This window comes from Centruroides vittatus, unplaced genomic scaffold, assembly GCF_030686945.1.
Source record: "Centruroides vittatus isolate TY-2023 unplaced genomic scaffold, ASM3068694v2 scaffold_1209, whole genome shotgun sequence".
NCBI classification, from domain to species: Eukaryota; Metazoa; Arthropoda; class Arachnida; order Scorpiones; family Buthidae; genus Centruroides; species Centruroides vittatus.
Window position 1 is genome coordinate 1,130,246 of NW_027122673.1, and position 72,089 is coordinate 1,202,334.

Genomic DNA, 72,089 nt, shown 5'->3' on the forward strand with positions numbered 1-72,089 from the left:
TGGATGTTTTTGTTCGATAATAAAGACTTAACCGAATGGTCGAACACATCGGAAAGTAAAATAACGTTACGCGCAAAGTAAGGCTGCGACTCCACTAGCCGTAAAAGGGCCGTAAAACCCCTCACCGTAAAAGCTTTTAATCACGTGACCATGATATTTTACGCCTGAGCAGGTCGTAAAACCAACGTAAAAGCGAGTTGAACACTGCTCAACTCGCTTTTACGTTGGTTTTACGACCTGCTCAGGCGTAAAAGCTTTTACGGTGAGGGGTTTTACGGCCCTTTTACGGCTAGTGGAGTCGCGGCCTAACTTCTTTTTTGTTAATCTATCCGAACGTATTCCGAAGTTTCGGAATTCTCCAAGATCACAGTTTTGGAAATCCCTAAAGATATAACTCGTTGTTTGCTGTCAAGCACCTTGATACAAAAGTTTTTGTATAATATATCAGTGTCGGGAGGCAAAGTTATAAAATGTTCCAAACATCGAAATTTCAAAAAAGGAACGTTAATTAAAATTAAAAATATATCTATAAATTATTAAGATATTTTCCTTTTTTTTTTTTTTTTTTCATCTTCTGAAAAATAATTCAGGATAACAACGTAATTATATATTTACATTGCATCTCAAAAGTTATTGATGTCTCTCGAAAGCGATGGAGGGAATTCATGAAAATACTAATTAAGTCATCATGGATTTTCTTCTGGAGAGGAAGATGCCGGATGAGGTACGGCCTTCACGTGACGAATGGTCGGCTCGTCGATCTGCTGAGTGTATTTCGGGCCAAACATTCCCGTCGAAGGATGAAGACGCATTTTTTCGGGATCTGTAGATGCATCACTTTTTAATAAGAAGAAAAGGCTGAAATTGAGTTGTGGAATATCATATAGAGTTGCCAAGAAGAGCATCATAAATGTTAGGCCAATGAGTAAAAATCCTGTAAGTAAATAAAATTATTATATTTATTTTTTAAATATTAATTTAAAAGTATAATAATATGAAAATGTATAATCTATTAGTTTTAACTACGTTAAGATATGATTTATTTTAATTATACTACAGAAGAATGTGGTGTAACATCAACTTTAAAAATTCTTTTTATAATAATAAACTGTATTTTTATCATAGTAATTGTTATAAAATGCTCCAGAAAGCTGATCAAAAATCAGTAGCGTAGCAAACATAACTGGCACCCGGGGCAAGACACTTTATTGGCACCCCCTCCCCTTCCAGAAATACATATAGTTTGTCTTGGAGACCATTTGGGCACCCCTCTGCAAGTGGCTCCCGGGGCATGATACACCCCCTTGCCCCCTCTCGCTACGCCACTGTCAAAAATTTCATTATTAGAAGCAAGAGTAAATCTCACAAAGAGGTTACACTGAATATTAGTGCATTTAGCATGTATTAAGTAAGTGTGTATTGTTACAAAACTGCATCAATGTTCCACTGATTAAATTTATTCATAAGTTCTATATTAATTTTAAATACAGTATTGATATATAAACATCTCAAAGCCTGATATTTTATAATGTAACCAAATGATTGCCAGATTTAAATAGGGCTAATTTACTGCGACTACTAAAAATTAAATACCGAATAACTTTACTCAGTATTTGATTATTAATAGTGGCAGTAAAGTAGTTCCTATTTAAATCTGGCAATTGTTTGGTTACAGTATTGAATTTTTAATCTAAATATCGCCATGTTTTGTACAGAATTTTTTCGATTAATCGCATTCAATTTATGGAAATACACAATAACCTGACCTGAAAGTGATCAAAGACGTTCGTTGTTCCAATAAACATACCTGCTATAATAAGTACAAAAGGTTTCTGCAAGTTATTATATAGTACTGTATGTAACTAAACATAAATTACAGTCAATCCTTTATATCTGCAGATTCCACACCGTGGATTTAATCAATTGTGGATCAAAAATATTCAAAAACAAATTCCAGAAAGTTCAACTTTAGTTTGCTTGTATTTTAAATATTTTGCATATCCCAATCCTCATATAATTAAACAAAAGCAATCTATAAGTGTTGAAAAACACAAGAAAATATATTATGTTATTGCTGATATATACTAGTTATGCTTACGATGGTTGCATCTGCACTGAACCTGTACAAACTTTCTAGTCATTATTCCGTAAACAATATAGTATATCAACTATTTACGTTGTATTAGATACTAAAATGATTTAAATTTAATTTTATTTATGTATTTATGTTTATCCGTAATCTTGTTAACAATTTTCAAATTTTGATTCAAGTGTACTGTATATGATTGGATTGAATTTTAACACATGGCATTAAGATACGTGGCTATGGGAAAGATCTAGATTTTTCCCATTGTAAGTGGTGAGGGAATTATCGTTTAAACCAAGCAATTCATGTTAGAGTATGAATTTGAATTCACATCCCTTAGTGCATTTGGACAATCCAGCGCAAGCGATCTGACTGATCGTATATTCATTCAATTGGTTATTCGGCTGAATAGATATGTTATTAATGTGTTGGACGTTGTTTATTAACAGATTAATCGCTCAATTATTACAACAGTACAACATAAAATCGGTCTGATATAATTCGGCACTCATTTGGCTTTAACATATAACTATCGGGTTTGGATGTCAGATGTGAATAGGATACAAGTTATATTATTCATAGATTAACAAGATGTATACCAATTAGATCATGGGTTTGAATTCAAGTTTAGGCTGAGCTTCTGTGCTTTTTATATATAATTAGGAATTGTTTTTGGAGGTTATCATTGTTGACACATGTTCCTAAATTAAAATACTACAAATGTTAATTTACAGTAGACCCCCTATAACACGGTAGATAAGTTCCGTGTTATACGAATCCGTGTTGTACGAGTCACTTAAATACATAAGCCAATCATAGCCCGCACATGGGCTGTGATTGGCTCATGTATTTAAGTGACTCGTACAACACGGATTCTATAACACGGAACTTATATACCATGTTATAGGGGGTCTACTGTATATTCTAAAAGGCATTTATTAATGAACCAAATCAGCTATTGGATTATATGTAAGTGTATAAATTTAAGTAAACATTAAATTATTATACACTAAAGATAGACCAATTTGCCATTTATTGTAAAATTTAATGAGTATAATTAATTTTAATTAAATTAAATAATTTTAACTAGAAAAAAAGAACAACCTGGAGTGGGATTTAAACCTGCAATTCTTGCAGGTCGGGCAGATAAAAGTCTTCATTTGAATTGATTTATAAATTCGTATTTGTTCGTTCTTTATTCGTAACTAGACGCAACCTACCTGTTGTACAAACTTTGTACAATGGTCTATAATCTTGATGCGAACTATCGCCGGGTATTAAGTCACCCAATCCAATAGTAGTTAGAGATATAAAACAATAATAAAGTGAATCCAGATAATCCCAGTCTGGTTCCAAATATGCAAAGATACCAGCAGGTATGAAGAAAAATAATACTAAAACTAATACCTGAAAAAAAAGACAAAAAAACATAAAGTCATCATTAATATAGAAATAAATGATTATTATTATCAATAATTAATTTAAACAAAATTAGACTTACTCCGACAACGGATAAATGAAGAATTCTGATATGAAATGCTTGATAAAGATGACCGAGTCGAGAATTCAAAAATTGAAGGCAGAGAGTGGTTGGGATCATTAGCCTTTCTACGTATGCTGTCAGTAATATTAGCGTAATTGGTATGCCGATAAGAGCATAGACGATGCAGAAGACACGTCCTCCTTCTGATAGAGGTGTGACATGACCGTATCCTAAAACATTTACAAATGAATTGTGAATCATGTTTCATAAAATATCATTAAATTTCATTGAATGTTTGGATTTAAAGTATCTAAAATTATTTATTTTTGTGTTTTTTCCTCACGACTAGGTGTATTAATGGACACAAGACATTCTTACATCATCTTTATTTCTGAATCTTCTATAGGCCGATACACGTTTCGGGCAAAGGCCCCTCATAAAGCCATACATAAAGTAGATAATATTCAGTATGCAATATTGTATTTGGAATTCAAAAATTAAGAAAGAAGACTGAACGGCCGAGCAGTTAAGGCGGCAGGCTACTGTTTTGACAGCCCAGGATCAAATCTGGATGGGCGTAAAACTCCAGGAATTTTTTTGTGAGTGGTCTGTTCAGATATGTTGGGTCTATTTCCTTATCATCCAGATCCCCTATTATGGGTCCTGCCAAACCCATGATGGCTTGTTGTTTGTTTTATGTATTATATTTGTTATAATGCATTATTTTACAGTTTCATTCAGTCTTTTGTATTTTCTATAACTGTTCAGTCAAGTAACATAGTAGTTATACCATTAATTACATGGATATTGCGTAAAGACTGATGGTTAAAAATTAATTTTAAATCGATAAAAATGTTATATAAAATCCATAATTACCTATAGTTGTGATTACAGTGCTTGAGAAAAACAAAGACTGTCCAAAACTCCAGTTTGGTTCCATCGTAGCGTTATTAACTGCAGATACACCTCGATTATTAGCATTAATTACATTCACTATGAGATATTCCAGCTCTTCATCTGAAAGAGATTTGGTTTAATATAATTATTTGAATATTTTATTTTTAGTTATATACGGATACTTGCAATTATCGGCATATTATTTGTATAGTATTTATGAATATATTGATTGTAACAACTATTTTATTAATTTATTGCTATATACTAATAAAAATTATTTTCTGGACAAGCATTTTAAGTCTATAAATCCATCTTTGAGGAATACAATAAAAGTAAAACAATCTAAGTTGGATATTCACAGTCTGATCGGTCAGATAGACCAGTGTTCCGCAACCTTTTTCTACTTGTGGCACCCCCGTGACTCAACACGGCGCACCAAAATGTTATTACCCTAAAATACATATGAAATGATACTGTTAATAGAATTACGTAATGCCACTAACATTATTATTATTAAAAAGACATCAACACCTGTGAACAAATTTATTTTACATTTAATTTCTTAGAATATATAAAAATGCGTGACTTGTAGTAAAGAATAAACAAACGTCATCTTATTTCATCAGTTCTGCAGCAAAGAATGAAATACAAGCATAAGAAACACAGCAACTGTGAAAAAACATATAAATAAAACTTCACGATTAATACAATATGTAAACGTTCACGTCACACCTTTCACCTCGTGACAGCACACCGGTTGCGGAACACCGAGATAGACGAGTGGAACACAGATCGGTTAGGGTATGGACATCAGTTAGGCTTATTTTTAACTAAAATTCTCGTCCAAAAATGGTTCAAGGTCCAAAAATGTTTGCAACCTTTTAATCTAACAAACAGTATCCTGAATATAAATTAGCTCGGATACATTATGTATCATCCTTCGCATCACCGACCCATGATTGGCTTAAAAAAAGATAGCTTGTAGAATGGAGTGAGTTAAAAACAATAGACAGAGAAAGAAAGAAATCTGTAATACTTACATTCAAATCAAACATTACTAGATATTTTCATAAAATATTTAAATCAGATATAAGTATTGCAAGTTTTTTTTTCGTAACAATACATTCCATAACCCGAAAATATTCAGAACTCTTATTGTATTAAAGAATACTTGAAAGTAGTTTGTGTATTTTTTTGAGATCCATTTATTCTGTATAATGGCTTACATGTTGAATATTTCATTACCCACTACATTTGCATTCATTGTTTATGATTGTCAATACATTGAAGTAGAATATTTATATATATATATAAACTCGTAACTTGTTGAAATGATACAAAATATTTATCCTAGAATATATTAATACTTTCCACTACAAATATCGGATTGGTTCGTTATTTTATCGACGTATACACTTTTTTTACGTATTTCACTTTCTTACGAAACAACATTTTTCTTATTATTTAATAATTTACAGTACAGTCAAACCTGTTTTTATGCGCTCTTTTTATGTGCGATTTTTATTTGTGCGATTTTTTTAATGCGAATTTTTAATTTGTGCGGTATAGTTGGCGACTAGTCTCGTGCGATTCGTCATGTCTTACGTTGACTTATTATAGCTAAATAAACTTATTATAGCATAAATGCACTTATTATAGTAATATTATTGCATGAATATGCGAAAAATGAAATAATTTACTTTTTAAGTCAACAAAACACCACCTGGACAAAAATATGTAAAACAGACGATAGACCAGACGATGCAGTCAAGTGCTGACATCTGTTGTCAATAAATTCTATTTCGTACGGTTTTGAGTTATTTTCTATGTGAGACTTTTTTATGCGGTCCCTGTTGACCGCATAAAAAAAATTTTTTTAATTGTGTTGCGAAAACTATTATTTACAGCCATTCGTGAAGTTTCGTGAGATTTTTTTAATGCGGTCCCTATCCCCTGCATAAAAACAGGTTTGTTCTATTTATAATATCGGACTTCACGGAATTCCACAGGGGTTAGTTTTTTTCTTATTCTTAAAATTTTTATTTGGAATAAATTATGCATAACGTGCAAACATAATAAATAATGCATAGTGAATAATAGATGATAGCAACGTAAACAGTTACGAACGTTCTCTTGGACTTTAACGCGATTGACGTCAAATTATCTGTCACAAAGTCACCATTTTAATTAATTATACATTACGCAAGAGAATTCGCTATAAATAGATCTAAAAATTACTTGTTAGATTGTAACTTTTCTCATAAATTCATTTAGAAGAAAACAATTGGTAAAAAAAATGAATAAATGGCTTTTATAAATTTAAAAAAGTCAGAAGTTTGTATATTTGTAAGCATCTGTAAATACAGTAGAGTCCCGAAAACTCAGCCTAATGTGGACCGAAGGGTGGCCGAGTTTGTGAAAATGCCAGGTTATCGGGAATGGGGTTAAAAAAGAATAAGTACGAGTGTTTCCTCAGAAAGTACTTGTATGTATTGTTTGCTTGAGAATACAACAGAGAATAAACTGCCCAAATACCCTTAAACAAAGGAAAAATACGTACTTATGAAGGCATAGAGGCTTTACTACACGAAAATGAAAATTAATGAATTCACAGTCATTCACATCGAGTTACGCAACGGGTGGAATTGACTAACCCTTGCAAAGGCTGCAGGTAGACCGAACAGACTGACACGTGGTGGAGGAGTGGGAGTGTGGCAGAGTTATCTGGACTGCCGGGTTATCAAGTGCCGAGTTTTCGGGACTCTACTGTATTTTAAAAATGAATTCTAAGAATAGTTTTGGGGCACAGTATACAAAGCAACTTAAACAGATTGTCTCTTTCTCTCTCTCTCTCTCCTTACATCATACCTTTCCTCTGTACATCATACTTTTCCTTTAGCAATCAAGTTGTGCCAGTCGTCTATCTTACTCCTTTCGGGGGAATTGAAATAACGCGACTTCTGGGTTCGCATTTGAAGTTTATATACAGTTAATTGGGGCCTCCTGCCCCTAAGTTTCCATATCTGATCTTGTCTTCCATCTATCTAAAAACCAATAAATCGCAATGAAATATTTTGTAAATAAAACAATAAATTTTAATTGTGTATAATTGATAAGATTTCTGTCGTCGAGTGTATTGTCGTCATATAGAAAGGAAAGTGTCGGAAATTATTGATCGAAAGTCTCTTTGTTCACTTGAAAACATCTGTTTCTGACGTTCTAAATGTGTTTAAATTTTACAATTTTTTTAATAGCTTCATTTTATTTTATTCAATTATATATCGTAATATATTATAAGGAGAGACATTACAATTAATGTGTATATATTAGATTTCTGGAAGAAATTTCTATTTAATGTTGGTAGAACTTGTTTAGAAAATTAGATTTAAATTAGTATTTAAATGTAATTTAATATATATTTTTAAATCATTTAACGTATGTTTTGTAATATTGATTTTTACGAAAGTAAAACAGTTCCCGATTTATCTAAATATTAAATATGTTAAGTTTTTTTAAAAGATTTTGTGACTTTTTTGCTAATTAAAGTGATCTAGGTATAGAATTACAGCAGGTTCCCACTTTTACAATTGATAAATTTTAAAATTATGTGAATTACTGTATTTTTTGTTTGCCACAAGGAATAATCTGGATGGAATTTCTGTTTTTGCATAATAAAAGCGAGAAGATTGCCTTATCGAAATGTGGCGAGAGACTTAAAATGACTTTGTATGTAAACTTTGTGTAGAAGAGGTGTATGTAAAACTCTACTCTCGTGTATTGTAAAGCTGTCTTTTGGTATTACGTGATGGTTTTACATTATGCATTAGTGAAAGTAGTGGTAGAAATCTGTCATCATTGAGTTGGAGTATTGTTTCTTCTCTTATCCATATTAGCCAATATCTTAATATTGATAATGTAAATGAGAGAAGGAACACTCCAACTCAACAGGTAAATTAATTCTCATATAAGTTAGACCCTTTTGAAATGTGCAAGATTGCTATAAAGTCTGTAACATGCTGATATCTTATGAAATAAATCAATTCATGTCTAAGTGTTTTAGTGTAGAGCAGTTCAAATAATAACGTTGCCGAAAGTAGGCCACTGAAAGAATTTGAAAAAAACAGTCTATGCTCCCCCTTAAGAGCAACATTCTCAGTAATGGGAATCCTATGTTGAATAACAGCATACTCAAAGAAATTTCCAAGAGGAATAAGACCAATGATAGAACCAAGAATTTCATCAAAGAGGAAAAGTCTTTAGAAAATGATAGAAGTAAGGCACATGCAGATTTTATGTACACTTACGTACAGTAGTGTAGCGAACATAACTGGTGCCCCCTCCCCCCTCCAGAAACACATATAGTTTGTCTCGGAGACCATTTGGGCACCCCTCTGCGAGTGGTGCACGATACACCTCTTTGCACCCCCTCTGCTTACATATTCTTGAAAATCGGTGAACCGTTCTTAAACCAATAAAATATATTCCCGACACTGTTCTGTACATCTACAATTTTTTATATTTATTTTATTTTTAAACATATATATTAATAAATTTCATACGGATGTTAAAATGTTAAATAAATAATGTCTTTTGTTAGCAACTCTTTGATTATTTTAAAATAAAATAAAGAACTTTTTTATCGAAAATGAAATTTCATCTTTGTTACATCAAAAGCTTTTTCGTTCGTATAAAAATTGATTGATAGTTTTTGTTTGCAATTTCGTTCTTTTATACCGAAGAGACTTTCAAAATTATAAAAAAAAAAAAAACAAAATTGTATTTTTCAATTAAAGATTTAAAATATTTATTTTAAAAATAATCCTGGTGTCTTCCGGGAATTGTTTTCATTTGTTTTTTTTTAAGTTATTCCTATTCCTTTTCTAATTTAACTTGTTTCGTATTGGACGAAAATCATCGATTTTTCTACTTTAGCGAAGTAATTTCTGCAGAATGTACTTTTAAAAAATAAATAAAAATTTTGGTAATTTTATTTATATTTTTATTTGGGTAAATATATCACAAATAAAATTAAAACCTCTTTGTTAAATCTGTTTACCAATAAGATAACAAATTATAAAAATAAATATTGAATCGAGTGATGTATAAAATGCCATTTTACATAGGAAGAGTCAATAGCTTTTGATTTCATTCTTCACTACCTTCAAATTTAATTTGTAATCTTTTAATGAATTATTTTTCCAATATATATTTAAATTAGCCTTCTTCTCCTCTTCCTTCTCTCTTTTTTTCTCGGTATTTATCCCGCTTAATTGCAGTATCAGTTGTTTATTTCTGCTGATTTCACCATTTTATCTAATTTAGTGCGTCCATAATGCTCGTAAACAATCGAGCTTGTGTATCTTTGGTCGCCCCTCTTTGTTCTCGTTCCATTGCCAACTTTGCATAGAACTCTCATGACTGTATAGCAAATGACCATATCACATCACCACATAATATCATTTCAGGCGTGACTCTACTGTTTTCCCATTACTGGTGCAATGCCAAGAATCATACAAAGGAGGATCCAAGAATAAATCTTACAGTAATGAGCTAGTGAGAGAATTCGTGTAATAAAATATAAACAATATTTTAAAGAAATAGTGAATTTCTCTTAACAATAAAGAATATTAAGGGATGATTGCCATATCACGTCGTGTAGATTTGCCTCTAGAATCGTATATTTCTGTATTTGACGTTGAATTCAGTTTTGTTACGCCAAGTGACTATTGCAGCATGTTAATTTCTATGGCATGAAATATTTGCTTGTGTTTCTTTGTCGTTAATCAACATTATACTCCATACAATGAAACTTATCTAAATTTTGATTGGTACAGTACATATTTTTGGCCATCCTGCATGCACATGTTACTTAATTGGCTCACAAAAAATAAACAAACGCCGCAAACTTATAGGGTTTGCTTATAAAATTGATCTCTACATCACAAACCCGACTTTTACAGTTAAAATATAGAGTTTGGGATATACTCGCCCTATAAGACGACACCTGGAATATAAGACGACCTCGACTTTTGAGAAGATTTTCCCGGGTTAAAAAGTCGTCTTATACGCCAGAAAATAGGGTATTTGCGACATTACAATTTCAATATAAATATTTACTAACAAAATTGATATTGTAATTGCAATTTCAACTGAAGTAGTGTGAAATAGTTAAAATGAAATGTTATTTTTTTCTCAATAACAATACCATTTTCGGGTATTTCCAACAGTAGATGTTTGATAGTAAATGCAATCAATACATTAAACCTTAAAGTTTCATGGGTAGTCTGATTCCATCTTTCATCTGATTGCCCTATTGCAAGCCTAGTTAAACCATGATGTGAATGAAATCTTTGTGTCCACAGGGTAGACCAAAGGTTTAAATCTAGATAATGAAATTTATGAAGTGAAAATGGTGTCAGCCCAACACCAGGGACCGTATTCTGTCACCGTCTCTGGTCTCTCGTCTCTCACAGTCCAGTCGCTGATTGGCTAATCATTTGGATTTTACTAACAAAATTGATCCCCTGTACACAATTACATGTATTTTGTATTTTAAAAAAATGATAAATCAAACTATAAGAAGTAAAAAAATAGAAAAAATAAAACTGAGATATAAAAAATATATAAGTATAGAGCATTACTCACATTCAGGTAATTATAAATGTAATATGATATGTAAAATTAATTACACGGTTACTACAGTTAAAAATAAAAAAAAAACATTATTAATTACACAAGACGGACATTAAATATCTTTGTGCTTTAAGTTATCGATATGTTATGTTAAATTTTAAAGGACGGTTAATTAAAATCTCGAAAATGTCGAACAATTAATTACGGTAGAACAACAACTAATGCCGTATTAACTCGACAATTGATTATATTAAAAACACGACAAATTCTAAACGCTTTGAAAAATGTTTAATTTAAGTAATTAATAACATTTTTAATATAACTCGGCAATTTAGTAAAATTTAATATAATTAACTAGTTTTGATTAATAGTTTAATATAAATTAGATTCTGTAATTATTATTTTTTTTAATCATAAATGTCAACAGTGGATTAAACAATTTTTAAACTTGTAATATTGTTACAGAGATGTAGCTTGAATTTGTGGTGCATGGTCGCAATGTATACGTGTGGAGTCTATGGATTCACACGACATTCGGCTTTACCGTGTCGCCGGCGCGGGGGACAGACACCACATATATATAACAGACATTACCCCTGCCGCTCGTTGACAGGTAAATACACACAACATAATGGATAAATAGCTATTCGGTCGTCGTTAATGTTACCGACAAGTTTACAATTCTTCACATATAAAGTTACATTAAAAGGAATGACGTATAAAAAGAAATTTATTAATGATCTTACATTTGAAGAATAGTATAAACAAACTAACTAAAATATTCAGAATGTATAGTGAAATACCAGCAGAAATAAAAAAGAAACTATATAATATAACAGCCATAATAATTTCTATGGAGGTGAAGCAAGTAATATTGAAATTTGTTCGGTAAGAAAAATTCCTGTATAATCTACATTCGAATAATTTAAAAGTTCTTTAGTAATCATAAATGAAAACAATCTAAGAAGTTTCTATTACTTTTAAAATGTATATATCTTTTAATAATAAATTTTGAATTTGCGGTTGTCATTAGAGTAACTTATGTTATAAATATTAATTTATAATTCTAATATTTAGATTATTTCAGAAATATATGAAAGTCTGCAGGTTTGTTTCTTACAATATGCAAACACACATTTGCAACGTTATCGTTTTTAGATTACGGCAACAAAAAATTACACGAGACTCCGAGTGAAAAGCTATAAATAAACCGATATAATTTTAAATACAGTATTTCAAAAATGTTACTATGTTGAATTCCATTTTTAAATTCTAATGCATGTTTAATATCATCCTGTGGGGAAGTACTCGATCTTTAGAGTATTCCCCGTGCGGGAACAAAACAAAAAGAAACTTCAAAGAAATAAATCACACACTCTGTGACTCCAATGCAAGGAACTTAAAGTTTATTTTAGTCCTTCCGATCACTACTCTGTCCCTTCGCTATAACAGACACTAAAACAAAAGAAACAACACACACAAAAAAACAATCTCGCGACTCTATCATCTACATGTCCTCTCTCCATTCTTTCTTCCAAAAAAAGTCCCCTCCTTTCTTTACCCTGCGGCCCACCCAAGGATCATGCAATAGAACACGTGATCTTTGGACCACGTATCTCCCCTCCTCCCATTAACTTTTACAACAGGAAGCTTTTACGCTATGAGGGCCTATCCCTCCTTTACGCCGTGAACCACCCAAGGGGTTGGTTACGAGCCGGTTAGGTAACAGAACACGTGGTCTTCAGACCACAATCCTTAGACATTTTTCTTTTGAAATATGGCGGCCCGTCTCTGAAACAGTGGGGATGCACGTTCTAACCTAACCTATTCTAATAATTTGGTTGGCAGTAATTATGGTAATTTATTAGAATAGGTTAGGTTAGGTTAGAACGTGTGTCCTCGCTGTTTGAGACGAGCCGCCACGTTCGCTACCATAGGTAACATTAACCTACTTTTGTATTCTGGCTTATTGGAATAGTTAGAACAACCATTGTACTTAGATGGATAGCAATTGCAGACAGCTAAGACAAAATGTTGTTTACTTTCCAACACACGACTTTTTCCCAGAAGTCCATTTGCAGTGAATAACATCCATTGTGTACGTTTTAACAGTATGCACTCGATGAATAAAACAACAGTTTTCTAACATTTGCAATATTAATAGTAGCATAAGACGTACCTTTTCATTGATAATTATTTATAATTTAATATTCTATTAGGAAAGATCATAACACTTTTACTCTTTTTGCACTCGAACATACGCTTTCCCTGCCTCTCCCTTTTAAATTGTAAATGTTTTTGAAACAAAGTAGTTTTCCTGTATTTCTCCTGTTGTCGGCGTTTACTTCTATCAAACATTCTTTTGTAATTTGAAAAGTTTTAAATTTCATTTTGATTGAATTTGACAGAATTGTGTTGTAATTGATCGAAACAGTTTCAGAATTCCGATTTGAATTGCATTTCTTGTAGCAGAAACATTTAGAAATCTGCGGCACTTTGGACTAAACCTTAAACAGTTCGAATAGGATATATATTTGAGGAGTTTCCTTAATAACTTTTCAGAATTATAAAATTATAACCTTTGTTTTATACAAAGAAACAAACTAAATAAATTTAGTTACAGAAACTTTACAGAGAATAATTTATTGGAGTGACAACTAAGAGCAGTCTCATGTACTATAAATGAAGCTACAGTTAAGCCCTTAAATAACTTATTAAAGTTCACTAAACACAACTAACTGTAACCCAAAGCAAGATTATAATCTGGTAAACGACAAACAATGAATGCTTTATGAAACTATTCTATAGTTGAAATAATATTAAATAGTACAGCATTAATGAATCACTATGGAAACAATGATAAACAAAATGGAATTATATCGTTAAAGATTGATTTTTAACTTTAAAATAGATTTTAAATAATTTTTAATAATAAAAGTTTTGCTATGTAAAATGATTTAATACCCGTTAAAATACAATCAGTCTCTTATACTGAGATATACAAGAAATTATGGGATAGAAATTGAGATATCTCGCATTCAGATTATGCTGAGATCTTCAACAACAACTATAGCATTCTATTTGGTTTGTCATTTCAATTATTATTTTATATAAAACACAATTGTCTTTATATACTGTAATTCGTTAATGTACAGTTCTCTATATCTATTTTTGGATTATAAAAAGTTATATATATTTACAATTTTATCTAAATAATATTAATTAAATTTGTGTAGCTTATAAAACTCGAAATAAAATTGATATTATTGAGTTTGTTACACGTTCCACAGCAACTTTTGACATTGTCTCCACTTTCGAGTTATTTATCTGTCTGGTCAATTTTGGCTCCTAGCCAGAGGTCTAATGTCAAGAACTTGGCTACAGACACACTTACCCACAATATCTACGACCTTGACTTGGATATTTAATTTTCTCCTTCCTGTATTTGTAGAGAAATTCTAATTACGATAAAATTTCAATAGAAATCTGAATGAAGTGTTATCCGCGAGAAGATACGAATAGATTTAAGAATTGATTTAATATCAGAAAACGGATTTTGGATAGGGTTGCATTTTCTGTAGTATTTTTAGAATTTTGGATGATGAATGAGTTATAACAATTACCATATCTATATTTTCTTTCTATTCTCGAGAAGAAACTTGGCAAAGTTTGCAACCTAACAGCTAGTCGTTGCTGGACACAATAGTTTTATTGGATTCACTGGTAGACTGGCATAATATGCCAACAAGTGATGACGTTAAATTGCAAGATGCTGTTGTCTTATCTTTTCCCAGAGTCGGGTGTAGCGTTACCACCCGTCCGGTTTTCACCCGGACAGTCCGGGAATTGACTCACTGTCCGGGTGAACTATTAATTTTGTCTGGGAATTTCATAGAAATTGTGAAATTATGATAAAACAAAGTTCTTGCAAATATTGTTATAAATTTACACCATTTGAACAACGAAAGACCTCACACTCACCGAAACTCATCTGCCATTCCGCCATGTTACTCTGTTTATGCTGTTTATAAATTCAGGAATACATTTTTATAAATATTACAAAAAGTCATTGCACATTAGCAAGGAGTGTTTTATTTTTTGCATCTAAATTGGACAATTGTAACTTATTAACTGTCAGTTAGACTTCGCTATATTGATTATATACATTTATTATATAAAGCCAAATTCTTGTCTCTGGATAAGATCTTGTGTTGGAGTACTTAACATAAGAGTTATGGATTCAAGACTTTGTTATTAAGATATACAGAGCAATTATCTGTTAATTATCTTACTAATCGCACTAATTTTGATTAACTGTTAAAATAATTAATAGATGACGACTCTGTCTATTTTTGTAAGATATTCTCACAGTTAATTTCTTGATAGCCTGGTAAATAGTCGTGCAATTGTTTATAGTTTAGTTTATTACACAATGTTTTCCACTCTTAATTTAATTTATTATGCTTCTAAACTCAACATTGTTTGCTTTATTTAGTTAATTGGATTTTGTTAATGTTGATTGTATAAAGAAAATTGACAAAATAAAGACAACACATATATTACTGTACATATATCTTATTACTTTCATGTATAAAATCAATATGTTTGTGTATTTTTAGGTATTTTCTTCTTGTTAGCTATAACATTTAAAATTTATTGTTTAATTCAATCCATAAAAAATTCAAATATTTCGAATAATACCGTAAAATAAATAATGTAATATTATATTATTTATTTCAGAATACACAATTATATTATATTTTATCTAATAATGTAATACAATGAATTCTTGTATAATGTGCTCCCTGTAACATGAATTTATATAACAAGACAAAAAAATTGTAACTAGTACCAGTGCCGTAACTAGGGCGGTGCCCAGGCACAGGGCATAGACCTTGGCGAGGTGCAGAAATGTCCTGGACCAAGTTTTGGGGCATAGTTTCAGATGCTTACACCGGGCGCATAAAAGGCTACTTACGGCGCTGACTCTAGTACTCATAAAAAATTCTAATTTTGTCATCCAGGGTTCAATTTCTAGACCTGGGTTTAAATTTGCATAAAATTGTCTGATAATGCCCGTTCGATAATGTATTTTCCTATAAAGCAGAACATATCCTCCGCATTGTACGGGTCTCTACTGTATAATATAATATGTATTATATTATATTTAATTCTTCCAAGACTGCATAATGTTCAAAACACAAAAAACTGCTCAAACACCTTGTAAAGATGCAGCCAAATTTATTAACTTCAAACGTTTTCGGTCGTGTCGAATGACCTTTCTCGAGAAGAACACTGTAAAATTCGAACACTTAGTACAAAAGCATAAACAAATAGGCTTTTTGAGCATTTTTGAACGGCGTTCCGTTGCAGAATTACGTGCGCAATCTTTAGCGATAGCTGATTAATAATGGCGTCCAGGTACGTAGGCAGGAAGCAGACTCGTAGGATTAAAGCCTCCTTCAAATTTTGGTAGAAGTCGACTGCCAATAGCAAATTGATGGCCATAAGGCCTAGACAGTTAAGACGTCAGTCATTAAATTCAAGAAATGATCCCCAAAAGAAAATTCTGGCTATAGGCTTGGTGGTGTCTTTCTCTTTCTGTTACTGTATTGAGTGATAAAGATGAAACTATTATGTTAGAATAAGAAAATACAGTACTGGAATGTCATCTGTCAGTAATATTTCAGAAATAATGAAGTATAACTATGATATATACAGAGGATAGAATGCTTCCTATTATTCCAAATTGCACGCTATGACATATGTACAGTACAAACTTGAAACTTTATCGATCTGTATTCTTTACAAATGCATTTTGAAATTCCTCTTCAGCTGAAAATACAGCTAAAATTATTGCAAAACACTTAATAATTCAATTTAATATAAATAACTTACTGTAAACCTTAAACAACATGTACATATGGGTACATATTACAATATCAAAATAAATAAGACAATGATTTCTAGTGATATATGCCAATAATTAAATATAAATTTCTAAAATGCTGCTATAATTATTCTGTGTAGTATCTATTGATTATTAAGATTAACAGTATGCTATTTATATTAAATTGAATTATTATGTATTTGGAATCATTTTAATTATACCTAATAAGTTTATAGCCACTCTGTAGTTATGCTTAACTGTAAATGATAATGTAGATATTAGAATACAACGTGTAGCAATCTCACAGATTTTATGATAAAAGGACCCAACTGGAAATTAAAAAATCTAAAAATAGCCTTTAGAACTGTGTACAAATCTTGTTTATTTTAGGTTAGAGAACACCATTATTAGATATTAGTGAGGTTGAGGCCAAAGTTTTAAATGCGAAAATGTGTACGTCGGACGTTCGGTGCCACTTTCCCGTAAGCCTAGAAGTTTGACAATGGCGTTTGGAACGTCGAGCACGATTCCACCGACTTTCCAAACCTCATTGCCAAACTTCTAAGCTTACGGGAAAGCAGCACCGAATGTCTGATGTACACATTTCCGCATTTAAAACTTTGGCCTCTTAAAAAACTTATTAATTTTTTCTATTTGATGATAATTGTTATTAAAATTTATACTTATTTACTAATTAAATATATTGTATTTGAATATCTAATATTATTGTATATGTACTGTACTGTGTAGATTTCAAATTATTGCTTTAAATGTAGAAAATTTTGAATTTATTTATAACTATTCTTACTGTTAAAGAAAAGAAAGTACAAGATAACATTTTAATATTCATTAATTCAGATAATTGCATTTAAAATACATAATTTATCATCACAGAATTGATGATGTACTTGTGCGTAAATATAAATCGATTGGTTTAAAAAAGGAAAAAATTGTACAATTCAAAACGTACGGCACCATTGGGATTTGTAGCGTAAGGTTACCGAATTTTCTCTACTATTTTTTAAATGATAAATCTAGAAACAGTCGAGACAGTTTTACTGCTTTCTCGTTTTCTGCTCGCGTTGCAAGCCAATTAAATTTCAACAGAAGGTTGAATAAATTTAAATATATATAAAAGCAGATAAGTAGAACATTAATGGAGAGATAAAGAAATATAAAAGGGAGAACTCGAGCATTAAACCGTGAAAAGAAAGCATTGAGAAATATAAACGAGAAAAAAATGTATTGCGAAGAGTTAAAAAAGAGTAAATTGCAATAAACCAAGCATTGATTGAAAACTGGACAGTATATAAGTATTAACCAACAGTTAAGGGAGAGTGAAAGAAACAAAGAATGACAAATCATACATTGACAAGGGATTAAGAAATATAAAAGTGGACAAAGAAAGGTTCAACAGAGAATTAAATTGTGATAAACCGAGTATCGAATGAAGGTTATAAAGTGTAAAAGCGATGAACAAAGCATCGATGAAGATTAAAAAGTATAAATTGTGAACATGTTGAAAGATAAAAACAGGAAAATAAGAAGTAAAACTGGAAAACAGTATTACTTTTTACTTTATGAGAAATGTGAAGAACCGAAAACAGATTTATTTAGAAAAACAAGTCTGTTGTCACTTTGAAATTTCAAAAATAAATCATTTATATTGTTAGATGTTAAATTTAGAACTATACATTACAAGCTACTAGACTTATTTACTTTATCTAGAAAATATTGATCTGTTTTTATAATATAAGGATTATTTATATTGTAACTGACAAATAGTTGTCACTTGTTTTTCTTTTGGGAATTCAAATCATCAGTATACATACTTAGCTTCTCCGTCTGCTATTGATCTCTCGTATCGGTGCATAAATCTGTGTATCTAGCAATCTTTCTAATGTAGGTGATCTATAAATTGATTAGAAACAATTGTTTACTACACTCTTTATTAATTACCGATCGATCATTATTATATTAATCGATATATGGATGAATATAAGAATAAACAAAAGTGAGAGAGAGAGAGAGAACAGTAGGGAGGTGGCATATTAAAAAACAAATCTTCAAAAACAGAATATATCAACTGCATTGCTCCTCACTCACCAGAATTGCAGGTTGAAATCTCATTTTAGAATTTGCTAAGGCATTGCTTACCCGTCGGGATTGCAGAATTTGAAGCCAATTTAGCAAATTACAATAATGCAACAAACAGAATTTGATAAATATATTCGAGAAGAGTACATTTAGCTGTAAAAACATACAGAAAAACATGTCTTTTTATCAGATAATAACGTGAATATTTTTCACATTTTTTCGATTTAGCTTATTATATTTATGCCATTAGAAGCTGCGCTTTGTTACAAAATCAGTTCTTACAGATACACTTAAATAATATAACATTTATAAAATTGAAAATGCATTTTAAATGTATTGTTATAAAGTAATTCTTAAGGCGGAGGGGAATTATATTAAAATTTCACAATTTCGAGCGGAGTTACAGTCGATTTTTAAAAATTTATTTGTATTGAAGGATGTATTAGATTTCTCTCTCTTTGGTAAAATTTCATTCACTTTCGTAAATAAATAAATAAATATACCCTTTGAACTACAATAAAATTTTAAGGAAAAATTCCTCTGCTTAGGAAAAAAGCTTTTGTTTTAAATTGTCATCGTTTATTTTACCGAAACGGTTTGAAATGAAATAAAATAAAAACTTTTCTATGACGTAAATCATTTTATATATGGTTGAATATATGGTACTTCAATATGAATATATGGTTGAATATATGGTACTTCAATATGAATATATGGTTGAATATATGGTACTTCAATATGAATATATGGTTGAATATATATATATGGTACTTCACACATATGAATGCGTGAAGTACGTTCTGTATATCATTTGTGGAAAGTACTTTATTATCGGTTACTAAATCATGTATAGTAGACTTGCTTTATAATTTTTTTTGTCTTTATAATACCTTTTTATAAAGGCAAAAACTTTACTGAAAATTGAGTTTAAATTATATTAATTTAATTATACAGGTATTACATAATCTGGACTAAAGGATGATGGCAGCATAACTATTTGATTAAGGTAAAAGCTGTTACAATCCTGTGTTTTTAAGACTTCTTTCCTTAAAATTTCTTGCTTTTAAGGTTGATTTTTACAACTCTTCATTTTTATGAACCGTCAGTTGCTCTTTCTATGATTGCGTGCCTTAAAACACCTCACTTCTTACGGCTGCTCATTTCATAAATCCTCATTTAACTGCTCTTCTATGACATTGTTCGCTTTACAGCAGATCTAAGAGGACAACTACAAGGGCTCAGCAGCGGGGCTTAAGCCCTCCCCATTGACACAAAATAGTTAAAATTTTATTCGTTTGAATTTCAAAATTTTGTTTTTTAAAAACATTTATGATGGAAAATATAGTTTATAAGGAATACAATACAATAGACAACAGTGCAAGACAATTGTATTGCAGTGTTAATAAAAGGTCCTTATTAATTATTCAAATATTTCTAATTTTTGATTTAGCTCCCTTTAGATTTTTCTCTATCCACCACCGATTTGCCTAACAGCATCTTTTGTTGAATCCAATTTATGTTGTAAATATGGGAATTTGTATAATAATAATGTAGTATATTCTTCTACATATTATACATCAGCTCTAGATTTATGATAGGGTTAAATTCCCAGAGGAAGTGTACGTGGAATACAAGTTATAATGTATTCAAATACTTTATACTGGAACGTAATTGAATAATACGGAATTTAACTCATTTGAATGAGTTACATTCCATCCCTAAAATATTTTTATTTTTAAATTATAATATTTTGATGATTAAAGCTTTTTATAAGTGTTTTTAATAGGTTTTTAACATAAATAAACCATTTTAATAAATAGTATGTACTGTAATTGTTTAAAAAGAAACTATTACAATGCAAAGTTATCATCAGGCTGTTTGTTGTTTTAATTTGACAGTGGCAGAAGGATAAATTGCATGGCATTGTAGATATATTTTTCAATATTATGCAATATACAAGGAAATCATTACTACACGGTGCTTTTTTTGGATGTAAGCTATAAAAGCCTTTTCCTTTCATCAAATAATAATAAATTTAAAACTGTGAGGTTCTAAACTATAACTCATAGCTTGATTTTCCAAGCCGTATGTATATTAAGGGCATATCTGGACCAAGTATAGTAGGGATGGCTCTAGAATATTGTCAGATGACCTCCTGGGAAGTCTGAGGATCACAGAGAAAGAAGGTTTGGAGTAGGCTCTTGGAAAACTTTTGAAATATAATAAGTCTACTATAAATATATAATGTACATAATGGACAGGAGTGGGTCAAAATTTTCTGATGAGTGATTCTTAGCCCCATCTAGCTACAGGCATGATGTAAATCTGGTCATGCATAACTACATAGAGGGGTTTATATACAGGTTTGATATAGATGAATAATAATTATAAACTAGTTAAATTTGTTATATAATATAGAGCCAATTAAACCAATTTTTGGTTCCTGTGTAATAAGTTTTTATTAAAATTAATCTGCATTACCCTAAATAGATAAGTTTACAAGTATATAAATACTTCAATGTTTCGACTAATTTAAACTAAAGATCTTTAGGTAATTAGTAGATAATCAATCGTCCTTGACGTGCTTAATATTCTATATAAGGATATAAGGACAAAAGCAAGGTTTAATAGATTGATTCTATAAAATTTGCATATTTTCTGTCGTAGAGAATTCAAAATATAAGCCATATAATTAAGAATAAATCCTTTTGAAATTTAGAAGAGATTTGAAATTTAAACAATAAAAAGGAAATTCTTATTAAATCGGGTATTAAAGTAGATTATTGAGAATTTTATCAGAATTTATCCTTAAAAACATTTAGAAAATTGGTATAGTTTCAATCTAAAAACTTTTTTCTTCTTTTTTTCCTGTATTTAAAGAAAGGGAGAGGCTGCTAAAGGAAATCAAACAATATCCCTTTAAAAAATACCATTTTCATTTTTATTATTATTGTTATTTGTGCTATAAAATGCATCTAAAACAAAGAAAGAATTACATTAAAGATAATTATTCCATAAATTAAATTTATGACCAATATCCATTCTTACAATTTGCACATTAAAAGAAAAAAAAAAAGGGTAATTCATGCAATTCACAGTGGAAATTTCACAATTCTTCTGTTGTTTCTAAGTATTTTAAAGGTTTATCTTTAAAAATTATCATATATATTATCGAATTTATTTGGCATTTTTATCCTTTAATGCTCTGTTTGAGAAGTTCCATCTTTCCAAAAAGAAAACTGATAAGAAATTTAAAGACTTAATAATAAATAAATTTTGAAAATTTCTCAAGATTTATAACTTTGTATAATTTAATTAAATGAAAAAAAAAATTATATAATCCATTTATTAACTTTAAAATAGCCTAAAGCTTAAGCCAAAAATTTTAGATAAAATTTGGCATTGTTAAATATGTATTATGATAATCAAATCATATATTTTTCAAATTTTAGTAATGTTAAATTTGCTTTAGATCTTGCTACATCTTGATAAAAACTTTGGATTAAAAGTATTATTAAATTGAGGTTTTGAGGCATTTCAATATATGGTTAATGTAACCCTTGGTGCCAAGATGGCGGCTCGTCTCTGATGCCAGCAAGGAAACAGTGGGGACTCACGTTCTAACCTAACCTATTCTAATAATTCGGTTGCTAGTAATTACGGTAATTACGGTAAATAAATAAATTTTGAAAATTTCTCAAGATTTATAACTTTGTATAATTTAATTAAATGAAAAAAAAATTATATAATCCATTTATTAACTTTAAAATAGCCTAAAGCTTATGCCAAAAATTTTAGATAAAATTTGGCATTGTTAAATATGTATTATGATAATCAAATCATATATTTTTCAAATTTTAGTAATGTTAAATTTGCTTTAGATCTTGCTACATCTTGATAAAGACTTTGGATTAAAAGTATTATTAAATTGAGGTTTTGAGGCATTTCAATATATGGTTAATGTAACCCTTGGTGCCAAGATGGCGGCTCGTCTCTGATGCCAGCAAGGAAACAGTGGGGACTCACGTTCTAACCTAACCTATTCTAATAATTCGGTTGCTAGTAATTACGGTAATTTATTAGAATAGGTTAGGTTAGGTTAAAACGTGCGTCCCCACTGTTTCCCTTCTTCTATTTGCTGGAATCAGAGACGAGCCGCCATCTTGGCACCAAGGGTTACATTAACCCAATAGATGATATATTCCTTTGAGATGTTTTATTATGGGAGATATTCTTTGATATATCAAATATGATCTTAACTTGCTTTTCTTCAAGTACATTTTCATGAAGAAAATGATTAAATCTAGCAATTTTTATTTAGTTACAGCATAAAAATATATTCACATCTATCAATTTATTCAAAAAAATAAACTACAAAACATCAAAATAAATATTAAAAAAATCAATTCTTAAGCCAGAATTTTCCACTAGAGAAAACCAAATTACAATTTTGTTTTTTCCCTTATTTTCTTCACTTCAAATCAATGTCAAATCAATAGAATTTTACAAGTAAAGAAATAAACTAAAAAAACATTTAAAAATCCAAAAAAATTGCTATTTTTTTTAAATATTTCCTTTTTCTTCTTGCAGTTTTCATAAGGAAGTGAGCCAAAATTTGATTTATAAATCTGTTAGGTTATATCCACTGGAAAATGCCATTATTTGATATTTTTAGTGTGTTTTATTCGCTTATTTTCGAACTCTCTCCGCCGGCATTTTTCTTTATTATTTATTTATTTATGCAGTCGTCCATGCTACTGCAACTATCAACCGTGTGTGTGTGTGTGTATGTAGGAATATATTGTGCGGTCACGTAACCTTTCTATGGGAAATCGAAAATATTCGTTTCGGTTATGATATTTTCTATAATGAAAAATTTATGCCACAAATATAGGGTAGATACATAATGATTCAATGTATCATCTAAAAAATTGTTTCTGCACGTAAAAAAACACTTAAATTGCTGTACTTTGTCACTACAAAACTCCAAAAACACGCACAAGCAATTTAAAATTGTTTGTTCATAACAATAGAAAACATTTTGACATATTAAAATAGCACTTTTTAATTACTTCACATTGCACTTTTTTCAAATACTGTACACAGTCGAACTTCTAATAATTGCCACTTCAACTGCGGCCATTTTTTTTCGGAAACTTTTTTCTGGACAAAAATACATACAAAGTAACCTCCGAACAACGGGCATTCCTTATATTCCCGTCAATGGCCGTTGTTCGGAGGTTTGACTGTATTAAAAATAACGCTTCGACACAATCGAAATTGGCATTTCATGTTGGTTTTCGCCTAAAATAACGCACAAAAAATTGCTTTAAATTATTTTTTAACCAAAAAATCAGCTCAAATTGTAGTATTTTCGTTATTTAATGCAGTTAAAACAATATGCCAACCTTTTAAAGGAATAATACTATTAAAAAAAATCATAGAAATTATGCATTTTGTTACATATAAAAACGCCGGAAAGAGTTGAGGCATCAAACCTCCAACTTAAACCGCGATATTTTCAATTATTTGACACTGGATTTTTTTAAATATAGCTCACAAATTTGTTTTTAATGCAATTAAAAATACCATGCCAGCTTATTTTAACGAGCAATAATTCCAAAAAGTTAGGAAATTTTGTAGGTTTTGATTATATATTTAATGCGCCCCCCCGCTAGGTCCGAATCCCCGCTCGAACCTAATTAGAAAATAATTCTACCATTTAAGATAATTAAAGTTATGCATAGTACGAAGTTTTCTAATGCTTGTTAGACACGCCAACTGACCATAATTTTTATATATTTTTCAGGAACGAGATGTAAATTGGGAAAATTAGCATCATAATATTCTTCAAACACCTCTTTCCTCCTCATCTTACGGTTGTCATACCCATCAGGTACGGATCTAAAAATAGTGACAGCAAAAGTGGATGTGAGTATTCGTGAAAATGATACGCTCGACTGCCTTTTCGATCTCTTAAGATCGGAAAAAAATCTACTTTAAAAGTAAAAAAAAAAAGCTCTTAACTTTAAAACCATTAAATCGATCAATCAAGAGAAAGATAATCATCTGCAACGAGAGAGATCTCCGGAGAAATTTATTGGTTTGTTTTCTTTTCTATATTTAAAAATTGTGTCGCGTATAAATTTACTTGTTTTTAATGTCAAAATGATGGTTTGTTTATATATATATATATTAAAGAATTAAAAAAAAAATTACGAGTTGTAGAGGTCGAAGGAGAAGAGAAGAGAGAGGGAAGTTATGTCGAAAAGTATTGATCAACAAGTCTAGAAAACGGATCGATTTTGCTTGCTTCTTGTACGAGAGGTCAAGTAAAATTCGTATCGCGTTGAGTACAATTCTCTACTTTGCTACAGTAAAAATTTATACGGATTTTAAGCTTAAATCTGTCGTAAACAAATGACTATAATAACTGTTTTTTCACCTCGAAATTCAGTTAAAAATCGCCATAAAATTGCGAAATTGGCAAAAAGAAAAATAAACATTGAAGCCCGAATTCTATTTTTTTTTAAATCGAGATATCGAGTGTTGAATCTCGAAATTCCTTGTTTTTTTTTTAAGTCGGACTAGTTGAAAATTATACGTCAAAAATCGGCGTTAAATCTCAATTGTACAAAAATATTACTCGCAGCAGTTCGAAATTCTAGCATAAATCATCAAAATATCAAATATGCTAACTCGAAATTTTGATAAAATTAGTGCCGCAGATCGAATTCTGCAAAACCGTAAAAGTATCGAGTGTTGCAACCCGAAATTCTAGCAAAATGTAATCGAAAAGTTCGGGTATTCCAACCCCGAATTCTCTAAAAGTATCGAGACGTAGATGCTTGAAATTTTGGTTTCAAAAAATATAATATTTCAGCTTAAATTTATTTATTTATTTTAAAGTGTGATTGTAACTCGGAAAATTTGGAAAAAATACACAAAAATCGGGGAATATTGATGAAAATAATGACCCGGGCACGCGTGTTAAATAATTTTTTTTTTGTTTTTGTTTAGACTTCAATACATTTCGTACTGTCAACATAATTGCCAAAATTCTAAATACAATTAAAATTGGAAATGTCAACGCAATTTGAACTGCTTGACGCAGCGTATGCATATTCATTACGTGCAGATTACACGGTTGCCAATATTTTAGTGACGTCACTCGGGAATTTTTAAAATTAAAGTATTGCCAGGTTTTTTTTCTCACTTCATAAATCTTTAAAATTTTCATTTACGTTATTCAAATATATTATTAAAATTGAATTTAATAATAATAATAATAAACGTTATTATTAATTTGGTATAAATTTATTAAAATTTGTTATTAATGTATAACAAGATAATTTAATAAGGTATAATTTATGAAATTTTATCAATATTTTTTAAATTTACAACGAGTTAAATGCAATGCTTTAAATTAAAGTATTAATTTTTTAATTTAGCACAATTTAATTAATATTTTTTTTCATACAATGGTGATTAATTTTTAATTATGACGTGTAAAAAAATAAGTTTTAAAAAGCGACGTCTCGTGGAAGATCATAAAATTAATTTATTTTTTCATTCTTTTAAATTAAATAATTTTTTAAATTGAAAATGATGAATATTTATTCACTTTTCGATATCAAATAATTGTTTTATAGGTTAATTTTCTGGTGTTAAAGTGTATAAAGTATTAATTTAAATTCAATGTTTGTTTAATTTCGGGAGGGAAATCGAAAACGATTACGTTATACGGAAGGCATTTCAAGCGTCACACTTCGTAAACAAGCTCTATGATGACATCACAAATGTCACAGATTTTTAAACATTTTATCGAACGTTTCGTAATAATACAGATATTTTAAATCTGAAGCGATTTACATACGTAAACAAATATACCGTGACGTCATAAATATGACAGCTTTTTTAAAATAATATACTACTGTGACGTAATATTAACTTCAACAGTGATTAAGTGTTGCCAATACTTTAACATTTTATCGGATATAAAGGCATTTTTTAAATATTTAGTAACTGTGACGTTTTATTACGTAACGATTAAAGTTAGGAGTCATTAAGTGTTGCCAATTGTAATTTTTTTTAAATCCGATATGGAACATTACAGAGGCTAAACGACGAGCGAAATTGCGGCAAGGAAGACGAATTAACCTGACTTAAAGGGTTTATCTAGCCAAAAATGGACTTCAAGGCATCTTTCCTTGTGATTTATAACGCTACGATAACAATGTTAGAATGGCAAGGGCGTGATATAAGAGTCGTATAGAAGATTTAATAGTACCGAAGAGAATAAAGATCTAAAGTGGATCGAATATTTGTAATTTGTATTCCGCACGGAAACTAGAATTATTAAATTTATATATTATCTTTGCGACCGAAATCTTTAATCATTGCCGCGAATGAATAATTCATTCCTTCTACTCAACCGGCATTGTCTAGAACTAATGCGACTTATTGGATAGAAACAAATATGCCGCGTATAGATGAAGACGTATATAATGCATACAGATAATTAATCTTGACTCTCTCTTCTGGTCGTTATTGTATCAAAAGAGACATTTTGCTAGCTAAATTGCGTTTCCTAGGAGCGCAAATGGCAGCGGACACACAAGAATGCATGCAATTTGTTCATTGTGTCGCTCTTCAGTAATGACCTTCGGATGTCTTAAGTTATGACTTCGCTCTCAAGAGCAATAATTATAGCTTCAATTCAAATAAATTCCTTTCTTTTTATCGAAGAAAATCTGCCGGAAAATGATCCGAAATGATCATAATCGAATGTACTAAATCTACGTTCAATGTGCTGGAACTCTTAGCGCAAAGAACTAGCATCTTGAATTAAGAAAAACATTTATGAATTATTAATTAATTACGATAAAATTGGTGTATAATATTAGAGAATTACAGGAAGATAAGCGTAACATATAAATATTTTCAGTAAACTTGAGAAAATTTAATAAAATAAAAAAATTTCAAAATTCAACTTTGACATTTCTTAACGAAGAAACATGAAGTTCGAGAATATGTCAACAAATTCTGTATTTTAAACGTCTTATACAGTTTTAATTACGTCAAACATACTGAGAGGAACTGATTGACATAACTGACACGACTGTGTAAACACAATTCTGTACTCCTTCATTGTGGAGTAGAAGGATCTTAATGGAACATTTGGAGTTTATACAGTGATCGGTCAATTTTCAAGATGAATACGTGAAAATTTTAACACGTTTTCGTTAAAGTAAGTAGAGTTTTAATCATAAATTTATATAATTTGCAATTTAAACTTAAAATGAGAAGGGGGAGACTTATTTACGAAGTGTGTTAAAGAATTAAATGGTTTTACTCTTTGGTAATAAATTATATTAAGACATTGTCAGTATTTAGTGCCAAAAAAAAACTAAGTTGAAAGGTTTCAGAAAGCTAAAGTTAAAAGCTAATAACAAGATTATAACTATCACTTTACTAAGATTAATTTCTAATCTCATTAATGAGCCAGTTACTTTCACGTTTACTCAAAATTGATCCTTTGGTGTCTTTTTTTTCGTTTCGAAAATATTTATTTTTCTAATGGCCTCATTAATAGTTAAAGCGATCGATTATTTCCTGTTGTTCGTGAAACTAAATCATAGAAATTTTTTTTCTATTTTAATTTACCTTCAGTGGGTACCAAGAGGGCCTTTTTTCAGTAGTCATAGTAGGTTTGGCTATGTCCGCGATGGATGAAGTGGAACGACATAAAATTCCCGAAAAATTCCTGGGGTTTTACGACATTCCGGATTCGAGCCCGGGCCCTAGAGCGATTTCTTAGTTGCCTCGACTATCTAACCCATAGAAAGTTTCTAAAATGTTCTCTCCTAGTTTTTCACTTAAATTTCCAAAAATTTTCCTCGAACTCTTTATGTAAATTTTTAAAAATTGATCATTTCTTCATGCAAATTTTCTCATTCATGCATTTATTAAAATTTAAAAATATTCATTCCTTATTTTTTAAACATTCCAAAAACTACACATTTTATTATTCGTTAAAATTTCCAAAAATGCGGCCCCTATTCCTCACTAAAATTACCAAAAATGCGGCCCCTATTCCTCACTAAAATTTCCAAAAATGCGGCCCCTATTCCTCACTAAAATTTCCAAAAATGCGGCCCCTATTCCTCACTAAAATTCCAAAAATGCGGCCCCTATTCCTCACTAAAATTTCCAAAAATGCGGCCCCTATTCCTCACTAAAATTTCCAAAAATGCGGCCCCTATTCCTCACTAAAATTTCCAAAAATGCGGCCCCTATTCCTCACTAAAATTTCCAAAAATGCGGCCTCTATTCCTCACTAAAATATCCAAAACTTCGCCTCCTATTCCTCACTAAAATTTCCAAAAATGCGGCCCCTATTCCTCACTAAAATTTCCAAAAATGCGGCCCCTATTCCTCACAAAAATTTCCAAAAATGCGGCCTCTATTCCTCACTAAAATATCCAAAACTTCGCCTCCTATTCCTCACTAAAATTTCCAAAAATGCGGCCCCTATTCCTCACTAAAATTTCCAAAAATGCGGTCCCTATTCCTCACTAAAATTTCCAAAAATGCGGCCCCTATTCCTCACTAAAATTTCCAAAAATGCGGCCCCTATTCCTCACTAAAATTTCCAAAAATGCGGCCCCTATTCCTCACTAAAATTTCCAAAAATGCGGTCCCTATTCCTCACAAAAATTTCCAAAAATGCGGCCTCTATTCCTCACTAAAATATCCAAAACTTCGCCTCCTATTCCTCACTAAAATTTCCAAAAATGCGGCCCCTATTCCTCACTAAAATTTCCAAAAATGCGGCCCTATTCCTCACTAAAATTTCCAAAAATGCGGCCCCTATTCCTCACTAAAATTTCCAAAAATGCGGCCCCTATTCCTCACTAAAATTTCCAAAAATGCGGCCCCTATTCCTCACTAAAATTTCCAAAAATGCGGCCCCTATTCCTCACTAAAATTTCCAAAAATGCGGCCCCTATTCCTCACTAAAATTTCCAAAAATGCGGCCCCTATTCCTCACTAAAATTTCCAAAAATGCGGCCCCTATTCCTCACTAAAATTTCCAAAAATGCGGCCCCTATTCCTCACTAAAATTTCCAAGAAAATTTGCAATTTAGGATCCCCCTTACAAAGTTTATAAATTTGAAACCATTAAACTGCTTTCTAACACATTTAAATAAACCGAATCAATATACTGTATATATTGCTGCTGTCTGGTTTCTGCACGAATGAATATAAACTTATATAACAGCGAACACGATTTAACTCAGCTGCTCGTTTGAATACAATACGTTAGTAAACAGCTAGATTTATATACTGTTTAAGAGAAGCGACGTGGTGTGATCAATAACCTATTATATACAGATCAGTAACGTGCAATATGCCTTCAGAGAAAAGCTTCAAAAGCTGGAGGATAATTACAATGTTCTTGGCTACTAAATTTAATTTCTATTAAATTTAAATGTCAATAAAAGCTTTTAAATAACTTATAAGACACACAAAATGCGTATTTTACAATTTCGGCTGATTAAATAGCAGTTCTTAGTGTTTGCGGTGGAATATTTGTAAGCATTTCAAGAGGAATAATGGCTTAAACTTCTACAGATTCGAGTTCCTCGATTGGTAGATCGCGATCACCCGGGCCATTCATTTTGGATTTAATTTGTAAACTTTTGTATCGCTAAAAGCGTCATATATAAATGTCATTAACACGTTTATAAATAAAACAGTGCTTGCTGAAAGCATATTTATAGCCGCATTGGGCTATAAACATAATCCAATATGGCGTCTGTAATGTTAATTTCTCCGTTACAACATCCATACGTCTCGTAAAATATCTTTTCGGGACGTTAATAGGGTGTCCCCGATTACATAAATATTAATAAACATGGTTTAAAATACAGCGGTATTCACTGAAATAAATATCGTTTAAGTATGCAAACAGAATCAAGATGGCGTCCAAAGTGACGTTTTTCTGTTATAATGTTCTAAATTCTCATAGAATAGTCTTTCGGGATTCTTAAAACGGGTCTTAAATCTCATAAATATTTTAAAAACATAGTTATTAATATAACTGTATTTACTGAAAGCCAATTAAAGTGTCATTTTAATCTATACATAAATTCAAGATGGCGTCTAACTCTTTGTAAATTCTCATAAAATCGTCTTTTGAGTTACTAGAACAGAATCCTCGATTATATAAATAGTTGAAAACGTGGTTTAAAACATATAAGCGTTTAAAATGCCATCTTAAACACTTTCAGCAGTCTATAAATAAATTCAAGATGGCGGACTAAATTCTTGTTTTGTTTTAACAATCTCTTAAATTCTAACGAAATAGTCTTTCGTGTTGCTAGAAAAGACTCCGAACTAAATAAATATCAATAAACAAGTCTAAAAATACAACCATGTTCAATAGAAAAAAAAAAGATCACTTACGACGCCATGTTGTTCTATAAATAAAATCAAGATGGCTTCCATTTTCTTAAATTGTAATAAATTTAAATGAAAACTATGGAAATTATTTAATATATTTCAATAGAATATCGTTTTTTTGCAATTTATTGACACGTGTTTGTGTGTAACACGCAAAGGGTTGTCGCACTCTATTTGATTAATGTTACAGTTCTACTGTATTTGGATACCCATGCGAATACCTTAGCTAATCCATTACGATCCCGAGAGATTTCAACACAGCGGACTGACAAACTGTAGTTCACATGATTTTGTCGCAGGTAGTAATCCATTTCTCGTACCACTTATAATTAATCCACTTACATAGTGAAAGGAAATGGGTAATATTACTCACGTAAGTTTAATATTTATTTTGTATTGTGTAATGCGACAAAGCTGATCAAATAATTATTCGTGTCACGCGACACGCACCCGATCGATCATTAAAACCGATTTTATTATTGAAGAAATCTATTTGCAATGTTGGGAATTTCACGTTTTCCAATTATTTAACCCATTTGTTGAGGCAACAATTGAAATTGGCTCTGTTGAGACATTATAAGCAAATCCGTTGAGGCATTTCGGACTTCATTTATAAGCAGCTATGTTGAGGTATTATGAGGCACCACGTATATATTTTGCTCTAGTTGAGGCATTGCAATCAATTAGCAATGATTCTAAGTGTAAACTATTCAAATTGAGGCATTATGAGGCTTCTGATACATATAAACCTCTCCAACTGGAACATTATGAGGTATCTGGCACGTAAATGGTTCTAACCTTAGGTATTAAAGGCATGCTTTAATCGAGGTATTAAACATTTCACACAACAGTAGCATTACTAATTTTAATGCCTCAATAGCTTCTACAGTAATACTTGCTGAGAACTATGATTGATGAGGCATTAAGATATATACGAGATGCCTGATAATACCTCAGATTAAGTTAGATTAATACGCATTTAATGCCTCGTGTATAATTCTACGAGGCATTAAAATCGACGTATTTTATTTTGCATTGAAAGAAGCATGACAGGGGGTCAAGCCAATAAATTATGAGGCTTTTAAACGAGGCAAAAACATAAAAAAATAGGAAATTTTACCACTTAATTCTTCTCCCGATAAGATAAAGTAAATGTTATTAATTAAAATAATGAAAATATTGTCTTAGATAATGTAAAGAGGGTCATAAACTCAATTTACATAATGAAAGGTTGACGTTTAAGTAAGTGTTTTTATTCCTTTTTTTCTGCTTGTAATGGCTGCTTCTGGAGGTTTTTTTCAATAAAATTCTCCGAATTAATCATTTTATGTAGTATAATAAATGGTTTTCAGAAGATTTGTTATGGGAAAAAAATCCTCCAAAAACCCATTAATTCCTCTAAAAAATCCTCTAAAAGTCTCTAACAAAAATTATTATACCATAAATAGTTTTAGAGGTTTTTTTTCCACTAGAATTCCTTTTGAACCTCTTCCTCTAGTTTTTAGGGGATTTCTTTGATGGGAAAAAAATCCTCTAAACAATTTCTATTGTTTTTGGATGTTTTACTTTAATGAAATTCTCAAAAATTTCATAAAAATTAACATCATCATTCATGGATTTTAGGGGACTTCGTTTCACTAAAAACCCCTAAATTTAAGTACTATAAGATCAATAACAACAGCAGATTATTGGCTTATACTTTTTACCACTCTGGAGGATTTTTTTTTTTATTGTTAAAATCCTTAAAATTGGTTAACATTAATGTTATAACAATGGTTTGTGTTTTAAGGATTTTTAATAAAGCAAAAACCCCCAAAAATTATCGTAAAAGTTATTCATAACAATTACTTTTTAAGGGATTTTATCTCAATAAAAATCTTTAAAATTGTCATTTTCGGAGGATTTTTACTTTAAATTCCTAATATTATCATAAAAACAACTTGGTTAATGTAACCTTTGGTGCCAAGATGGCGGCTCGTCTCTGATTCCAGCAAGGAAACAGTGGGACGCACGTTCTAACCTAACCCAACCTATTCTAATAATTTGGTTGCTACTAACTATGGTAATTTATTAGAATAGGTTAGGTTAGGTTAGAACGTGCGTCCCCACTGTTTCCTTGCTGGAATCAGGCGAGCCGCCATCTTGGAACCATAGGTAACATTAACCACTTTTATGTATCAACAGATATTCATACAGCATAATGCCATAACACGTATGCTAGTATAGTCCCGTATTGAACGGAGGTGTAAGAGTTTCATTTTGAAATTCTTATACCTCGTTGAATATGGAATTACAAAAATAAATTTGATAATTCAATCAGTTTTGCTTCCTTGATTTTTTCCTAGAAAGATATTTTTTTATTTTTTCGTTTTCTTGTTAGAAACGAAGGAAATATTCATGCTTCACGCCTGGCCGATTTCCACCATTAAATAACAAGATGAAAGTTTGATGGAAGATGTAAGACCGAATATAATTAAATGCGATTTCATTCTGTAATTCAGTTCTTTTTTGTAAAAAAAAAACCAAAAGAAAAAGATAAATTTGCAAAATTTAAATCACGTGACTGGCCTTTTTAAATTTTTGTTTATTTTGGGAAATAAAATTCAATTGTTTCGGGCGTAGAACCGTTTAAAAAAACGCAAAACTGCATATTTCAAAAAAAACTAAAGCGGTAGAAAAAAAATCCAGCAACAAGTTGCTTAATTTTCCCGGCAAAATTTAAAACTGTGTTTGTAGCGCCATCTGTTATTAAAAACTTTATACGTTTTTAATTGTTATAAAATGGCAAAAAGCTTAATTTTGAGGGTAGGGATGGGTTTTAATGCTAGTAACGAGTAAAATCGTCATTAAGTCCGACCCTACTGGAGATACACACGACACCCTTTATCTTCCCACCCCCTCGACCTTTAACCACCAAAATTTAATAGCATCGATCCCCTTAATACACAAACCTCCGTGCAAAATTTCAGAAATTTTCAACAAAAAGGATAGGAGTTATTAAGCTTCAAAGGGAATAAAAATCAGGGGTGTCGTTTTTTGACCGATCGCCATACTTTCCCTCTGTTATATACAACATCCTGGAAATTAAAACACAACAAATTTAATGAGAAAATGCAATTTTTACAAGCGTAGAATTGTTAAAAGCTCATAAAGGAGGAAAATATATACAGTAAAACCTGTGTAAACCGGAATCGCGCGGTACCGAATATTTGTTCCTGTTTGGCAGGTTTCCGTTTAGAACAGGTTTTTTTTTAAATATATAACATAAAGAAATCGCTCCGTTCCGAAGAACTTTTCCCGTTTAGACAGGTTCCGTTTTGGACAGGTTTTGCAGTATACAGTCAAACCTCTAAACTACGGCCACTGATTGGAACGTAAAGAATTGTCCGTTGTTTGGTGGCTATTTTGTATGCATTTTGTTTTAAAAAGCGTTTCTGAAATATATGGTCGTCGTTAGAGGCAGGCACAATGCCGGCCTGCGATTTTTAATCATATTTTTTAATTTATTTAATTTAAATTATATGCTTTCCACCTCAAACTAGTGGTGGCTTGCCCCTGTACATCATACTTTACCTGCTAGCAATTGAGTCGAGCCGGTCATCTACCTCAGTGTTTCGCAACCTTTTTCTACTCGCGGCACACCTATGACTCGACACGACTCAACACGGCACACTAAAATGGCACCTCTTAAAACGTATATATTATACTATTAATAGAATTACGTTATGCCACTAACCTATTATTATTATTAAACAGATGAATGATTAAACAATGAATTATTAAAATTAATGAACTTTAATTCATTGTCAACCAAAATGTATCCAAAGGCACTTCGAGGAGTTTTAATTTCAATGTTCTGTCTGCTTTTAATTCCGCGAGTTCCTCTTGTAAATGAATAGGTAGAGACTCTGAAATCGCAACGAATGGGTTACAAACCCAGTCGATATCTTCAACACTGTCTCCAAAATACTTCTTGAACCTCTGCTGCAGGATTTGTAAATGTTCTTTAATTAGATCCATCATTATTTTATTACCGGAAGCAAGTGACCATACAGTCGAGAACGAACCATTTTTCAATTCTCTGTATCCACAAATTTAGCTTATTCACAAATCCTTGAATCTTATCCATACTAATAAGAATATTTTCGTTCCTACCTTGCATTTTTCTGTTCAGCTCATTCAATTGTACGAAAATATCAGAAAGATAGGCCAACTTACATACCCATTCATCATCTGCAAATAAATCCGCGTACTCGTGCCCCTCGACAGTCAAAAATACACGCACTACCTCGTCTTTAAGTTCCAATATTCGTGTTAACACTTTTCCTCTTGATAACCACCGTACTTCTGTATGTAGCAGGAGTGTAGTGTGTTCTGTACTTTGTCCGAAACACATACTGTATAGGAATGTAATATAGTTGAGGAAGCACTAACAAACAGGGACGAGTACCAAAATAAAGTAATAAAGGACAGGGCTAATCCCAGCACTTTTGGGAGAAGCGCGTACACAGAACAATTGGCAAGGGTATAACAAAACACCTGTGAGCAAATTTATTTTATATTTAATTTCTTATAATACATAAAAATGCGTGGCTTGTAATAAAGAATAAACAAACATCATGATATTTTACCAGTGCTGCGTCAGAGAATGAAATACAAGCATAAGAAACACAGCAACTGTGATAAAAAATATATAAATAAAACTTGACAATTAATAGAATATGTAAAAGTTCACGTTACACCTGTCATCTCGTGACGGCACACCGGTTGCGAAACACTGATCTACCTAACTCTGTCCTGGAAATGAAGGAAGGGCGGACAGTGGAAATTTACAGGTCTACAATTTTTTTTCAAATTGCAGCCCAATAAAGATACAATTCGATATATTAGTGAAATAATTATAAACTCAAAACTGGCTTTTTAAAAAAATACAGTAGTTGAGGATGACGATGATAAATACAGTAAAAATGCAGTTTAAAAAACGCAATTGTTGAGTTGAAGATGATGACAAATACAGGAAAATGCAGTTTATAAAACTTAATTGTTGAGTTGATGATAAATACAGGAAAATGCAGTTTATAAAACGCAATTGTTGAGTTGAGAATGACGATAAAAACAGTAAAAATGCAGTTTAAAAACGCAATTGTTGAGTTGAAGATGATAAAAAAAATAGTAAAAATGCAGTTTAAAAACGCAATTGTTGAGTTGAAGATGATAAAAACAGTAAAAATGCAGTTTAAAAACGCAATTGTTGAGTTGATGATAAATACAGGAAAATGCAGTTTATAAAACGCAATTGTTGAGTTGATGATAAATACAGGAAAATGCAGTTTATAAAACGCAATTGTTGAGTTGATGATAAATACAGGAAAATGCAGTTTATAAAACGCAATTGTTGAGTTGAGAATGACGATAAAAACAGTAAAAATGCAGTTTAAAAACGCAATTGTTGAGTTGAAGATGATAAAAACAAATAGTAAAAATGCAGTTTAAAAACGCAATTGTTGAGTTGAAGATGATAAAAACAGTAAAAATGCAGTTTAAAAACGCAATTGTTGAGTTGATGATAAATACAGAAAAATGCAGTTTATAAAACGCAATTGTTGAGTTGATGATAAATACAGGAAAATGCAGTTAATAAAACGCAATTGTTGAGTTGAAGATGATGATAAATACAGTAAAAATGCAATTTTAAATTTTAATAAAAGTACAATCGTTACAGGCACGAAAGAGTCGAAAACTGGAAGCCGAAGTTTAGAAAAAACGCAACTGTCACAAATGCAATTTTGTGGGGGGAAGTGCAATGGTGGAAGACATAAAATTGTCTGTCACAAACTCAAAAGTGGTAAAAATCTAATTGTTGAAAGCGTCCTACTCACAATAAAAGCTACATTTGCCATATTATGAAACAAACTAAATTAAAAGTGAAATCGTGGAATTCGTTAGAAAAGTAATTAACAGAATAAATCAGTAAAGTGAAGTGTGAAATTACTTAAACATCAAATTACTCCACATCGTTAGTGCACAGTTAAAAATTCGACACGTACAATGCAATATTCCACCCTTTCTCCCGTCCTCACAGGTGAATAAACCTCGTTTTATTATATAAAAATCCCATAAAATTGCAGAAATTAAAATATTAAAATCCCTGCTTTTTATGTAAAACGACAATTTAAAAAAATACAGTAAAGAAAATGCAATAATGGTTGTTAAAATTCGAATATTCAACCGGAGGATCGCGATTTCCTACTTGATAATTTAAAAAAAATTCACTAAACTTTAAAAATTTTTTAATTAAAAGAAACTATAATTAATTAGCTAATTTTTGCGCGAAACTGTGTAATACTCTAAATATTATTAAATAATTTAGAAAAGTTGAGCAAAATATGAATTTTACATATTTAAAAAATGCTTTTTTTTGTTCTTTGTAAGTTTTCTATTTTTCAACAGGTCGATTGCGATCTACCTTTGGCTAATTTTACTCTCTTTCATAACTTTGTGAGGGTTTTCTATCTAAGAAAGGTTGAAAAACAGTTCTTCATGAGATGTTACCACTTTCATTAATATCTAGTGTTATCTGTTTGATATTACCCTACTTAAAATAAATCAAACAACTCTCTGAAGCAATTAAATCAATCAATCAATCTTTATTACACCTTGGGGAGAAATCATATTGTATAAGAGAGGTGGAACAAGACTAAAAAAACCATTCAATTGAATCATCAACAGTTAGAAAATAGTAAAAGTAATTATAATTATGACTAATTTTTAATTAAAATTAATTAATTTTTAATATTTTATAAGATTTACAAGGAATAAATTCATAAGAATTTAAATTTTCAAAGGTAATTGCAGTTCAAAGTTTTATAAAGGGAGTAGGATTTTTAAAGATGTAAATATATCACTTGATAAGTAAAATATTCAATGATAATTGTAGTCCAGAGGTTTACTAAAGAGTAGATTTATTTGAAAATCTTTATATTCTCAGGTTTGTAGTTCAAATATTTATAAAGACATAAATCCTCTATAAATCTCATTATCTTCATCTCACTTTACTCTTCTTACTCTTCACCTCACATCACTGTCCTCAATCCCCTCTTTACTCTGTGCTCCTCAATCTTCTCCTTACTTTGCTCTCCTCAATTCCCTCCTTACTCTGCTCTCCTCAATCTTCTTCTTACTCTGCTCTCCTCAATCTTCCCCTTACTCTGCACTATTCAATCCCCTCTTTACTCTACTCTCAATCCCCTCTTTACTCTGCCCTCCTCAATTCCCTCTTTACTCTGCTCTCCTCAATCTTCTTCTTACTCTGCTCTCCTCAATTTCCTCCTTACTCTGCTCTCCTCAATCTTCTCCTTACTCTATATTCTCAATCCCCTCTTTACTCTGCCCTCCTCAATTCCCTTTTTACTCTGCTCTCCTCAATCTTCTCCTTACTCTATATTCTCAATCCCCTCTTTACTCTGCCCTCCTCAATTCCCTTTTTACTCTGCTCTCCTCAATCTTCTCCTTACTCTATATTCTCAATCCCCTCTTTACTCTGCTCTCCTCAATTCCCTCTTTACTCTACTCTCCTCAATCTTCTCCTAACTTTGCTCTCCTTACTTTTTCCTCACTCTACTTTCCTTACTCTTCTCTTTATTCTCTATAAACTAACATATAATTTGAAAATTATGATTTTTAAAGATAATTGTATGGTATCAAGGTTTGTAAAGGTGTACATTTATTTTAAAACCTTTAAAACTTTAAGAAATGAATGTATTCCACAGGTTACAAAAAAATAAACTCATTTCAATACCTCTAAATTTTCAAAAAAAAACCCCTGGTAATTGTGTATTTCAGAGGTTTACCAAAGAGTACACTTTCTCATAAATTAAATTTTTAGAGTTTTAGTCCAAAGACTTATAAAGAGGACTTACAAAGAAATAAGGGGATATAAAGAGGAGTACAGAGAAGTAAAGAAATTATAATTTTTACAAATAATTGTAGTCAAAAGATGTAAACTCATTTGTAAATCTCTATGTACTACTTATTTATATATCATATTAGCTTGTGTGTCTGGTATTCCTCCAGCTTTTGTAGGGGTGAGGTTGGCTCAGTAGACACAGTAGTAACAATGGTCTTAGTAACTAAAATCTACACTTATTGGCCCAAGTATTTGCAATAATCAAACTGCAAAACACAAGAAATTGGAGGTGGGACCCCACAGTACTTTTTCTAGGGCGTCAAAGAATATTCAGGCCAAATTTGGTGAGGATACATTGAACGGTATAAAACCGTTACATATTTTGTCTTTTATACATTCAGATAAAGGAATAGTCCAAGTAAATTTTTGAATTTTTCTAAGAATAAATATTGTTTAACAATGACAGATAGATAAAAAGATATAATTTTACAATAAATAATTTATCTTTCTGCTTATAAGAAGTAGAAAAGTAGAGAAGATTACAGTAAATTCAATAGAAATGTGTTTCAACAGGCAATACAATAATCTCCTTTTATAGATAAAGGAATGAAAATAATTGGATTCAGACAGTGAAAAAAATCAAGAAAAATGAACATTATCTCATAATAAAAATACACCTTTCGGTGCAAAATTTGCATTTTTTTCTTGGTACTTTTTTCTAAAAAATAAAAAATAATAATGATAATAAATCTCTCAAAGAACACCAATTTTCTAGGTATAAAATTCTTTAAACCTTGAGGTTTTTTAGATAAAGATCTTAGAAAAAAAATTCCAGAATTTCATAAATATCTAGAAGTAATCCCATGGTGATTCATTATTATTCTATGGATGTTCTTGTGTGACTTTTTATTATTTCTTCTGACTGTTCCCTATCAATATTGATTGATTTTTTAGATAAATCTAAAAAAAAATCCATGCAAAATATCCATTAGAGCAGAAACTAGTAATTTTCTATGTATAATTTTTCTTATATATTATCATTAAAAAATATTTTTTGTGGCTGTTTTTAGGTTTTCTAAATGTTCTTTTGGTGTTTTTGATTGTTGGCAGATCTTTCTCATTCAAAATTCTTTAAAATTTATGCAATTTTTTGGAATATTTTCCCAATAAATTCAGTGGAAACAACCCCTCTAAAAGGCTAAAAAAAAAGTTGACAATTATGGTGTTTATAAGTGCAGTTTTAAAAAAATCAAAATAAATTCTTTAGATAATATTATTTTACATTATAAAGTATCTATTTGTGTTATTAATATTGTAAATTTCATGAATAATTCATTAAAAAATAACATCTGCACTGTTGTCATGATACAGAAGTATGTAGTGCTGCTGCACTGTGATGTGATGTCAGTGGATCAATACGGAAAGGATCGCTAATTTAGTGGGTTCTTTACACAGAAAATTGCTTTGTTCCAGATACTGCTGTGAATTTAACAGACGGTAAAATACATTTTTGCACGATAATGCAAACAGCAAGGAAATTGCTTGTCTTTGAATTACAATCGGTTCTTTGCAGCTTGTATTTCAAGCTGCAAGGTCATTTTCTTTTTAAATGGGTTTTCAAATAGGTAAATTGGGCCTAAAAATCAATTTATATAATTTTTTGGGCGAGAAATGATACGAATTTAAGTCGACATCAAAGGAAAAAGCTCAAAAAAAAGCCAAAGTTTGCAGCTTAGTCATGCGTGAAGCTTCATTGAAACGTGGAAATTCCACTCTTTTCTGTGATTTTTTTTTAGAATTTTCTTTGATAACGTGATTAATTCTTTATCAGTTCTTAATTCTTTATAAGGATAAAGAATTTTTCCAACTATTTTCCGCTCTAAATCCAAAAAAAATCGGTAAAATTTATGAAATCCTTCCGTGAGGATCAATTGAAACCGCTGTCAATTTCGTTGTGTTTATCTAAAAATAATTTACATAAAGTTTAAAAAAATAAATCTATAAATTTTCTAACAAAATATATAAAATTTACTTTAAATTTATTGGAATTCTACAGTTTTATTAGGAAATATTCTAAAAATACACCAGGATTTATAGCTTTAATCGTGGGTGAATCTTCAGTTAAAGGTGAAAAGTCGACGTCTTTTGAGTGTTTTTTAAGAATGTTTTTCTTTGATAAAGCTCTTAATTCTTTATCAGTTCACGTTCGAATAATTTTTTCAACTATTTTTCCAGTATTTTTCCCTCTAAATTAAAAAAAAAACACACACTAAAACTCGAAATCCTCACGTAATGATCAATTGAAACTGATGTAAATTTCATTGCATTTTACCAATGAAATTCACATAAAATCGAGAAATTTTCCAATAAAACACAAATCGAATTAGTAAAATAAGAGAAAATTTCTATAATTTAAGCGACACTTTACGAGTTTCTCGCCTACAGACAGACATACCGACGAGATTTTTATAATTCCGGGTAGTATTTTTTCGTGTTTATATCAAAACTTCATCCACTTAACCCATTTTTCTCGCTGGTTTTATTAGATTTTCACCTATTCACAGCTCTCGGTGTTTATTTTTCTGCTCGGACAGTAAAGTACTGTAGGAAAGCCTTGCAGCTTTCTATGAGATCACACGTGTTTACTTACAGAAGAACAGTTCAAAGTACTGTACTGCCTTCTGTTACGTTTGTATTGTGTCCATAGTAACGTCAACGCTCCAGACTGCGCCACTGTTAAGTTACTATATAAAAACTACAGAAAAGGTTGATCAAAAAATACGTGTTTAACTTGTAATTTAATAATGTAGCCTTTTGTTTGCGTTTTACGTGTGAAAAAAAATCAATTTTTGGTGCATTTTTTCTTGAAATTCGATGGGAGAATCGAAATTTGCGCTGTTTTTTTGCTCTGGTTTAGTGATTTTTTTTGCTCTTTTAATGTAATTTTGAATGGAAATTTTCTGTTTATAACAATTTCGGATGGAAAAAAGTCAAATTTGACTCGACATTTTTGAGCGTTTTTTGAATTAAATTGAATTTTATGCATTTTTAAATTACGTTAATTCAATTTAAACCTTTTATTCACCTTAATTCGTAGGCATTCGACTAGAAAAATCACCTCGATTTACTCGACTGGTGACTTTATTTTACAAAAAAAAACGCATTAAAAAATGCAAAAAATTTATGTATTTTTTTTCTAAAAAGTCAAGTTTATTTTACTTTTTTGTAAAATATGTCAGAAAGTTGCAAAAATCGCTCACGTAAAAATTGGAAGAAGTAATTGGAGTGGGTCCAAAATTCCAAAAAAAAGCAAAATAAATAAACTGTATTTTTTATAAATTTTCTAAAAAAAAGCAGGAGTAGAATTTAATGGCTTGGAAGCCACGATAAGGTTTGTTTACAACTAGTTGCTTTCGTGGCATTTGCTGCAATGCAACTCGAATTCCTGGATGGGGCGCTCAATGGGTAGAATTTATTTTAACTTCTGTTCAAAAAAAAAAATCAAAAAACACGAATTTCGATTGGATAAATTGCGATTTTTTGCGACTGAATGAATCAAAATTGTAAATTTTTTGGATTAATTGCAAAGAAATGAATGTCTATAGGATGCAAAGAAGTGAATTTTGATCTAAACTCGTAGATAAAATGCAAAATTAGCGATTTGGCTTCGTGCAAAGACGAATTTTCGGCTTAACAGAGGGCGAAATTCGTAATTTTTGGCTCGCAAGTGCCGAATGCGAATGCAAAGTTTGAGTGGAAAAAAAGCAAAAGTTTAGACGAATGCAAATAAATTAAATTTGCGCGAAAAAAAAAGGAAATTTGGATTGCAAACAAACGAAAATATTGATTAAATGCAAGCCTGCAAACTCAGAAAGTCAAATTTTTGATCGCCGGAAACCACGCAAACATTAAAAATGCAAAAATGCAAAAAATAATGGACTATAGATGCAAAAACTGCAAAAAACAATGGACTATAAATGCAAAAAATGCAAAAAATAATGGACTATAAATGCAAAAAAATAAGCTTCAAACCATGCAAATTTTTACATTTTTTTTAAAAAAAAGCAAAACTGATGTGTGCAAACAAAAAAAAATCAGTAAAAATATTAAAAAAAGCAAAATTTTTTTTGTATTTTTTTTGCAAATTTAATTAATTTCCTTTAAAAATCTGCCCTTTAATAAAAACCACTTAAATAATACATTTTTATGAAATTACAAAAAAAATACAACTAATCAAATTCCACTTAATTTTATTACTTGCAATTAAAATGTAAATTTAATTAAGAGAATTAAAATTTGCATTTTATTATTATTATTATTATTATTATTTGCGTTTTTTCAAAGAAAATTTAAATATTTTGGAAGTAAAACCGATGTTTTTGGAATAAAAGTTTAGACAAACTGACCGACCAAAACAAAATTAAAATTTGTATTTTTTATTTTTGTTTTTTATTGAAGTCAGTCTGTAAGGATGTCTGTATGCCTATATGAGGATCGAACCCACGTCCATTTTTCAGAAAGTTTCTTAAAATAAATACACAATAACCTCCAGACGACGGACACTTAATAGAGAGAATACTTATTGCATGTGTGTTGAACCCGTGACTTTCCGGTTCTGTCAATGATGCTACATGCGTTCTTTCTATTCATACAGTAGCGTGTATAACAGTATATAAATCAAGAAAATAATAATGTATAACATTAAGTGGGGTCAGAACCCACGACATTCTTAAATATAGACGTAAATCGTAATATTACTAAAGAATAAAAACCGAAAACACGATAGAAATAAGGTATTTGATATTGAACGGAATACGAACCCACAACACAGCCACAGTATATTTAATATACTAAACTTAAAAGCGTGTACATCTTTGACCGAACCCACGCCTTTGTTGATATAAGAGCGCGAAAACTTAATATATAAAATAAAACTACAAGAAAAATAATTCGATATCGAGTGGGGTCCGAACCCGCGACCAAGCGTAAACAGAAATTATTTAAAAGTATTAACGTTTGTCAGGGGGAAATCTAAGGCGTGGGTTCGGTCCCCATTGAAATCGATTTTTAAATTAAGTGGTTTTATACGTTAAATAAACTTAAACATTAAACTTCGACCTGATACATTACAGTAGGTGGTGGGTTCGAACCTACTTAGTAACACATACATTCATTCGTTATATTCTCGAGTTTTAATGAAAAGAATGTACTGGAAACAGATTGGTCTGAATTCACAAGCTAATATACACTTAATAAGGCCCTGTTTAGTTGTGGGTTCGAATCCCATTCGGTATCAAACGGCTTCGTTTCATTATATTCTTAGTTTATACACTAATACTTAATGGAATATAATGGGGAAAAAATGAATATCGAGTAGAGACCCAACTCAATCTGTTACATAACTTAAATATACCTGGTTGTGGGTTCGCACCTTACTCAACACTCAATATATTTCTTATATTGCTTGATTTATAATATCAGTTTTAATGAAATATAATGAAAAGAATGTATTTTCAAATTGATGCGACCTGATCCATACCAATATATTATTAAGTATATGTTGTCGTGGGTTCGGACCCCGCTCGGTATCGATATATTTTTAGTTTACTTACTGAGTTTTGAGATATAATGAAAAGCATTTACTGTAAGGCCTAAAGGGATACTGAGTCGGGTCTGAACCCATGACATAATCTTAATATGTTACAGTAAAGGATTAATTTATGTATATTTACTGTGTCCACAATAAAAAATTGACAAATGATGAAATTTTAAAGGTTTTCGGCACACAAAGGATCAGTTTTTTAAAGTATTTATAAGGAATTTCGATCGAAAATTGCTTAATAATCTTTAAATCACCACATAAAAGGCTTAGTATTAATAATACAATCGCTGGTTCGGACCTCACTTCGAAACGTCTAGAATGCCTCATAGAATAATGAGGCATCCTTAACGTTTGAACATCGTAATGAGGTATTCTTATTGTAAATGAGGTCCGAACCAACGACTTTTAATTAAAAAAAATGAATTTTTCAAAGTTCCAGCATAAAAAAAAGTTAGGCTACATCTAAGCAACATGAAAACACAGGTCTAAAGACGTGTGTAAATATTCGACGATTTTCGCGAATTTTTACTGAAAAATCCCCAAAACCTTTTCGATTATTTGGGGATTTTTCAGTAAAAAAACGCAAAATTTTGATTTTTGGGGGACTTTTTACGTGCAAAACACGATTTAATTCCGTTAGGAGAAGGGAAATAAACAGGATGTTAGTAATCAGTCGATCGGGTTTCTGTCGTTTGACCACGTAAATTACCGCTATAAAATGACAAAATTGATCAAAATTCGATCAAAATTCGCTATAAAAATGAGCCATTTTGATCGTTATAGCAATTATCTCACTCGTAAACGACTTTAAATTAATCATAAAGTTAATTAAAATATTAATCTGTACGATAATATATTCAAGCGCGGGTATAATTTGATGAAAATGGCAAATATTTTACAATTATAAACGTGTTACAAGTATATACGTTAACGCGTAACTCGATTTCGAGGGGTTAACATACGGCAAGGACGTTACGCTGATCTTATTTGGTAAAAATGGTAACGATTTTACGAGTAAAATTACGTTAAAATGTGTTATAAGTACAGAAAGACAATTATGCTAACGTAAAACGCAATTACGAGGGGTTAAGAACAGAAAACAAGCGTATAAAAACCCGCATAAGTTAGCGCAAAATCGAGGTTTCTAACAGTATAAACGTATGGGGAGGACGTTACGCTGATCTGATTTATTACATATTTTACAACGTTACGAGCATAAAACTACGTGTATAATTTGCTACAAGACAAAGAGCGTAACACAAAACGCAATTTCCGGGGGTTAAAACCGGAAAGAATCTACAAAACAGGAAGCCGGTAACACACGAAAAAAATCAAGGTGTAAGCACTTAAATGGCACGAACATATGGGAAAGAGTGTTACGTGTCGTTACGCACACCATACCGCGTTAATTACCATAAGATACACATGTAAATTACCGAGATAATTTAATTATTTTAGCGAATTTAACACAGGGTTCTTACCTTTAACACACGTATTTTCTTGTAGGAATTGTGATCTTAGATTTCTTAAATTTCTTATTATATTGACCTCTTGTGGTGCTTCAATGGCCGAGAAGATCGATGCACCGATCACCAGAAACAATATATAAAATGCAGACAATATAAACAAACGTACGTTACTCTTACTCATACCCATTTTTTTCCGGTGGATATGTTAAATTAGGTTCGAGTTTCTAGTATTGTGGTGAGGTTTCCTGGGAAATTATACTGTTTAAATCAAATTTTAAACACTGATTACACGAGAAAAAAACATGGTTCTGTAAACCTCCTGATGGCTAACAATAGGAGTCTTCAGGTTTATAAACGTGAACAGCTGAAACGTTCGTCTTCCTTCCGTTCGATTCCATCTGCTTTGACAGACCCACGCTCGCACTCTTCCTCTATACATTTGTTGATTAGTCGTTCGACGCATACAAGCGCTACAATTCCATCTGGTGTTCGGAAATTGAACTAAGCTCGAGTTTTGGGTGTTATTTCGTGTGCGGTGGTTTGGGTTTTTCTGTTGGTTTTTGCGAGGATCTGGAGCGTTCTTAAGGGGTTTAGGCGTTTCGGTATCGTAATTTAAGGCGCTATTTTTGTAGAAAATGGATCGAAAATACAAAATCTTGCAATTGGGGGCCGATTTATACTACGGAAGCGGAATAATGTAACAGAATTCCGAGCGTTACGCTAAAAAGGCTCGTCCTTATGGCTGGACTGACTTGCTGTGACCCTAAAATGTAATATAAAAGGTCCATCTTTAAGGCTAAATATAGCCTTAAGCTGTAACATGTAAAAGGCTTTTCCCTTCCACCAAATAATGATACTTGTAAAAATGTGAGAACCTAAGCTTTAGACTCATAACACGAAAACTAAGCTGCAGCTTTTATGTACAAATCAGGCCCTGTTTATCGTTTTACATTATGAGAAGGTTGTTGGATGTGCACGGGAGTGCGTTATTTTGTGCAATTGCCTGAGGCCCCACTAACAGGTGGTCCCAAACCAATCTTTTATAAGAAAATATTTCTACCAAAAAATTCCCTCGAGGAAAAAAGTGAAGTCAGCACTGTACGTGGGGGCCCCCTAATTCAAATTTGCTTGGGCTCCATGGAGCTATAACGAGCCACTGGGTGTGTAGAACGTCAATATCAAAGTGAAAGACCGTAACAAAAGAACATCTGGTTACAGCAGCGTAACTAGAACTGATATTAGCGGGGGGCGAAATTAAAACGTGCAAACCCACATTTACTCCTGTACTGTGGCACATTTTCACATAAGCTAAGCAAGCTGTAGCTTAGGGCTTTATATATAGGCCTATACGTGTATCATTATTTGAGGAGGGAAAGGGCCTGTTATATACAGTATTGGGCTATAGCTATACTGTGTCGCCGTGATGAATCTTGTAAATAAAAAATAAATTAAGAAAAGAAAAATCAAAAGTAAATGGGAACCGAACCCACGACTTTTGTGAGTCGTGGTTCGGTTCCCATTTAATATTAATTAATGAATGTTTAATGCATAGTAACTTGGAAATTATTAAAATAGATTTTTATTTGATTCATAAATAGGTCAATCTATTATCTGTTTCGAGTAGAAAGTAATCGTGAAACAATACAGTTAACATAGATGAAACGCAAATGTTCGTGTAGAAGACAGTAAATGATATTTAGTGATTGATCGTGGGTAATTTTCATTTGTACATTTTTTTATTGTCGTGTATTTTTATGATATATAAAGATGTATCGACATATTTTTTAATTAAAATGTCCTGCATTCTTTATATTTAATGCAAAATATTGCATAAAAAATTGATCACATTAAGCGAAATCATATTGTATACTGTACGTCACAATGCCGGGTTGCAATTTTTAATCATGTTTTTTATTTATTTTATTTTAAAATATATGCTCTCCACTTCAAATTAGCAGTGGCTTGCCCCCGTACAAGATACTTTTTCTTTAATTAACAATAGAGTCGGCCCATCAATGACCAAGCGATTCCGTTCCCTGAGTACTGGGAATTCGTTCGTGGGTTCGCGCCTCGCCAGAACGGGCTGGCTATGTGAAGTTTTACGGGTTTTCTGTACGTCTGTAACGCACGAAAAGGGACCAGTTACCCTTAAAAAGACCTCCCGGAAGGCGTTCCCCTAAGCAAATCGCTCAAGTCTTGCGTTGCCGTAACGTAAACAAACAATAGCCGGTCATAAATCAACTGTTTTTAAGGGGAAAGATTTGAATTGATCGGCCAGAAAAGGAATGCCTCTCGGGATGATTTCCTGTCCCCGTTTAGATGTTAGATAAGTGAAAAAAACTCAGAAAACTTCATGCGACCAGCCAGTTGGTAAGGCGCGAATCCGCGCCCGACTACCAGTGTTTGGTTGTTTTATCCATTGTGCCATTGGCGGACCCGTTAATTTCAAATAGTTGATTGATCAGCTAGAAGTAATAATACATTAAAACTACATGGCTAGCTAAAATTATGCCCTTTACGTGGCGGCCTGCCCCAGAAGTTTGTCAGAAATTTCAGGTGTATTTTAGGGTAGGTTCTGGACATCCAGTCTGTTCTACAACAAGCCACCATTATTGTTGCCCCTGATTTATGAAATATGAAAAAAAACTGCATATCTGTTCCATAGTAATCCTTTTATCCATACCTATCATGTGTTTGACAAATCTACGGAGTCTGGACGGACGAACGACCAAGATGGCGACTTACAACTCTAGAAACCCGAGATACAATCCGAACGGATGGAAAACCCCAAGAATATTTTTCGGGTGGTTCGTCCGGATATATCTGACTTCGTTCCTCACCACCAGGCTGTTCCATTGTAGATCTGGCCCCCAACGAGGACGGACGGTGGTGAGGAATGGGGTCCAATAAATCCACAATTGACAGGGAGTTGCTTTTTCGGATTTGATCCAGGATTCTCCGGAGCGGTAGGCTGACGCCTTAGCCGTTTCAGCTGTTTTTTCCAACTCTCCTCCCTGTGGGCACTAAGAAGGTCATTTTTAGCAAGCCTATTGCGGCTAGGCCCACGGATGGCGAGGGACGGGGCTCGAAACCCCCGAAAAATTTCAGGGGATTTTTCGACCCGTCCGGATTTGATCCCGGATCCCCCAGAGCTAGCCGTTTCGGCTATCCTGCCGTCGATTTGAATCATTGCAAATTTTTTTTTTCTTGCCGTATCTAAATATGATGTTAGCAAATCACACCCTATTATCAAAATTAGCAATTGTTTACATCATTTTTTTATTTATTTCGGACAAGTTTATTTAAACTGAAAGTAAATAAAGACCGACACCATTTTACGTAAAAGAGTCTTTGTACTGGCAACACTCCATTCTTCTACGCTACCACCCTAGCGGAATTTTTTTTAAAAAAAAGTTATAATTTTTCGATTAATTTTCACAGAAAGAAAATATCAAATAAAATTATAACTTTTTGAATTATTTTATTTTATACGATATTTAAATGATAGATTTTTACGTGGTAACTTTATTACGCGTAATTTTTAAATTAGGGAAATTTCTTGTCGATTAGGGAATTTTTCTCAGTTTTCATCGGCGAGGGATGCATTCGTCGTTCGCTCCTCACGTTCAGAAGTTTGTGGAAGAAATCATCAGAAATGGAAAGATCGGAATATCTGCAGGAAATATTGCGGTTATACATCCGAAATCTGGGTGAGAAAATATAAAACTAAACAATAAATTCGCTTATTAGACACGAAATGTCAACACTAGTTCCTTCCTATACCCTTGCAATGTTCATTCACACAAGCAAATGCGGGGAAATTACCCTATTTAACACACTCTCTGTAATCCGGTAACCTCCCTAGCCCCACATTCTCTGTAATCCGACGCACTCTGTTGTTATTGGCACGTTTCCTACCGGATCAAACTCCAGCACCCACTAAATTCAAATGCTTCGCTAGACGCGGCGTGCCGTCGAGCCCTCCGGTCTGGAAACGATATGAAAGATCACTAGACTTGTCTCGGGCAGTTTGCAAAAGTAAGTCCGTCGAAAACTGTTCCTCCCGCTAAATTTTTCACCATTGTTTCGATCACCCGATAAATTTAGTGGAATCTACCAACTCGGAGGCGGTAACGTACTTGGATGTTTGGATCGGTGGCTCGTTCTGCCGCATCGATGGCAAGGTTGCGACCAAAGTATTCGCCTCTAAAATGTGAACATCGAGTGGTGCTCGATGTTTGACGTTCACGTTTTACAGACAAAAGCTTCGGCTCCAACCTCGCTATTGGCAACTCGTTTGCGTGTCATCTAATTATCTTTGATAATCTGACGTCGTTCGGTTCCCTTATAAGTAGGATTGCCGACATCATACCGTATTACAATTAGGGTTTTCTAAAGGTTAAAGCGACTAAATCGAGCTTATTTATCCAAAAATATAAAGAAAATGTCCTTATAGTAAGCCCGTTTTCCTTATGCCTTTGAATTTTTTACAACCGTACGTGAACAGTTGGTAGAACTTAGTTTTATAATAACTTTACGTATCTTAAGACGTTAAATGCCTAAACTCTTATATTGGGCAATGGGACAAAATTATTATATCGACGTTTATGTCACTTGCTTATTAATTTCTTAATCCAAAGTTTATATCGATTAATAACTGTTTGCGAAGTTCCTTTCTGGTTCGTTTTCTTTATACTTGACCAAGGTGCGAGAGTGGAGTTGGGGATTTTTTCCTGGTTTTAGAGAAAACTTAGGAGCTCTTATTGGTTCCTATAAAGTTAATGTAACTGCTTTGAAGTTATTGTTTCAAGAAACACATTTGAATTTGATTTATAATTAATAATTAGAAATGTAAAAGTTTCCTGAAGAAAAAATCAACTTAGGAGAGTGACCGAATTCAAATATAATCCAGCCGTAACAAAGAAACCGGTAGAAAATTCGAAAATTCGACACCGTTTACGTCGTCTTTTAGGTTGTGAATTAATGCATTAAACAATGCTAAGTCATTTGTTTGTTTATTGCTTACTGTTTACTGCGTATTGTTGTTCTCTGAAGAGTCTAATTTTCTAATTAACTCTGAATTAATCTTGCCTGTCAGTGGCTAAATGGATAAAATCACTGAACGCTAGTTAGTTGCGGATTCACACCTTGTCAATGGGCCGGCCACGTGGAGTTTTCGAGGTGTTCTTCCCATTTGTAACATCTAAACAGGGACCGGTCTTTCATAAAAATCCTTCCATGAGGATCCTCCTTCATCAGATTGCCCACGTGTCATGTTGCCATAAACCGAATTAATCTTGGATTATGAACATAGAAATTAGTCCGAATGCGTTTTCCGATTAGTCGGGCCTTTTTTCGAGCCTGGCAAAACCTCCGGCCGGCCCTGTTTTGCATATAAATACCACAATTAAATCTGTTTATGCAAATCGGTTGTTTTATGGTAATGCCAGCACTGTATCTCCGGTATCCAAACAAACTTATTATGTAAAAATGCTTAATAAATATCAAGAGTGCAACAAATGAAGAATTTCAAGAGCAATCTTAGCATTCTAAGTGATATTATTAATTCATGTGTTCAGAGTTTAAGGTACAGTGTCGCGTTTGCTAGAATAATGGTTCGAATTCTGTCTTGGATGACAGTACTGTACTTTTGTTTGTTAGTTTCTAATACGAAGTGTTATGTAGAGATTTATCGTAGCCGCAACGGTTTAAAATTTTCTTTAATTCAATTATAATAATAAATGTCTTGTGTCCTCTTAAATGACTTTCTTGTAATCTAGTACTTGCAGTTTAGCATAGGCAGTTAGTAATGAAATGATATCGATTCATAAAATTATCGGATCATTTATAGTCATGATTAATAATTGAAAGAAATTGATACTAAAGGCACACTCCCTTAATGCCATATTTTCCCGACGACTTCGGTTTTAATTAATTAATGGCCCTGTTTAATGAGTCGTTAAATGTCCGCTTTGCTATTTGACTCGACAAGTTTCTTTTTAACAAAAATGCATTTAATTTTGCCGTAAAATATTAGCACAATAAGATACGTTCGATTAGGTTAAAGAAGAAAATTTTTGATGAAATCATTTCAATGGTTTTGGTTCCACTAAGTGCATTTTATATCTACACATAAATATACACACATAGACATTTACATTATAATGGGGTGACCAGGTAGTGAGAGACAGGACCGACATGTCCGGAAAAATTCCAGGGGGTTTTTGACCCGTCCGGATTCAATCCCGGGTCCTCCAGAGCATAGGCTACCATCTTAATTGCTTTGCTGTCCTGTCATTGCTAGTAACACATTGAACAAATAAGCAAGTGTAACTGGGATTTTTCCAGTGTGGCTTTTGAGCCTTTTAGCATCAGAATAGCTTGGAAAAATCCAACAATTAATTGGTTATCTGTACAAATATAACTGTGCAAATTTTCTTTTGCAGATGTAGTAATTTCGAGAAGAAACCACTCTGCGATAGGTTCAAGATAGTCATTCCTTATGGCGGACAATCTGTAACATGTAAATATTGTATTAGAGAATGTATATTGTTCCATATATTTTGATACTTAAATAATCTAATTCTTTTTATAAATAGGGGAAATATTGTTTCATGCTCTTTACCCAGATTTACCTCCAGATTTCATATTTGATGACGGGAATTTTAAACCGGATATAAACGATATCGAGGTTGGATATTGCGCTTGATATTGTTTTCTAAAGAAAATGCATATTAACAAATTTATTTTTTAATTATTTAATTAATGCTAAATTTTTTAGTCTTTGTGTAATTGGAATCCCGACGATCCCACGTCACTCATCCAAGTCATACAGCAATTGCTGGAGAAATATCGATGGCAAGAGGTTATGCTGTTGGAAGATTACTCGAGATTACAGTTCGAATATTCTTCTCTCATTCACCAAGCTGGATTTTCTGATTCGGACGTAGAAGTGTTATTGAATCGTAAGGTAAGTGTTCTAAAATCTGTGTTATTTTAGTCTTTTATTAGTTTTAAATATAATTATTTATATGCAAAAATTTCCAATTTCAGAATAGAAATGGTCCAGTCAACTTTCTAATTAGATTGCCAATTGATTTTTCAAAACTTCCACCTTTTCTCACAAAAGTAAGTGTGTTATAAATGTTAATCGAAGCTCGAATTTCTAACCTTAAGCCAAATGAAGTCAGATTTTTCTATTTTCTGATTGAATTATTAAAATAATTTAAAGTAGAGATTAGACAATGATTGTCTTATATAAATTCATGGCACACAAATAACAGTGAAGCTTCAGTTATTTGTCTCCTAGTGTTTCAGATACAAACTGATAAACTTTTCTCTCGTGCGATAAACTAAAGAACATTCAAATGTTACGTTGTTACTTTCCTTCACAAACATTCGATGTACAGAGATAACTAATAAGTAAATAGACATCCTACATTCAACGAATGTATGCATTTGCTGACTTTTCGAATGTAAATGTTCAGTAAATGTCTGGTCTTTCCATATTCTCCAGTGGGTTAATGGACAAAACATCCATGTGTTTGTGGAAGATGGAACTCGTCACACTGCCGCAAGACTTACTGCCAGAATCTCACCGAACATGTCTGGAACCTACTGGATCGTGCAGTGCAATGACATTTGCAGAAACTTGCTTCCCGCGGAGAACTTTCAGATGGTTGCATTCCGAGTGAGTCACGTTCTATGGGCCGAGATAGTAGAACTCGTAAATTCCGTGCCTAACAAGGCTTTGAAGAAAGCAAGTGGCGAGACAACTAGGTTCTTTATGTGTTTATGTGGCATTTGTATCACAAGAATACTGTGAAATAAAGGACAGTGTCTGAAAATAACGATGTCTGTTTACTTATGGGTTGTCTCTGTAGTTTCAATGAATTATATATGAGCATATACTCCATCCGAATTTTAGTTCATCCTGAATTCAATGAAATGCATTCGGTCATTCTGCCAGGCATATTTATTTTATAGATCTTCTAATGACTCTGATTGGTGAGGACTACACGCAATATCTTTGCTACATTTCTAGAAATTAAAATATAGGAACGATAAAACATTTCAAGCAGATAGATTAGCCGCGAAGATCTAACTATCGACCTCCATACCTGCAAGATTTAATATGTATCCTTATGTCAAATTATTTGAATAATATATTAAAAAGCAGCTGAGTTCACTCAATATATATTATTCTTTTATTAATAATAAATTATGTTTATGTGATCAATTGTTATTTCTATGATACAATTGAATATTGATATTACTATTTACGCAAGTTACATCTATTATTAATAGAGGAACAAAAGCTATGTGAACAACAGATATCAAATGACTAATATTATTGATGAACAAAAGAAATACACAATAGCATTGTTTATACTCTATTGTCAGCCAGCATGCGAAATCACGAAACTGATATTGCCAATTCGGCAAGAATAAAACTACTCGCTACGCTTCTTCCTCGATAAATTATCCTATTTATTACCCGAATTACCTGTCGATAAATCGGTTACAATCGAACTTTATTTTTATTTCATATCTTGAAATAAAACATTTTACAATATTTTTTTTTATTATGCTATATATATTATTGTGATGTTTAACGTTCATTTATTTCTTGGATCAATATTACCCACACGTTCTCTACATATTAGCTATATTATAGAGAAAATTATATAATGGTTATCCGGATATTTTCGTAAACAAAAACAGTAAAAAAACATTATAATTTTGTTTTTTATTTAGGACAATCCGGGCGACGATTCTGCCGTTCTCTTGGTAACTTTCCAGACGCCCGACGGAAGTCGAATTACTCCGCAACTGTACTTATCGCCGAGAGTCGAACAGTAATTATTAAAAAAGAATATTAAAAATGCCATTTATTGATTATTTTGTTACATATACGATTCTTTTTAAATAGAGCTCTCGGCGGTAACGCGGCATTACGCATTCCTAGCTTTTCCAGTGCCGGATGTTTAATGGATTACGTGCCTTTAGTTCGTCAGTTATTAAGTAACAAAGTAATTAAATTTTCAAATATTTTAAAGAATTTTAAATTGCAAACTTGTTTTATTGAAATTTTATATTTTATAGATAGAACAAATTGTAGTGGGTTTCGAAAAACGTAAGGAATACGTGGCCGCTTTTTTTAAGTCATTACGGAAGGTAAATAATTTTAAAATTTTTATTAAAATATAGAATTTAAGGCACACTTTATTCACATTTCCAATTTAAAATTGAGTAAATATTAAATTCAGTCCTTACTCATTAAATTTGGAATATTCTTCAATGCTATTCAGAAGTCTGTACGCAATGAAAATTATATATTTTCTCTCCATCTATACTTTAAATATGTTATTATTAATGTTTTACTCTTTAATAAAGTCTTAAATCACATTTATGCTTAACTATCGTTTAGTTTTTTCTTTAAGAATATACATTTTATATGATAATTTATGGTAGTTTGTGGAACATCTTATGATTCCAACACACTCTTTGTTATTAAATATTGTTTTTCTCTTTAAAGAGTTGCCTTATTAAGCCCTTATTTCAATTTTTCAACAGATAGCATGAATATCTTTCGGTAGCATTGCTTCTTTCGGACCCCCTTGAGGATATGAAGTCGTCCTGCATGTTTATGTTTATAGTTATAATAATAATAAATAGAAATAGTAAAAGTTTTAGGTCTAGCACCATTCCACACTTAATAAATGATAGTGTAAATAAATATCTTTTTAGGCTTTTATGATATATATACCGACAAGTGAAAAAAAAAGCTGATTTGTTTTATGTCAGCGGTCAGGAACTTCGCCTTACATATTAGTGCGGGATGCCCGTACTCGAAAATGTATGCTAAATAAAGATAGAGAAGTGCAAACTTTACATCACAATTAGTACTTAGAGGCTGGATATAGTTTATAGTTTTAGCGTGTAAAAAATAGATGACGTGGTTAGTAGTACACTTCGTCTTTCTTTACTCCTCGTATCATAGGAAACATTCATTTTAATAGGATTGAGTGAATTGTAAGTACAAGAGTAAGTACTGAAGAAACATCTCATGATACATAAAGCCATGCCATATCACTTGGTATATGATATGTATTTAATGTACAGTACAATAAGTATTGAAAAGTATTACAAACATTTATATTTTCCATAATACTTAACAATTTATTATTATAGGAGTATTGTCGAATACGAGGCAGAATCCTTTTCCAAGTTATCTTTAATGTTTGAATGGAACGACTTTTATTTTTTGTTACACAGTAAGAATTTTATCTTTAAATCATGAAATATACACAAAGATTGAAAATTTATTGATATCTAAAAAGTACTTTTATTTCTTAATTTACATTTTTCAGTTAATATACCTTTATACTTTCCACAAGACAAGCCATCGTTTATGTTTCAGTCCATCTACCATGCTAATATAGGAAGGCCGTACAGCGTCATCTGCAACGATTATCCGTACAGTCCGAGATGGTCGGGAAACGAAATGGCCGAGCGAGCGCAGTAATTTACAATTTATATTTTTAACATTCTCATTAAAATGAAACCCGAATTAATTTTGAAAAACGTGATTTTTCAGATCGTTTTTACTCGACTACGTTCCGAAATTTCAAAGAAGTTCTATCGAAAACAAGTCGTAATTATTGCCAAAATATTTATATAAGGCCAGCAAGCGTTTAAAATGCTTCGGTAAGATTTATAAAAAGAAATTTATGTATTAATATTTATAAATTTGGCATGTTATATATTTATAAGATCATTTTTAAACCAGTCTTACGATAAAATTCAAAGTTAATTTCTGTAACATCCGAATAAATTGCAGATTTTATTATTTGTAATATTATTTTTCTGTATCACCAGTTTTATAACATTGTTACATCAGAATGTAAATTGTTTTCTAAACGTAAGCTGTACAGTAATTAATTATAGCAGTTAATAAAAAGTAAATACACGGTAATTAATTAATACCACACTAACTCTAGTGTTTAGATAATACATATTTCTTCTTTAATTCTATATATTAGGTAATTTTGAATCAAAAGATAAAATACTGGTATTACTCACAGGAGACAATATCTTGGGACTCCTTATATTATCAAGAATTACTTGATCATTGCTAATTTATCAAGTCAATTAACTGATCGTTAACATTGTTGCATCGAGTTATAGCTTTCTTGTCTATGTATTAGCTAAATACACGTGCACAAGACTATAGGTAATTGGTAGTGGGCTATTAGACGATATAGTTGCGTCTCCGACACTCTCTTCTCGTGGGGCCAAAACCTACTGGCGCCTATGAAAGTAGTGGCCCAATTTAAATTACAGAGTTGTAGCGCATCTCAAAAGCGGTGAAACTGAGGTTTCTCTGTATGGCTTCCTGTACTAAATCCCATGCTCTTATGCACTTGTATTTACTTAATACATAGCAGTAACCCGATGCAATATTTTTATCGGTATCCTGTATACTTTAATGAAATAATTATATCCTTAGAAATACTAATCCATTAATTAAAGATGTAGCAAGAGATGCTAAAATCAATTTATGAACTCTGTGGGTTAACTTTTGATTCCAAATTGTAGAATAATGATCGATTTTGTGTGTAAAATTGATCTGTAGAGCTCATAGATACGATAGGATCACGCAGTGAAGAAAAGAGAACACTACCATAGGCAAATCACGAATTATAACTTCATATAACAGATACGTTACAGCACGCAGAGACAGAGTATTTGATAAATATTGTAAGTTATCAGTCTGTACAGATGACGCTAAATGTCACAGATATTTTTAAAATAATTACACTTTATTAAAATAATATATAGTTTTTTTACTTAAATAATTAACTAGTTTCAGAAAATAGCTCTTCTACTCTTCCTTTCACTGCAAGAAAAGTGTCGTGACAGGCTTGGTAGAGAACGTCTTCTACTCGAGATTCCGAGATCCGAGAAAATCCTTTTTCGTCTGCAAATTGAAATATTGTTATATTATTTTTTTGAAATTTAAGTTGTAATTGTAAAATAAGAATGACAACTTGTTCAAAACTGTTTGATGATATATTTCAAGATGGCAATTTTCTGGAAGAGAGTTACAAATTTTTACGGATCTCAGAGCATTAGTCTCTAAAAATCCTCCTTCCGCTTGCAAGAAATCTTACATATTTTTCTGTAAATATATCAATGTATTATAGAATTCATTTAGCCATTGCTCGTATGGAAATTATAATAGAACATTTTGGCATCGGGGAATGGTATCTTCTTTAGATCTACGTCATTAGGTAGGGGCAACGTCGCCAGATCGTCGAAGGAAAACGGTCACGCGACCGTAAAAATGGTCCGACGTTATGCCAAAAGCAACCACGTCGACTAGTTTACGGTGGTCTTTACATTTCTTGATATTAAATAATATTAAGTTAAAGATCCAATGTTGGACAATCTGTAAATGCCTTAACCAATTCTGACACTAGATAATTTGTCAAGGTCTCTCTTTCCTATTAGTCGGATTACGGGTTCAAAGATCCTAATTAAGCTAAACTAAACAATAGTACCTTGCATTTTCTAACTTACAGAGAGATTCCTATAAGAAATAAGTTATAAAAATAATGCATCAATGTGAACAAAACATTCGTGTAAATATAAATAAGTAAATCGTTTGAATTTGTACTTTTAATAGGCAGATGACCGGCGAGTTCGCACAGAGCGGGATTAAATGCCTCGTCGTTCTTAGCACCTGAAAATATTTAGTTTTTAGTAGTAATTATTTTATTTTGCCGTAAAGTCGACGATGCTAATTTTACCAAACGAAGACTTTCTCGCCCAAACGTATATCCGAACGGCTTTGTAGACGACGGGTGTTATTCCTTCGTTAGCTTCTTCGAACGTACTACCTCTGGTTATAAATATATTGTGAGCAATACCGTTATCCTTAAGAAACTGAACAAGTTTATTTACCATCCTGAAATAAAAGTAACATTAAAAATAAAGTAATATACTTCTAACCTCTCGGTATGTTGAAAATAGTCACGGCACAAAGCATTAAAAAGTTCGGCTAAGTCGAGTAACACGTCGTTCCAAGCTCTTTGGATTTTGCATTGGGTATGGACATTTTTAATTGAATTTTTTCCAAGACTTGTTTTATGCTTTGCGCTTTTCAGAGTATACGAAGGATATTACCTCACCGTCTTTTTACAATCGATTCCGGTGACTTGAAAGGCAAATCCTTCTGCGGGATATTCGGAAATTAAATAGCAACTGTCGCATAAATACTTCTCTCTCTAGGATTGAAAAATCTCATTAATATACTTTAAAATTTGGCGAAGACACGTCGAAACTAAGCTACTTACGCTGGTTTCGAGATAAAGGTTAGAAGACAGATAATAAATATGAAAGTGGAAATGATTAACCGATGCGTACGCTCCTAAACTGTTGAATCCTGCTTTAAGATTACTGAAAAAAGGAATATAAAAAATGAAAACATTTTGGAATTGCTTCTGAATTCTAAATTTAATTTGATAGTTTAAAGGCTCATTCATACATTTAGAGAACAGAAAAATTGGCTAAATAGCTTAACACGCAGTGTTTTGGATGTCACATACATTATTTGAATCAAAACAGAAGGATACATTAGGGCAAAAGAAGTCTCTACCTTCCTGCATTTCATGCTAAATATTATTCTATGCCCTGTTTTTTGTCAAATAATGGCCGGATGACCAAGCAGTTAAGTTGGCAGACAGGTCAAAAAACCTCAGGAATTTTTCAGGGGCAGTCCATCTAGGGGACCGTCCGGTCACCCTATTGTGGACTTGGCCGAACCCTTAATGGGCTTGATAAAAAGTCCCGCTTAGTGCCCACAGGACAGAAAGAGTTAAATAAATAAAGGAATTAAATTAGGCACATGCACGCTTCTCCGATTCCTTGAAAGTTACAAACACTTAAGAGAATGTGTCTGTCATTTATGGTATTCCATTCTTACTTAGTATGACTAGCTTTAAGAAGTACTGTGTATAAATACTGTAGTATATACAGTAACTTCTATTAATGCCAAAACAAATATCAAGGAAAATAATTATAGAAAGTGTAGGGAGGTACGTACTGATTTTGACTCAATAATACAATCTCTACAGCCAGTTGTAATCCTCCTTCTGTAATGCACTGAAAAATAATGATGCAGAAATTAATGTTACATATTATTGTTTAATACCACTAGAAATTTATAGTTTTAATTAATAGAAAAAATAAACATATTTAATAACATTTATTAATAGCAGAAGTCAGTAACGCTTTTATATCATTAAGGTATGTTCATTATAATCCGATACCGAGCACAATTTCAAGCCGGACAGAAGGCTTCTAGTCAGTACCGAGCATTGCAGAAATGTTTATATGCAAAAACTAGGGTTTGGAGAAGGATTCTTGGCTCACATTATAGGTCAACTGATTTCTAATTACTCCCAAATTAATTTTCTAATTGATTAATTATATTATTTTAATTTTGAGAAGGATAAACTTTATAATGTGTACAATATTTCCGGACCAAAAACGTAACCGACGTCAGATGAAAGAATTTCCGAAGTTCCGCACGGCCAGAAATACTTGTCGTGCATAACTTCGGAAGTTAGCGATCGATATTCGAGCCCGCATCTCTTATGTCGACGTAAGAGAAAAGCATTAAAAGACCCGTAAAAGACGAGATGATCAAACCCTACGGCAGAGATGGCCAAACCTTGTCAGATTAGGAGTCATTTATCGCCCGTCAGAAATATGCAAGAGCCGCATCCTATAACGGAACGGTATTTTATATTATATTTTGCTAAAATAGTATAGTTAGTTAATGGCAGTTGCCCATTTAAGGCTAAGTTGTAAGTTACGCTACAATCCATGCATATATCATACTACGTAAACAGTCAGAGAATTCAATTTTAACACTAAACAACATCCCTTATATCAATAAAAAACCAATATTCTGTTAGGCGTTACATAAAATGAGTAGCTCAAATGACGTACTGGCTGCCACATGATACGATGTGGATTTGCATCTCGGTAATGTTAAATTTTTGTATGGAACCGTATCCGGAATCTGTTTGACATCTGATAAGTATCCAGTCTCTAGTTCCTGTACAGGATAATCCTATGCTTCATCCTTTTCTCTCATGTTGACGGCTTTAAAGTAGTGGTTTGTAAGCCCATTGTTTCCACTTGTGTTACGAGTGTTTATTTGTATTATACAGTTGCCACTTTCCATGCACGATAGCCCGAACTATGATTTATAACGTCCGAATAAAATTTAATTATCCAAAGACCTCTTAATTCTTGATACTTGAGCGTTCGACCGGTTTGGCTTACCTGCGGTAAACAACTATTTATGTACGGAACCAACAGACTGTTGCAATATTCTAACGGGCTAACATTAATAAGCAGACAGTGAGGTATCTAACAAGAGAAAAAAATCGTAAATAAAGAAAAAATATTAAAATATGAATGAAATTTAACATTTGTTTTACTATTTTTACCATGTTACCACTTCCCGATTTTTCCTCGTCTTCGTTATTACGTCCGACGTAAAATAAAATCTGTAACAAAGTTTTGTTATTAGAAAAGAATATAAAATTAAATAGAACCGTAGAATTAAAATTATTTACTTCAAACAAACCTCTTCTTCTTTAACTTTCGTAAAATTGAATAACTTCGGATCGAACGGCATGTCGATGCTTGACACCATTTGCGGTTTTCTTCGTTCCACGGCTCTCTTCACATTTAGCTATTGACGTAAATAGAAAACGATTGCGATTTAAAATATTGCCTTAGTATTTATTGGCTTTCGGAAGACACGAATACCGTACGGAAGGAATTCTACAGACGGAAAACTGCCCGAAGGATACAAAACTCGTCCTAATGTTGTTCCAGAAGGCTATGACAAGTGAACAACTGACCACAAAAGTGTGACAAATCTGAGTCTATCATATTTAGTGTCAACAGTATAATGTAGCAAAGCTTTTTTGTGACTGTAACTTGATACCTGAATGGTGCAACTACCCAATATTCCCCTTCAAACCTGTCTTTGGTTTGAGTCCATGGATGATGTCGATGATTTGACATTGTTTTAAAGCTTTGCGAGTGCGACATCTTACCTGTTCATAAAAATTTCTGACAACTGCCAAAATCCAAACCAGACTACCCGCTTCAAATTCAGATTCCTCGGTGATAGGTAAGCATATCTGGCTGCTATTTTTTCACGGCGTGTCGAATTTCCATTCTCATTTGTCTCGTGTGATTACATTAAAAGATAGTTTATTGTCCTTGTGTTATAGTTTATTACAATTATAAATACTAAAAATATTTAATTTAGTTTCTTCTAAAATCTTTCTGCTCTACAATTGCTAAGAGGTAGGTGAGGTCCACAGTATGGAGGGAGCGAGTTCAACAAATTTAGATCACCCAATCCATAAAATTACATTCCAACCTAGCACTTAATCTTTCTGAATTCAAACTATTCTTTCTAAGCATTATATCATTTAGACTTATCTTGAACTCATTGTGGGCCCTAAGAAAGCCTTTTTTTTTTTCAAGTCCATTGTGGGCCCACTACGTAACAGCGAGAGGCAAGATATGGGCCCGACCGTCTCCAGATTCGTTAGATTCGATCTCAGGTTTCCCAGGGAAGTAGGTTAGTGCCTCGACCATCTGACCAGAAACACGAATTCTTGTAGTTTCCATTCGAGAAAAGCAATTTTATTGTTCATTTTGCATTTGATACACCGTAGCCATTCTCAATGTGGGTGAGGTGCCCCGGAGGCAACGGAAGACCAAAGGAACGAAATAAATGAAAAATGGGAGCCACAGACAATTGAAAAAGGGACAATTTCTTCGCCGGCAATAGTGACGACAAAATCTAGCGGCGGTCATACTACGCCTAAGAATTTATATTACTCTAATATGGTTGTCTCGCGTGATATATTTTTTATGACCTTTGATAGTAACTGAAGTGAGGGCCTCACACAAAAATCGCAATAAAGGATTCATACGCAAGTTGGCAACGAAAAACAACCAAGATAAGAGCAGGCAAAGCCTTCTCTACTTAACTCTGTTAAGGTTTGACAGTTTGACTGCTAACTGGTCAAAAAACCTAGGAATATTCTTGGGGTGGTCTGTCTGATATGTCAGGCCCTGTCCTTCAACATCCAACTATCAGTCTTAGGTGGTTTTATTGGTAAATGGGGGAGCCAAAATGGAAATATTTTCAAGTACTATTTATATCTGCACGTACACAAATTTTTTCGCCAAAAAATCGTAGCCGCTTTTTACGAAGTCGTCCAAATTATCACTGGTCGCAAATATGTTTAAACAGTATCAAAAGGAGGGGAAAAATACACCAATTTGTGATAAATCGCTAAACCTGGCAACCCTGCCGACCACGGCCAGGTAGAGGTTGAAAAAGGTTACGTTTATTATTTAATTTTGGATGTTGTCCGCTAGGGGGTGTCGAGTAGTTTGGTTTGACAGCTGTTCGACCTTACGTGTGCGGAACTGTTTTTCGAAATAATTCTCACCTGTGCCACAAATCCATATTTTCCTTCTAAAATTTTACTTTCTAGAAAATTTAACTTGTATCTAAAATATCCTTTGTCCATAGCATCTTCCCATTTCTGCTTCAACATCTTATCAAACTGTAAGATAGGATAAATATTCATGAATTATTGCTGTTATCTAGGTTCTTTTTTTAATTAAATGTCATACTTTTGAATCAATTTTCCTAGAAGAATCCACTTCGAAATAAAAATCATCGTCACTGTATCTAAATTCTAACGGCATGACTCTAACGAAAACACGTGACGTACGCGAGTTAACCGGAAATTACATCACAGATCGACAGTGCCGCCTGCACTATAAAATACAAAAATTTTAAATACTAGTTTTTTCGTTATAAAATTTACAAAATTAATAAATTTAATTTTAATTCGCAATAAATTATTCTATAAAAATGATACCAATTAATAAAATAAAATCGTAAAAAGTTTTTTTATGGTACAGTATTTAAATATTTAAATTTTTATTCATGCATTATATGAATATGAATTTTGCACGTGTCATTACCAAACAAGATTTTCCGCACGTAGCGGCCACAAGCGCATTTCTGCGGGTTCGGGGACCGAACCCGCAGAAATGCGCTTGTGGGTCCGGCCATACCCACATTAGAGCGGCCGAGTAGTGAAGACGGGCCCAACATCTCCGGGGACGGATCACACCCAAAAAATTCACGGGTTTTCTGACCCGTCCGGATTTGTTCCGGGGCGGTAATTTGATACAATAACCGCTCAACCCTCAATGTAACACGCCATCAAAATGGCCGCCAAGATGAATTATACACAATAAAATTTAAGTTAATTTAAAACTTTACAAATTTAATTATTTTTTACATAAATTAATATATTTTTATTTCATTTTATTCACATTTTCAACTTTATTCAAAAATATTTTCTCAAAATGAATATTTTTTATAACTTCTTCAAAGATCTGGCAACATTTTACCTATTAAATTACACATTAAATAAACACATTAAAATTTTAATTTTTTTTTACATTTTATTAACAAAAACATTTCCCTATAAATTTAAAATACACCAATGATAATACACGACACGAATTTAAAAAAATAATACCTATTCGGGATGAAACGGAAAGAATTTCTTTCGAAACTTCTATTGGTCGAAATAGTCACATGATTAGCGAATCGTCCAATAATCTGTTGTATGACAAGAGATGCGCTTCCTAATTTTAGATCGGAAGGAAATGCTTTACACGTGGTTAGCGTACATGGCGGAAAGATGGATTATATTTCGTTGAAAGCGTCGGCGAGAAACAAGCGAAGTCTTCCGTTTAAAGTCAATAGGAACCCAAAAAGGAATAAAATGATGTTCGCTGGTGATCCTCGTTTCTTACCCAGAGTTAAGCAGGTAAACAGATCGATGATTAAATGTCATATTGAAAAATGAGTCTGCATTCTTTACGTAATTTTACTTTATTTATTCATTTTCTTATACATAAAGCTCCGTTATATCCTTCTGAAATAATTTGAACTACTTACAGTCTTCACCACAAAGCGAATTAATTATTATAGGCCGAATTACACGTTACCCTGACTGGCACTCGTTGCGCCGCCTGCTGATCTGCTTGATTTATTTTTCCATTTTTTAAATAATTTATTATCTTTTTTTGAATTATTTATAAATAAAACAGAATTTTACGATTGGAAACTTGATTTTAAATGGCTTAATTAATATGTTTTGCTATATTTAAGGCAAATATTGGTGAAGTTTGCTAATGGTAAGTGGCGCAATAAGCGCTAGTACATTTTTCTATCTACAGCTGATTTATCATTATTTGAGTTGCTTTGAAATGTTTCTTTGTATTTTAATTATTTAAGAGCAATGTTATGATCCATTGTAGTCGTGCTCGAAGCAGGATTACCTATCGGAATCAGTTTTTGTGTCTGTAATTTAGCAAATACCGGAGTCTTTTAATCCTGTGGTCCGTCAACACCGCCTTTTTGCTTTCGATTTGTTCTCGAGCTCTGACGGACGGTGCTAAGAACGGCAGTTGACGTTCACAAATCGTGTGTAAGCACGCTCGTTAACTCTCCTGAATTTTACCTACGATTAGAATTTATTTATAAGGCATTTGAGATTGCTTAAATTGACCGGTAAAGAAACAAAGAGAAGCTGCACTAAGCAATAATGTAACAGTATAATGACTCTGTTAAGTTTTATAACTTTTGTAAAATTAGGTAACGATTTATTGAACCTATGATGACTTTCGAGCATTTTTAGTAGTACTTTTGATTTTAAAACAGAAATTTTTCTCTTGTAGAAAACACAGCCTGCAAGATGTATATGAGAAAGCTTTACAAAGGTTCAAATATGGTGCATCTATTTCCTCGAAATTAATTCTACTCCATTAGTGCCCTTTAGATTTCAATCGACTCCAAATATTTAAAAGGTGTATTTTGTGTTCACAGTCATTCGCAAGTTGTTTGAGCAGCCATCATTCAAAACCTCGTTGATTATCATGAAGTATGTGTTTATTTGTCGTAAAGTACACAAAGATTTTGAAATAGTAAATTATAAAAACATAAGCAATTTATGTAATGCTTCTGTTGGATGGTATAAAAATTTCTGACTTTATACCTGTTAATGTAATTCTGGCAGTGAAGAAGGGCTTCGTTGATGATAGCGCCTAAAATTAAGCAAACAACATATAGGGGAATGTTGTTTGTGTGCTGTCTATTGTATGGTGATATCTATTGTATAATAGTGCAGAACGGTAAACTATAGCGCAAATATTAAAGTGACAATAACTGGAACTGCGCTACGAAGAAATTTACAAGATAAATTTGTGATTTTTATAGTTTTTATTTTTGAATATCATTATTAACTGTGTAATATTATGGCAGTTTTATCATCTTTATAATACTTAAGTGTACATCAGTAGTTATTTATTATGTGTTATTTATCGTAAATTTTAATTGTAAAATTGTCATATGCGCTGCCCTTAATACTATATAAATGATGTATTTATATTAAAAAAACTAATTGAAAAGCAGGCAAATTTATAACAGTAAAAGTAAAACAGCAAAGCCATTCTTAGGACGAGACTTATGTCTTGGAGAACATGAGCAACACGTGGGCAAATCTCGCACTTGCACCTGTTTGTGAAAGTCTCACCATTTTGTATTTTATTTTGACCCTGTTCTCAGTCCCCCGACTACCTACAAGTCTGGTTTTTTTTATGTGCGCGTGATTTGGTCACCAAATACTCTGTGCCAAATTGCAACTCCTGAAATGTACTCTTTGATATCTCTAAGGTGTTCAGTCGTTGACAGCAGTGCGATTTTAGAGACGAGACTATGTCTCCTCAAAAATAAACGAAACAACTAAAAAAAATTAAGTGTTCGAAAAATGCAGGCAAAATTAATGCAAAATTCTGGTCCACCTGTTCTAATTCAAAACACTGGTCTATAGTATAATCTAAATAAACATAATTAAAACACATTCTCGTAAGAAAGTTTAACGAACAGCTAGTCTTTGCGCCTTCTGGTCTATGTTATTGCTTAGTTTGCTCATTTGGCCGTACCAAGGCTGCTTTACCGGGCAATGTGTCCGTATGCCAACAAATGGGTAACACCAGAATAAAGTACTATAATCAAAGTTAATTGGTTGATCGATATATAAAGCTTATTTGTTAATTGGATAGACCATCCTTTAAAGGAAATCCCAAAAGTTGTCAGAGTATTTGTGTAAATCTAATTCAAACTGCTTTTTCTTGGAGCTTTAGAAAATTAGAATTGTGCTTTTGTGCAATGAGACATATCAGTACAGTCAAAAAGTTCAAGGACTAAGCATATTGTGAACAAATATGTTTATTAAGCAAATTATCATACACATCCATGTTTAAAGGAACGTCTTTTGGCCACGATGCACTACTGCCGGAAACACTGCTGAAAAGCATTTTCTGGAATTAGGAGTAAGGCCTTCTGGAATACATTGATAATCTCTGTGGATGATTGGATCCACGATGTCGTTTCGTACGGTAGCGGTGCGTCGTGGCCGAAGAGCATTACTTTGAAAATGGATGCGCGTAATAATTAACTTAAATTTATTTTTCACAATGTGCTTAGTCCTTAAACTTTTTGACTGTACTGGTATAAAAAGTTGCATTTGCCAGCAGGTTATTCTACTAAAAGCAAAAGATGTATTATTAGGAACCAACAAGAGAAACGAAGATACAGGGACAGTGCTAGATCATTATTAAAACATATGCAGCCTCGTTATCTGTGATGCAAATGCAAAAGTTTATTGCGTCCTTTGCTTTGTTTGTTTGTTCTGTGGAAGTGTGATTATTATAGAATGTCTTCATAATGAATTCGTAGTCCGAAAGCACTAACATAGAAACCAAGATGCTAGTTTTTTGCTCAGAGTAGAGAATGTATTAGATGTTTATAATTAAATATGTTTATTGTATGCTTAAAAATTTGCATTTGTTTTTGATGGTTAGTAGCGATTGATGTAACTATGCAACATACCAAAAAATAATACGAATTATTATTGTTTTTGGTGTAAGATATCTTCCATTGATAAGTTAATGTGTAAAGCTGTTTATTTTTGTTTCTTAACTAGCCGAGTTATCCAGCTTTACTCGGGAAAATGATACACTAAATAAAGTTAACGTAGGCCCAAAATTCCGATACGTGTGGGTTTGGTCTGTTTGAATAAATTTGAGACATATCGGCAACTTTTTTGTGGCACAACACAACCGTGCAGCAGAGAAACGAGAATTCTATCAGTTAGGTTTTTGCTCGGCATTGCATTGCCAAGCCAATTTCATTTTATCCGTGAAAGTCGTGTACCGTGTTTGAAAAATAATGGCATCTAATAGACATTATAATTGGAGTTGGCCTAAATTTTATACCCGCCGCTCGCTAGCTGCATCCACAGTATTGACGGGTCTCCATTTGTCTTGGTATCTGCCATGGCTTCGTCATAGTAATTCTTCTACGTCGGGAACGACAACAAAGCTAACGGAATTTTTTAAGAGATGACGATCGTAATCGTTGTCTGTTAATGAATTCTTGAGTAAATCTTATACAAATGATCGATGTTATGGTAGGTGACAAATATACCATATATTGGGGTTGATAGTCATACATTTGTTCGATTGTAACAATAACAAATCAACGCATCTTATTTTTCTTCCAGTTGTTGTTTGCCCGAAAGCACTCTAGCGTCGTGGATGTGGACAAACTGGTGGCCGACCTGCAGCAGACGTATCCGGAGTATCGGAGAAAAAAGCATTCGGCTTTTCGGAGGGCCGTCGATTCGGGTAATTTTCCGTTCGCACGAACTTAATTTTAAGATTTCGAAAATATTTTTTGTTAAACGGAATCACTTTTTTACAGCAATCGATAAAATAGAAGAGGAGACGGAAACGAGTAAGAGCTGCGTCGGAGAGAAGGGAGAGGGAAGTATTCGAAGTGGTGGTTCCGATCAGTTGCCGGATAGCGATTTTTCCCCCGATAATGAGAATTATGTAGTTTACGAGGTTACTGTTGTTGTTATTTTGGCAATTACTAGTTTTTAATTTTGTAATTTAATAAGTTTATTTTATTTTTTCCTAAAACATAATAAATACCTTTCAGACTATTCTAGATGAAAACTCTAGTGCTTTCGTATTATAAGCTCGTCGTTGGGAGCAACGAGAAATATAGATTGACACTAAGTGTGAATTGTTTTTGTTTAATTCCTCGATCTTCACCTCTTAACTCCTTGCGAACATGTAGCTCTAAAGCACTAGAACGCACTAAAATAGTTTGAATCGAATTTACGTTCGAGGAATTTCTTAATAAGTGCGCTGAGATGTAGTTTTTACGTTTCGGAACATTGTATAGTCGAGGCACATTTTTCGCCACGTACATATGTTGTACGGCATTAAAATTTACGTAATTCGTGATATAATGCTTTTATGAGAGCTTTTCGTAATGCATACAATCATTTTTGGGAGTTGCAGCGAGTTTAACATTAATTTTTTTGTTACGGTTTTGAATACTTGAAATTGTTACATAATTCTGTAATACAAGTTCTCATTAAAGCATTGTATGATTATTTTGTTTAATAATTAAACATCTTTTTTGAATTTACCCATATAATATATCGTCGATGGGTGTTATCAGATTAAAACATTTTGAGGATGAAAATTTATAAAAATGTAACCACAAATACTAACAGAAATTGTGTCGTTAATGCGTCTTTCCGAGAATCGTATTTTCTTAATAAAGAAAAAGTTTCTTGGAATTTTTATGACAAATTCCACTTCAAACATTGACGTCGGCTACTACGAGATTTTGCTTCTTAGACAGAGAACATAATAATCTTTTCTTGGAGATTATTATGCCGCATTTCTTGTAAGAGGTGTTTTATAAACAACCGCAGAGTAATTGAATAAGAACATTTCCCTACGAATTCTAATTTGTGTAGTTGCGGAAATTCCTTCGTGTGCATATCTCGGGAATTTAAAGGAAATGCTCGTGTTTTAGTGTTACTAAATCAGTAGAATTTTAAGACTGTCATAAATTCACTTGCGTAGAAAGTAAGTGACTTAGAGAGACTGACGACGAGGACGAGAGCCACCCCTCGTAACCCGCAAAATTGTTGCCGTCAATGTTTGTAGTAGAGTTACCGTTTTGCATTTAAAAATAAATGACGTTTTAACGGATTTTTCCTTAATATGATAGGATACAAATATGGTGAACAAATCGATCACGGACTTATATCGAAGATCTCCGGCGAGATCGTTGGACAGTCACATGACCAAGCGTTCCACCACGCCTAAAGAGAGCTCTCACAGGAGAATAGTGGAAGGAGAGTCTGCCGGTTCCACGCCGAATGTTCCGGTGGTCGTAGGAATGGAGGACGAAAAGTGCATGAAAAATTACGCTTCTAGAACTACTCTGAGCGAAGAGGAGGTAATAATGTTTAATATATTATTTGAGAAATTGGTATATTAAATTTTAAAAATTTCATAGTGGCAAACAGTGAGGAACCACATCTAAGGGTTTACATTAAGTGATAGTAGATTATTATACAATTTTATCTTGAAGAAAGTTAAATTGCATAGATACAGTAATATTAAAGTATAAATTTTATTATAAGAATACATTTTTTGTTAATCTCGTACTTTTTGGTCAAGTGAGAACACAAAAAAGCATCCTGTCGACACTAACTGATATAATTTAGTACACTACGTATGCAGTCTGACAATTATATGACGAGGCCAATTTTATTTTTGCCGAGATAGAATCGTCATCTACGAAGCTATGCATCGTCCTTATTGCCAACTTTTGTCTGTAATCTGGCAACGGTGCAACGTCCTACACTAAGTGTGACGGGAAATACGGCACCACATTGTCATGCTAGCAGCATGGAGCAGAGAGCGAATATTAAATTCTGTATTAAACTCGAGGAACTGCAGTAACCGTACTGGAATTTTTTGTCACAAAAACCAGTTTATGCATTCTGTCATCTGCCCTACTCCTAAATTTCCCCTCGTGAATATTTTCTCTTTCCCAAAATGAAGTTACCATCAAGAGGGCACCTCTTTAAAGATGTATAAAGAGTCGTGACGTCGAGTCTTTGGGCCCTACCACAAGATGGTGTCAAAGATCATTTCAATCTTTACTAGATTGTACCACTCGCCGTATCGATGCAGGAGGGATGTACTTTGAATAAAATACAAGTTGTACTCAAGTCTTAGGTTATAGAATAAAGTTGAAACAAAAGTGTCGTCGTATAATTATCAGATTGTGTATATACTTCAGATTAGAAAACTAGTCGACAGTAACTGTTAACTAGGTTTCCCTTGAGTGTAGTATATGAAGTATAGGATTTCTGTCGGGATATCAAAACCTGGCAATATCTATGAATGGCACTAAATTGGGTTTAACCAATCATTTCTTCCTTTTTGAAATGCTCTTCCTAAGTCTGCAACTGCGGGT

The 72,089-nt window shown here is 32.3% G+C and overlaps 4 protein-coding genes across 4 annotated transcripts in view; 2 read left to right on the forward strand and 2 right to left on the reverse strand.

Moving 5' to 3' along the window:
- Nucleotides 1–544: 544 nt before the first annotated feature.
- Nucleotides 545–46,983, reverse strand: LOC136986822 (potassium channel subfamily K member 1-like). Its single transcript, XM_067284436.1, has 5 exons — nucleotides 46,544–46,983; nucleotides 4,446–4,586; nucleotides 3,588–3,799; nucleotides 3,307–3,493; nucleotides 545–934 (listed from the first exon to the last, which is right to left on the reverse strand). Exons 1-5 carry the CDS (start codon nucleotides 46,716–46,718, stop codon nucleotides 687–689), a joined length of 963 nt encoding a protein of 320 aa, XP_067140537.1. The 5' UTR covers nucleotides 46,719–46,983; the 3' UTR covers nucleotides 545–686.
- A 3,022-nt stretch (nucleotides 46,984–50,005) lies between these two features.
- LOC136986878 (BRISC and BRCA1-A complex member 2-like) lies at nucleotides 50,006–57,528 on the forward strand. The gene is given in 12 exon segments (XM_067284504.1): nucleotides 50,006–50,241; nucleotides 52,978–53,054; nucleotides 53,131–53,222; nucleotides 53,313–53,501; nucleotides 53,585–53,659; nucleotides 55,289–55,389; nucleotides 55,464–55,563; nucleotides 55,637–55,687; nucleotides 55,689–55,708; nucleotides 56,726–56,808; nucleotides 56,905–57,055; nucleotides 57,132–57,528. Coding segments are annotated over 12 exon segments (1,110 nt in total). The 5' UTR covers nucleotides 50,006–50,131; the 3' UTR covers nucleotides 57,193–57,528.
- An 807-nt stretch (nucleotides 57,529–58,335) lies between these two features.
- LOC136986879 (GDP-D-glucose phosphorylase 1) lies at nucleotides 58,336–64,394 on the reverse strand. The gene is made up of 11 exons (XM_067284505.1): nucleotides 64,283–64,394; nucleotides 64,096–64,212; nucleotides 62,199–62,306; nucleotides 62,059–62,118; nucleotides 61,892–61,978; nucleotides 60,642–60,700; nucleotides 59,893–59,995; nucleotides 59,723–59,823; nucleotides 59,347–59,504; nucleotides 59,214–59,279; nucleotides 58,336–58,514 (listed from the first exon to the last, which is right to left on the reverse strand). Exons 1-11 carry the CDS (start codon nucleotides 64,355–64,357, stop codon nucleotides 58,393–58,395), a joined length of 1,056 nt encoding a protein of 351 aa, XP_067140606.1. The 5' UTR covers nucleotides 64,358–64,394; the 3' UTR covers nucleotides 58,336–58,392.
- Nucleotides 64,395–65,301: 907 nt separating this feature from the next.
- smid (nuclear valosin-containing protein-like smid) overlaps nucleotides 65,302–72,089 on the forward strand; it is a 22,699-nt gene continuing 15,911 nt past the window's right edge. The window contains 4 exon segments of the mRNA XM_067284511.1: nucleotides 65,302–65,499; nucleotides 69,298–69,421; nucleotides 69,498–69,640; nucleotides 70,830–71,060. Of these exon segments, the coding sequence (XP_067140612.1) occupies nucleotides 65,371–65,499; nucleotides 69,298–69,421; nucleotides 69,498–69,640; nucleotides 70,830–71,060 (627 nt within the window). The 5' untranslated portion in view covers nucleotides 65,302–65,370.

Bases quoted from the DNA above. Each gene is read 5' to 3' on its own strand.
- LOC136986822 (XM_067284436.1), bottom strand. From the start codon at position 46,718: ATGGGTATGAGTAAGAGTAACGTACGTTTGTTTATATTGTCTGCATTT. The intron at 4,587-46,543 runs GTAAGAACCCTG...AATCTCTTTCAG, and splicing joins AGAAAATACGTGTGTTAAAG to ATGAAGAGCTGGAATATCTC. The intron at 935-3,306 runs GTAGGTTGCGTC...ATTTACTTACAG, and splicing joins GTACAAAGTTTGTACAACAG to GATTTTTACTCATTGGCCTA.
- LOC136986879 (XM_067284505.1), bottom strand. From the start codon at position 64,357: ATGCCGTTAGAATTTAGATACAGTGACGATGATTTTTATTTCGAAGTG. The intron at 62,307-64,095 runs GTGAGAATTATT...TTACGTCAATAG, and splicing joins AATATGGATTTGTGGCACAG to CTAAATGTGAAGAGAGCCGT. The intron at 59,824-59,892 runs GTAAGTAGCTTA...TTTCAATCCTAG, and splicing joins ACCTTTATCTCGAAACCAGC to AGAGAGAAGTATTTATGCGA.